This window comes from Glycine soja, chromosome 11 (genome assembly GCF_004193775.1).
Source record: "Glycine soja cultivar W05 chromosome 11, ASM419377v2, whole genome shotgun sequence".
Taxonomy (NCBI): domain Eukaryota; kingdom Viridiplantae; phylum Streptophyta; class Magnoliopsida; order Fabales; family Fabaceae; genus Glycine; species Glycine soja.
Window position 1 is genome coordinate 3,632,637 of NC_041012.1, and position 72,089 is coordinate 3,704,725.

General features: G+C 31.4%; 5 protein-coding genes and 1 pseudogene across 5 annotated transcripts; 2 read left to right on the forward strand and 4 right to left on the reverse strand.

Moving 5' to 3' along the window:
* The first annotated feature begins 475 nt into the window (after window positions 1-475).
* Window positions 476-6,174, forward strand: LOC114376264 (calcium-transporting ATPase 2, plasma membrane-type-like). Its single transcript, XM_028334288.1, has 7 exons — window positions 476-1,110; window positions 2,353-2,407; window positions 2,487-4,435; window positions 4,555-4,713; window positions 4,860-5,031; window positions 5,160-5,458; window positions 5,566-6,174. Exons 1-7 carry the CDS (start codon window positions 934-936, stop codon window positions 5,803-5,805), a joined length of 3,051 nt encoding a protein of 1,016 aa, XP_028190089.1. The 5' UTR covers window positions 476-933; the 3' UTR covers window positions 5,806-6,174.
* A 161-nt stretch (window positions 6,175-6,335) lies between these two features.
* LOC114376570 lies at window positions 6,336-12,864 on the reverse strand (annotated as a pseudogene).
* Window positions 12,865-20,809: 7,945 nt separating this feature from the next.
* LOC114375375 (cyclin-D5-1-like) lies at window positions 20,810-23,294 on the reverse strand. Its single transcript, XM_028333148.1, has 5 exons — window positions 22,606-23,294; window positions 22,426-22,512; window positions 22,036-22,327; window positions 21,811-21,944; window positions 20,810-21,679 (listed from the first exon to the last, which is right to left on the reverse strand). Exons 1-5 carry the CDS (start codon window positions 22,885-22,887, stop codon window positions 21,479-21,481), a joined length of 996 nt encoding a protein of 331 aa, XP_028188949.1. The 5' UTR covers window positions 22,888-23,294; the 3' UTR covers window positions 20,810-21,478.
* Window positions 23,295-33,088: 9,794 nt separating this feature from the next.
* Window positions 33,089-38,372, reverse strand: LOC114375879 (formin-like protein 6). Its single transcript, XM_028333746.1, has 4 exons — window positions 36,738-38,372; window positions 36,440-36,642; window positions 34,472-34,713; window positions 33,089-34,374 (listed from the first exon to the last, which is right to left on the reverse strand). The coding sequence occupies exons 1-4, from the start codon at window positions 38,186-38,188 to the stop codon at window positions 33,583-33,585; spliced, it is 2,688 nt and encodes an 895-aa protein (XP_028189547.1). The 5' UTR covers window positions 38,189-38,372; the 3' UTR covers window positions 33,089-33,582.
* Window positions 38,373-51,162: 12,790 nt separating this feature from the next.
* On the forward strand, window positions 51,163-53,154 carry LOC114374175 (glucan endo-1,3-beta-glucosidase 12-like). The gene is made up of 3 exons (XM_028331785.1): window positions 51,163-51,461; window positions 51,596-52,711; window positions 52,837-53,154. The coding sequence occupies exons 1-3, from the start codon at window positions 51,413-51,415 to the stop codon at window positions 52,866-52,868; spliced, it is 1,197 nt and encodes a 398-aa protein (XP_028187586.1). The 5' UTR covers window positions 51,163-51,412; the 3' UTR covers window positions 52,869-53,154.
* Window positions 53,155-65,594: 12,440 nt separating this feature from the next.
* LOC114375802 (probable N-acetyltransferase HLS1) lies at window positions 65,595-67,681 on the reverse strand. The gene is made up of 3 exons (XM_028333663.1): window positions 67,183-67,681; window positions 66,847-67,019; window positions 65,595-66,752 (listed from the first exon to the last, which is right to left on the reverse strand). The coding sequence occupies exons 1-3, from the start codon at window positions 67,363-67,365 to the stop codon at window positions 65,891-65,893; spliced, it is 1,218 nt and encodes a 405-aa protein (XP_028189464.1). The 5' UTR covers window positions 67,366-67,681; the 3' UTR covers window positions 65,595-65,890.
* Window positions 67,682-72,089: the final 4,408 nt, after the last annotated feature.

The window sequence follows — 72,089 nt, forward strand, 5'->3', positions numbered from 1 at the left end:
TATTTATTAATTCTTTAGTCGGGCTTACGAAGAGACCTGTTAATCTGGAGAAAAATTTAATTATCAATAAAACTAATAATAAATAATAGTAGTATTTCACATCAATGCGATACACAAAAGAGAGCCGAAAGACTCGTCTGTGCCTCTTTGGTGACGCTCATGTCCTTTAAGAGGGGCCATAAGGTCCAAGTCATTGGCAGACCGCAGACCAATAAAAAAGTTCCGAGTCATTAGCGTTCTACGCGTTTTATGTTTTTTTTTTTAGCTTGAAAATATCTTTACGCGTTTTGATGCATGATTATTGACATTATTAACAGAACATTTTCAGACATACGCGGTGAAATAAAAAAATAAAGCAATAAAGAATACCGCGTGTCCATCAGTGGGATCACATGTTAAAGATGTAAATGAAATCCCCTTATAAAGAATATCCACTAGTAATTTCTTTTAATTTCCTAGTTCCTATATATAATAACATAACCCCTACAAGAGTTACAAAAACAAAAAAAAACGGCATTTTAATATTAGACCAAGTTGTTCCATCTCTCCCACGAGCAAAAGACCGTTACTCAATTAACTGCTACAAGAAGTACAATTTTTTTCCTATCTTGAACCAGTCATCAGTTTTGTTTGGTCCAGGACGAGGTCTTAGAAATATCATCGTGCTTTTTTACGAGGTCCGCACACACCACCTTCCTCTCTTGGTCTCTTTCCACCAAATTCCAGTCAAAGTTGGTGGTGCCAAACATCCAAGAAAGGGTGCTATTTTGAAACCAGGGAAGAGACATGACAAACATGCCATCACTTTATATGACCTTTGTCTGAAACTCCATTTGATTATTTCATTACTGATAACGAAGGTATCAACAAAATACATAACAGTTCATAGCATAGCAAAGCAAAGCAAAGTGTGTTAGTTGTTATTGTTGAAAGATGATGGAGAGTTATTTAAATGAGAATTTTGAAGTGAAGTCCAAAAATTCATCTGAAGAGGCTCTTCAACGATGGAGGAGACTATGCAGGGTCGTGAAGAACCCCAAAAGACGCTTTCGTTTCACTGCAAATCTCTCCAAGAGGGGCGAAGCTGCTGCTATGCGTCGTACCAATCAGGTATCTTTTTTATTCACCATATATTTTTCCATGCTCCAGTCATACTTTAGATAAAGGATACACTTCGCTAAATAAAAACAAAAGAAGTTATTTCCTATCAATTAGTACACTTTTTATCAACACTTTTTTTGGATAAAGTTTATTGATCAAAACCACGAGAGACTAAAATTTCAAATAATTAATGGGCATCAAGTTATACTTTTTCACCGTTCTTAATTTTGTTTTTTCAAGTGTTTAAATACACGTGACATTGCACACTAAATAAATAATTAAATAGTATTAATTAAATATATATGAAATATGAATATCGTTGTACTTATATACTTTGTGTCGTTATATTTTGGAGATATTTGTTGGACTCTTGCTATATCTTTCCTTCATAGCCTCGCACTTGTAATTGGTTTTCTTCCTTCCTCTTAATAAATAGAGTCATAGACTCTACTCACTCTAGTTAGTTTTCATAACCAAGCCGATATACTCCTTGTAAGTAAAAACTGAATAGTAAAAGGAGTTACAATTTACAAACGTTGGAGCAGCAATTTCGAAATTTGATCAAAATTCCAACACAAACATGCTTATGCCTCACATTACCTCCCTTGACCCCTGTTCCTCAGAGTTCATTCTTTTATTTAAAGATAAATTCAAGACTGCTGCTTATAAGCATGCATTTGGCACTAAAGAGTTTGCATGTTTATTGATCTTGAGCTCATCTAATTAGCAGTTGTTGAGCAACTTATAAAAAAGGACATGATGAATAGAAAATGCTAATTAGCATTCAACTCTGGAATTTTTGTTATTGGTATTGTTGATGGGGCATGGACAATTTGGTTTTAATTAAGATACAAAATGCATTACACCGGGCTACAAGTAATAAATTTCTCAAGATAATTTATGGAAACATCAGGACCTAGCAGGTTATGACCAGCATTTGACTACATCCACAGTTGTTCTATATAAGTTTTAAAAAAACGTAACACTTATTTTCCTTTCGGCTTACTCTTTATTCCCATTTTTTTTGTTGTACTATAGTATACATTTTCGTATTCATTCTTTTTTATTTTCTCTAGATTTTATTCTTAGTAATTGCCATATAATTTTGTTTTCACCTTTTGTTGTATAAAAACTGTTTTTCTTTATAAGGGACTTGATAATACTTATAAGTAATGCTTTTATCTCCCCAACACGAAAAATGTGACATCTCCATGTTTTACTTCTCCAAGACTTACTCTCTTCTTACTGCAGGAGAAGATCAGGGTTGCAGTTTTGGTTTCCAAAGCAGCACTTCAATTTATCCTAGGTAAGTTTCTTCAGAATTATTTCAATACCTTATATATTTAAGAATCAGTATGCTTACTTACTTGTGATCACATCCTCAGGTGTGCAACTAAGCGATTACAAAGTGCCAGAGGAAGTTGAAGATGCAGGTTTTGAAATCTGCGGCGATGAATTGGGGTCTATTGTTGAAGGCCATGATGTAAAGAAGTTCAGACATCATGGTGGGGTTAATGGCATTGCTGAGAAGCTTTCTACATCAACCACTGAGGGGCTTAACAATGATACCGAGTTACTGAATAGGAGACAGCAGATATATGGAATCAACAAATTCACTGAAAGTGCAGCTACAAGTTTCTGGGTTTTTGTTTGGGAAGCCTTTCAAGACATGACTCTGATGATACTTGGAGTGTGTGCTATTGTGTCACTGCTAGTTGGCATTGCAACTGAAGGATGGCCAAAGGGGGCTCACGATGGTCTTGGAATTGTTGCAAGTATATTGCTTGTTGTCTTTGTGACAGCAACGAGCGATTATCGCCAATCGTTACAGTTCAGGGATTTAGACAAGGAGAAGAAGAAAATTTCCATTCAGGTCACAAGAAATGGATACAGACAGAAAATGTCAATATATGAATTACTTCCTGGTGACATTGTGCACCTTGCCATTGGTGATCAAGTCCCTGCTGATGGACTATTTGTCTCAGGATTTTCCGTATTGATTGATGAGTCAAGCTTAACAGGAGAGAGTGAGCCAGTGATGGTGAGTTCAGAAAATCCATTTCTTCTTTCTGGAACAAAGGTCCAAGATGGATCATGCAAGATGCTGGTCACCAGTGTTGGCATGAGGACTCAATGGGGTAAGTTGATGGCTACTCTCAGTGAAGGTGGAGATGATGAAACCCCACTACAGGTGAAGTTGAATGGTGTTGCAACAATTATTGGCAAGATAGGCCTATTCTTTGCAGTGGTTACTTTTGCAGTTCTGGTGCAAGGACTTGTAAGCCAAAAACTCCAACAAGGAAGCTTACGGAGCTGGACCGGTGACGATGCGTTGGAACTGTTGGAGTTCTTTGCAGTTGCAGTTACCATAGTCGTTGTTGCTGTTCCGGAGGGGCTGCCACTAGCTGTGACACTGAGCCTTGCATTTGCAATGAAGAAAATGATGAATGACAAAGCCCTTGTGAGACATTTGGCAGCATGTGAGACCATGGGATCAGCCACAACTATATGTAGTGACAAGACTGGGACACTAACAACCAACCACATGACTGTTGTCAAAACATGCTTTTGCTTGAACAGCAAGGAAGTGAGCAGCAATAAGGATTCTTCTAGTTTGTGCTCTGAACTCCCAGAACCTGCTGTGAAACTTCTACAACAGTCAATATTCAACAATACAGGAGGAGAGGTTGTGATTAACCAAAATGGCAAACGTGAGATTCTAGGAACTCCAACCGAGGCTGCAATATTGGAGTTTGGTTTGTCATTAGGTGGAGATTTTCAAGGAGAGAGACAAGCATGTAAACTTGTTAAAGTTGAGCCATTCAATTCCACCAAAAAGAAAATGAGTGTGGTGGTTGAGCTCCCTGGTGGAGGCTTAAGAGCCCACTGCAAAGGTGCTTCTGAAATAATTCTGGCTGCTTGTGACAAAGTTCTCAACTCAAACGGTGAGGTTGTACCCCTTGATGAAGAATCAACTAACCATCTTAAGGATACAATAAACCAGTTTGCAAGTGAGGCCCTTAGAACTCTATGCCTTGCCTATGTGGAATTGGAAAACGGGTTCTCTACTGAAGACCCTATTCCTGTTTCTGGATATACATGCATAGGAGTTGTTGGTATAAAAGATCCTGTTCGTCCCGGTGTTAAGGAATCTGTGGCAATGTGTCGTTCAGCTGGAATAACAGTTAGAATGGTTACTGGTGACAACATTAACACTGCAAAGGCTATAGCCAGGGAGTGTGGGATTTTAACTGATGATGGCATAGCTATTGAAGGTCCAGAGTTTAGAGAGAAGAGTCAGAAAGAGTTGCTTGAACTGATTCCCAAAATTCAGGTGCCACATATACCTTCTAATATGCAATTATATTTTGACTCCTTCAGTACTACTTAATCATACACATAATTTATTTATGGTTAGTACTTTAACTAACATTAGTGTTTGATTCCTTTTAGGTTATGGCTCGATCCTCACCTTTAGACAAACACACATTGGTGAAACACTTGCGTACTACTTTTGGGGAAGTGGTAGCTGTAACAGGTGATGGAACTAATGATGCCCCAGCCCTTCATGAAGCTGACATTGGACTTGCAATGGGAATTGCTGGAACTGAGGTGAGTGCAATGCTATGCAATGTTTCCCTTTGTGAACCATTCATTCTACCCACCAAAGGAAAAGAAAAGGAAATGTTGTGCTGCTACATTTTAGTCACTTAACTCTTAATTTTGTACTGCAAGCTAATTTCTTAATATATGTTCAGGTTGCAAAAGAAAGTGCAGATGTCATAATTCTGGATGATAACTTCTCCACGATAGTAACAGTGGCCAAATGGGGACGTTCGGTTTACATAAATATTCAGAAATTCGTACAGTTTCAGTTAACCGTTAATGTGGTTGCATTAATAGTGAATTTCACATCAGCCTGCTTAACAGGTTAGAAAGTTAATTTAATTTTGTTACCCCAAAACAATAGCCTGCATGACAGGTTATAAAAACTGTTTTTTGTGTTTTCTTCTTATTATTAGTTATCTTATGATCTTACATGCAATTTCTCTCTCCAGGAACTGCACCCCTCACAGCTGTTCAACTCTTGTGGGTGAACATGATAATGGACACACTGGGAGCACTTGCTCTTGCTACTGAACCTCCAAATGATGATTTAATGAAACGTTCACCTGTTGGAAGGAAGGGAAATTTCATCAGCAATGTCATGTGGAGGAACATCTTAGGTCAATCCTTGTATCAGTTTATGGTGATATGGTTTCTTCAGTCAAGAGGAAAATCAATCTTTTTACTTGAGGGCCCCAATTCAGATCTAGTCTTAAACACGCTTATTTTTAACACGTTTGTCTTCTGCCAGGTAACTTTTCTTAAAAGCAGACAAACTTGTTTAGGAATATTTATTACTCAAAAAATTATTAAATTCGAAGTGTCTTACCAGATGTGGGTTGATTTGGTTTTGTGCAGGTTTTCAATGAGATAAATTCACGTGAAATGGAGAAAATAAACGTTTTTAAAGGCATATTGGATAACTATGTTTTCGTGGGTGTCATCAGTGCTACTGTTTTCTTCCAAATCATAATAGTTGAGTACTTGGGAACCTTTGCAAACACAACACCTCTCACCCTGGCACAGTGGTTCTTTTGCTTGTTGGTTGGATTTTTGGGCATGCCAATTGCTGCTCGCTTAAAGAAGATCCCTGTTTGAAGCACCTGAATGGATAAAAAGCAGTAGTTGGTTACCGTTAGTTGTTGCATTGCTTCAAGGTCCATTATGCCTTTACATTCACTAACTCGCCTGGTAATGCTTGAGGCTTTCTTGGGTTGGAATCAGAAATCGAGCAGTGAAACAAATCACTGGAGTGATGTCTCGAAGCAGTTTGACTAGCATTAACCATTTAACCATTTTATTTAATACGTTGTTTATTTTCTAGGATAGCAGAATGATTGATGACTTGCTGTAAATAAGTAAATTACTAGCCTTCCTCAGTTTGTTTCAATTTTTATATTTATAAATCTCATTTGTTTCTATGTTCTATAATGGTGATCCTGAACTGTCCGTTCCGTTATTTTAAAAGCTCTGCGTAGTCATAATCTTGTTGTGCCAGCACAATTGACTGAGACATGACAAACTGCAATATATAAAACAAGAACCTTTCCTTATTGCAGATACTTCTTTCTTAGTTAACTAATGAAGCATATGTTTAAAGAAGCTTTAAGTTAGGACAAGCTAGAAGGTACGGATATTAATTTTCTGTACAATTCACAAGAAAAATAGCAGTGCCAATTGTAATAATATGTACATCAAGCATCTAAAGGCTTTCATAAATCATCTTTAAATTCCTACAGAGGGAGCAAAAAAGCAAACAAGAAATAACATTTTCTAGTCATCAGCCAAGGAAACCCTTCCAGTTTCATACAGATGATACATCCAAAGAGGTTCAATCAACTCCTTTGCATAGGTTAATTTCTCCAGCTCATCATCATTTTCTTCTGCAATTTCCCTCTCTATCCTGGGAAATATTTCTTGCAGAGAAGAGAGCATCATGTCACCCAATCCCGGTCATCAGGTTTAAACAACTTAAGACATACAAACCACAAGAGTCCTAATGCCATCCCAAAGTCCTTCTGTTCTAGCCCAATTACTGAAGAAACCATGAAAATTACACCGACTGCATCCATTATACTGGGAATTTTTTTCAGTAATATAATCAGCATTTCCATAAGCTTGGTGAATGCTGAGAATTTTTCTGGTTGAGAAGATTCATCATCTTCAGCTTTATTTACTTCAAAGAGCTCAGTCTTGGCTAAAATCAAGGGCCATTTTGGAAAATGCAACTTCATTTGTTCAGATGCAGTTGAATGTTCCTCACCACAGTCAGTGTGTTTTAGGATACTTGTAGATCCCAATGCCAGAAGCACATCAGGAAGCCAAGTCTTTGCGGCTGCAACAATACGCACTGCATACCCAGAGCGCATACATGATTCAATTGAAATGATTAAATCAAGCAAGTTATTGGCAAGAGCAAAAGCTTTTGGTAGAGTTATTGAGGATTCACAGGAGTCGGTGAGTATCACATTGAGTATTTTTGCTGCATAGGTGAAAAAGCCTTTTAGGCAAAAAACAATGTTTCTTTTATCCTCTTCCTTAAATTGAATTTGGTTATGATGTAGCTGGTCCAACAACAATATGATATGTTGCACACACTTTGATGTGTAGTTTAAGAATAATCCGTGGTTGTGAGGAGCAAAACACATAGCAGTTGCATCAGCCAGGAACTTGAGAACAGCAGAAAGCAAGTTTACCACACAAAATACTTGTTGGGCTTCATTGTATGTAGATCCTATGCATATTATGCTTTTAGATAATTAGTCACAGACAAGAGAAATATACAAAGACATAACAAACATATATTGAATGTACATACCCAAATAAAGCTTGTTAAAAGTTTTAGTCAGTTAGCAACAATGGGCAAAACACAAACACCACTACAAAAAACTTTGCTTCTACAAAGAAAATTACTTTCTTTTCCGCAGAAAGTGGAAGTTTGTATTGTTCCAAGCTAAGCAAATGATGAAGACATTGAACATAATAATCATAAAATGTACATAAAGCAAATATTTAGGATCTAATTGATTTCCTTCTACCTTTTTGGTTTTAAAAACTATTTTCTAAAATAATTTCACACTATTCAGGAATCAATTTTTCATTCAAAATCTATTCAGTTTAGGAAATTGTTTCCAAAACAATATTTTAAAGCCAAAAAACAAAAACTGAAAAATATTTTCTCATCTTCTTCAAGGGTGTGACTCATTTGGAGTAAGCTTGGTGGGACTGGATCCTGATACAGACATGGTTGTGCTGATTTTGCAGGGATTCATGATCTTAAAAGTTAAAAACAGTTTTTGAAAATAGAAATCAAACACACCCATAGTTCTTAATACACAAAAATGAGGAATCTTCTCAAACAACTTGTATAGAATTTTAAATGCAAATTGAGCCTCTAAAAATTAAAATAATCTACATCTTTTTGTAGATATTGGGATGATACTTAAATCCTCATAATTCAGAATAACAAATTGGCATAGTTTGCTCCTTCTGTAGCATATCACTGTCTAAAATCTCGATTTTTGTCACTAATAATAATTAAGGGTTTAAAGCCTGATATGCTCATATGAAAGAAATTCCTAACGGTGCTTTCGAAATATGATGACCAAAAAAGGAGAAACCTGAAAAGAGGGGTTATAACTCAAAAGTAAATGCAATCAATTGAAGTACAGTGTGCTTGGGTTACTTACATTTGGTCAAAGCAACACAACCCATTATCAGACCCAGATAACGGTATCATGTATGTATTTACTCACCACGATTACTTGGGCGACATGCATCTGTCGGGGATAGTCTACGCCTTCGGGTGAAATTTTGATTTTCATTTGTTCTATTAGTAGGCTGCAACTTACATGAATCCGCATCATGATTTTTCATGATGTCATCTGCTCCAAATAGTTTTTCTAAGCAGTTGAGCACATGCTCTATTGTCAGCTCCAAGATATTCTACTTAAAAGAAAATTTAATCAGAAAAAAGCGGGGATCATATTAGACAAGTCATGATTAAAGCCAATCTGGTTAATTTATGATATTATCAAATATCAATTCATCAATACAGTGGAAGGGTTTAAAAACTGGCTCAGAAAGGCCAGTCAAACCAGTCTGACCAAGAACCAGCAATACAAATGGTTTGAGCAGGTTGTTTGAGGCAAGAAATTTGTTTGATAAATTAGCAAAGAAAATCATTGGCATTAATGGCAACCAAAATGTGCAAAATTATTTAAAGAAAATAAATTGAAATTGGAGAACATCAGAGATACAAGAAAGTCAGGTAGATTTATAAAAATGCAAATATTCAAAACAAAACAAAAAGTGCAAAGATTCTACTTACCTCTGACAACAATGTAGAAGAATCAATCTTAGTTTTCTTCCTCTTTGTATCACCGTTCTGTATGCTACTTCTGTCTACATTATCAACAGTCATTTGGAGAGCAAGGGCAATATATGCCAAAACAGGAGATACATCCATGTATTCATGGTGCCCACAATGCACAGTGCTGACATCAGAAATCAACTTAAGAGAAACAAACCACATCTCTAAACTCTGAGATTTCAAAATAGCTTTTCTGGAATCTTCATGCAGAAGTAAATCTCTAACTTGCCATGCCACCCCAACAGCTAAAAAATAATCATCATCAAATGATTGCTTTCTGTTGATTATCTTTGATTTAATTGAAAATTTTCCAGAGGATATAGATTTCTTTCTTTTAGCAAATGAAACACTGAGATGGCATGTCTGCACCAAATTTAATGTGGCAACGATAGGCAGCCTTATGCAAGAAGGCTGTTAAGGCTTCAATCAAGTCATCAAAACCGCCCAGTGAAAGCAACAACTTGTGCGCAGACCTGATTTTAGTTTGTTGATCAACATCCTCAGGTAAACCGCTGCAGTTTGTAACAACACCTATCCATTCAAGAAGTCCAGCAACATCATCTGGACAGACAATGGAGACAATGTTGAATAAAGAAGATTGGGCTTGGCCTTTAGATGCCACAGTTAGTAAACCTTTCATTTTCTCTCCATCAAGTAACTCTTTGAGAGCATTTATATAGCATGGCTCACAAGCCAAGCTATCACAAACATAGCTAGTAGCAAAAAGGAAACCCTCAATCTGATTTGCATCTAGCTTATCGGGTGCCAAAATCCAACTCAGAAATACTTTGACCAGTTCCATAAGATGAGATTTAAATGCTCCTTCCAAGATAGCAACCTGGCAAAATCTTGCGCCAGCCATTGGAGCCCTTTTCAAAAGTGTAATGCAGCGATTACATGCCTCCTCAATGGGTATTTTTGAGGGAAAGTACGAAGGTATAAGTAATTTTGTTATCTTCTGAGCTACAGGAGGTTGATCACTAGCAAGTGCAGACAATAGCACATCTAGTTCCGCCACCTATATACCAAACAGAAGAACGGATCAGTCAGAACAGATACTACTAAGAAACACATAAGACATTAGACAAAGAACTTAAACAATTCTAATTTAAAGAATACGAGTACCTTGTTGAACTGAAAATTTTGAACATCATTTAGTGTAGTAAGAGATCCACTGCAGCAACTCGTATTGCGAGAACCTTGTCAAGCATTAGGTGCTGCAGTCTTGGCAACAGCACCTTAAGAATTTCGTGAGAGCAGGGGTTGCCAAGTAAATAAATGATGCCATTCAACGTAGAAAGCCTAACCTCATTGCATCCATCATGAGACATATCATCAAATATTTTTGTCATCACCTTTGTTATGATTGGTGAAGGAATAACTTCCCAAAACAGATGAAGGATGCGACAAGAACCCTCAACAGCAATTATTCTCACTTCCAGACAATCATCTGTAAGTAGCCTTTCTAATAAAAAGAACTGCTTATCAAGCAATGTATCTTTCTCCTCTTTTGTGGCATCAGGATCTTCAAGGGGGAACATGTCCAGAAGTAGATGCAAAGCATTTTGACGAACATTTGAGTTTGCAACCTATTGAAAAGAAGGCAAAGTAAAGCTCTGAACACAGAGACAAATGACAAATTAATGCAGGTAACATATCAGTCATATTACTAGTACTACTGGTTAAAATTTATTGCAACTCCAATAAAATGTTTTTCAAGAAACCCAATTTTAAGAGGATCCCTTTGATTTATACGAGCAGCATGAAATTATAAAATGGTATAACATCCCTAAAATCCGTTTGGTAAAAATGAGGAGAACAGATGAAAAGAACTTTAATGAAAGGAAGGAGTGAGAAAGAACCCCTTGTTTGGTTTACAAGGAGAAAGTTGGGAAAATAAAATAATTTACTACTATTATTTATACTGTTACAATAGACAAATATTCAAACAAAGGATAATTTTTTTAACACAATTCACAAACATTAAGCATTTCCTCTCCTCTCCAAATCCCTCAATATTTGAGGAGAGACATATAAAAATAGGTATTTCTATAAAGCCCATCCTTCCATTCCATTCCCCTCCAACCAGACACTGTTAAAAAGTCCTATGCTGCCTTATTTACATCATAGCATGTTTGATTGCACGCTGCGATGTGATTCTCCACATGTAAGTATTTAACCAAAAGCTAATAGTTATGGTTTCCACATTTTTGGGTTAAATTGACATGATTCATTGCTTTCTCATGCATTTCCAAAACATGCACTACACAGGCTAGAGGCTGTGGTATTTTCCTGGGTTGTGAAAACCTACCTACAACAAGAGAACTCATTTAACACCATTACAAACAATCACCTTGAGGAACCTTTAAAGTACCACATCACTTTCGCCCTAACACTTCTCCTTTGGCAACTGACCTTAACAGTTAGTTAGCACCCTAATAATAAATACACGGTGCTTACATGTAAAACCAACATTCAAATTCAACGGGGGTGGGAGTGTTTCATCTATGATGGCATTTACCTGTAGAGAGCTAAATATGACAGGCTCAGCGAGTCGATAAAGCATTTTCTCAACCCCATCGGTGGTCCTCTGGTTAATAAAAGTTCCAAAAACCCTCCTAATATACCAAGCAAAAACTCCGGAACCAGCGTGTATGGCAGCCTCAATCAATTCCTGCAAGAACCCATTCTCAATCCCAGTCCTCGAATCCACTTGAGTAGCTCTCCACACCCGAAACAGAATATCCCCATAAGCCTCCAGCATCGACTTCCTCCCGAACGAAATCTGCGACCGAATCATCGCCAGAAATTCCTTCCCAAGCTGATCGCTCAGCCCAAACACAAACGCCAGAAACCGCCTCCCATGCTCCGTCTTCAAATACAAGGGTGAAATCAAGCACCGAACCAACAACAGCTTCAAATCCTCGATGCTCTCGTCGTCGAAATCGAACAGAGCGAACGCCTCGCGAAGCACGCAGACCCTGTGCACGTCCACCTTCTTCTTCAGGGTGAGCGACCTTGACAGCAGGAATGGGTGACTCTGAGAAATTAAGGACTCTCTTCCCGCCAAATTCTCCTTCCACCATTCCTCACACAAAGCCGGGTCTAGGGTGCGAAAACAATCAAATTATCATGCAGGGCCTGAATGCCGGGAAGCAGATCGGAAGGAGAGAAGGGCTTTCTAGGGTGCGAAACGCACAGCAGCGCGATGCGTGCGAGAATTTCGAGGCGCGAGAGAACTTCATGTTTTTCGTCGACGGGTTAGGGTTCGGAGCAGAGGGAAGAGCGGCGAGGGCGCTTGGAGGGAGGGGAGCCGAGGTTCGCGGCGGAGTCGGGTTCTAGAAGGTTCAGGAAGGATTGGAGTGAGGCGGAGATAGAGTCGGAGAGAATGGGAGGGAGAGAAGAACAGAGAGGGGAAGAGGGCTTAATGGAATGGACTAGGGTTTTCAGAGAAGCTTTTGAAGATTTGAGGATTTTCTTTGTGGCTGAGGATTGCAGAGATGAACGAAGCCTCTTCTCCACCGCGCTTTATCCACTGTAACATTACTCACCTCCAATTTTCCATTTTCAAAATTCACAGGAGAGGGAAATTTCTTTTTCAAATTCTCATCTTAATTCATTGGGCCTTTCTGCAATAATCCAAATTCAAACTACAATCCTGAGAAGGGTGTTACTTTGGCCACCCAATAAAATTGCTGGGACACCCCGTATCCGGGTGAAAGGGTTAAAATATCCTTCTGTCGCAGTGTTTTTTCTTCCTTCGTGTTGTGCTTCTTCCTCCTCATGGTGATCTCCTTCATTCTCCTTCTTCTTCGTTCTCCTTCATGCACGTCGTGGTCTCCTTCATTCTCCTCGTGGTGGTTTGTGGTTCTTTCTTGTTGCGGTTCTTCTTCTTTCTCATTGCGGTTCTTCGTTTCCCTCCACTTCCCACGCAGCTATGATTCTTCTTCTTTCCTTCTTCTTCCTCCACTTTCCATGTCGTTATAGTTCTTATTCTTCCTCTTTCCTATGTCGTTTCACTCCGTTGATGCTTCTTCTTCGTTCTTCGTGGGTGCTGGATGTTATTGTTTTGGATGTTGTTCATATTGGTTTGATATTGTTGTTTGAAAACAAAAATGATATTTTTCTAGAAAAACCCCACACGGATCAGCATTCGGATTGATGATCCATATGGGTTTTTTTTATGTTTTTGTTGAATAATTTTTTTTCTATTTTTTTCTTCTAAATTTGTTTTTTTTTTAATTTTTGTTTACATTGTAAATATATATTTGTCAATCATTATTTTTGTTATTTTGTAGTGTAATGTTGTTTCGTAATATTAGTGAAATTTTGTAATTTTTTCTGATTTATATGTTAAGTATTGATTTTATTTATAAAAAATATATTAATTATTACTAGAATTAGATTAGATCAGATTGCTAAAATTAAGATTAGATTAATGAAATAATTAATTTTTAATATTTTCATATTATATTTGTTTAACTTTTAAAAAAAATCAAAACAAATATTTAAAAGATATTGAATTTGTTACTTAATAAAAATGTTGAAATCATAATTAAAAATAATTTAAATTTTTTAGTTACAAAAAAGATTTAATAAAAAATTTTAAATAATTAAAATGTCATAAAAACATTGAAACATAATTTTTAATTGTACAATAAATCTATTAGTTATAAAAAATTATGAACCCAAAATTTAAAAATTAAAATATGATAAGATTGTTAACTTAAGATAATGATTGAAATCAAATTTTAAAATATATTAAATTTGGTAGTTATAAAAAATATTGAAACCAAAATTTAAAATATGATAAGATTGTTAGTTTAAGATAATGATTGAAATCAATTTTAAAATATATTAAATTTGGTAGTTATAAAAAATATGAAAACCAAAATTTAAAATATGATAAGATTGTTAGTTTAAGATAATGATTGAAATCAAATTTAAAAATATATTAAATTTGATAGTTATAAAAAATATTGAAATCAAAATTTAAGATTTAAAATTTAATTATTAATCACTATATGGTCATGCGGATTTAAAAATTTTTAAAAAATTAGAAACATACACATTGATAATTTGTATGACTCATACGGATCAGTAATCCATATGGCCATATGGATTGATGATCTGTATGAGTCATACGGATTGACATTCTGTATCTTTCTAAATTTCTTTTACGTATTTTTTCTTTTCCGGTGACGAATAACCACCCAATTCCAAATGCTTAGAAAAGGAGACTAATAGAAGCTAAGGAAAATAACTTACATTAAAAGTGTGAGATTTTTCAAAAAAAAAAAACTAGAAAAAAAAACCAAATTTTTTATTTGTAATCAAAAATACCTATTAGGGTATTTTCGTCATTTTCAAAAACTGCGGGGTGCCCAAGCAATTACCTCCCACACTCGCCCCCATTGGGCTTCTCAAGTTACAGCCACCACAATAGTGGCCCAAAACTCATACTATTTATTAATTGAGATTTAATCTAATTAATCATTAGGAAAGTGAAAGAGACTGAAAACATCTTTGCTTTACTAAAAGAAACTATTTTGAGCTCTTGGATAATTTTCTGTGAATTTCACGATCAGAGACCGATGTAGGTTAGGAACTATGAGGATAATTGTCCTCACAATATTTTTTTTCTTATATGCATTTGATAAAAAAAAGATTTTGCTCCCATCAAAACAGGTGTTGCCCCAAAGATAATATTTTTTTAGATGGATATAGAAAGTTATAGCTAAGAGATAATAAATTGGTATTAATTTTATATTTTTATTTTTAAATTTTTTATTATTTGCTCTTATAATACTAAAGACATACATAAAGTTGGTAAGAAATAGACACCTTGACTCGATTGTAATTTATAAAAGGTTATATAAATAATTTGTAAAAATATATAGTATTTTTCTTTTGTAAATATATAATATATTGTTTTCTTTTGCCATTGATAATAAAATATTGTTTTCTTGCCCCCACTAAACAAAATTTCTGGATTCATCCCTAGCCATATTGTTACATAAAATGCAAGGATTTTTGTTATTTTTGCTTTAGTGATCAAACCTGATTGAAATTATTAGATTTTATATGCACAAAAAAAAAAACACTAACAAAGTCTCTCTTTTCTCTCAAATGATGTTTAAAATAATATTTTAAAAAAATGAGTTCTTGAAAATTCTCTTCTTAAAATTCAACCTCCAGCATAAGAATTTTGAGTAAGAATAATGATAAATTTGATGCACATAAGTTCTTGAATTCAAGAATCCCAATAACAATGTTCTAAAATCTAACAAAAGCTACACCAAACCAACTACATCAGCCAAGACAAGGGAGTGTAGTTGAGGAGGGCAATTCTGCAACCTAACAAATCCGATGCTCTTGAACAGTCACGAGTCCATAAACCATCAAAGGGTGGTTGGATTTTTTTTCGTACATAATTTATTTAAATATCTATGCTAACTTCTAACAAATAATATTTAATAAATAATCATTTTTGTAAAATAAATTTAAAATTGTTTTTTTCTCAGATGATACAAGAAGAATTACATCCGTTTATACTTTATAACTCAAACATCTTTTTTCAAGTTTAAAAAGACTTTTTGATTTTATAAGCACAATAACAATTAAACCGGTCTCACAATAATCTCAATAAAAAAAGAACAAACACATTAAATATAACAATGATTAAAACTCATCAAATTTTTTAATAATTAATATTAATAGTTAGATATATAGATAGATAAATGATACTTATAATACTAAAAAAACATAATTAGTGTAAAAAATACCAATTGATTGAAAATCATATAAAAATCTCATTCTTATTAGATCTATTAGTTAGTATATATATATATATATATATATCAATTTGGGTTACATTATAATTGTAATGAGTGATAGTATATATTATTGAAAAGATTGATATTTCTTTAGCATTAAAAATATCAGTATTTAATAAGTGATATAACATATATTAATAATAAGATTTATTAATTAGTATATATTGTTATATACTAACTAGTGTATATTATTTAATTTCATTTTTACTGGAAAAAGTATATTTATTATTAATTATTATTACATGTATTATTAATAATAATATATATTGTTTTAAAAAATATTATTATGTATATAATGGAAGGAGTTTGAGAGGGGCTGAAGTCCCTGGCTACCCCCCTTATATCCGTCCCTCTTCCTCAAGATTCATTCTTTGCTAACCAATTTGTGAACTAGTTACCTTCTCTTAGCATGTGTTGTCAATTTTTTTTTAGTCTCTGTATTTAAAAAATCGTTTATGTTGTTAGTTTTTCATAGTATTTTTTTATTCATAATTTTTTATAATATAAAACTACTACAAATTGGAGTTCTAAGGACTAAAACATAAAAGAATACTCGTATGATGACTAAAACGTATAACTTTTAAGTATGAAGGCTAAAATGAAAAGTTGACAAGGTATAAAAATCAAATGAACTATTAATTAATTAATATAAAAAAAATTCAATAGGTGGGATAGAAAAAATATCCAATAAGAGAATTTTTTTTTTCAAACAAGAATCTATCCTATATTTTTAAAAATATTTGACAAGGGTTCGATTTTTAATTATGTAAATAGAACAATAATAGTCCATGAGTATTATACTTAATTGATACTCTACTTTTTTAAAGCATTATTACTTATTGGTCTTATGACTTCGTCTTGTAATGATACTTTTGACTCCAAATTCAAATTTTAAAAAAATGCACATATAGACTATCTGATACATATTTTTATTGTTTTGTATTTTAAATTTGATTTAAATAAACTAGGTTCTTATAAAATATTGAGTTTTTATTTTATTTTATTCATTTAAATCTTGTTTATCTTAGTCTTTAAATATTTTTATTTTTTGGTTTTAGTTTTTTGTGTTAAGTAATAATGTTAAATAATAATATAATAATAATGTTGATAATATCATCGTGAAATTTGATGGACAAGTATATGTTTTATTTTTGTAAAATGTGCTTCTAAATCCACGTATATTTAAAATAATTGATGAATTGTTAACATAATTAATTTTTAAAAAACTAAAATTAAAAAATTTAAATGAGTAAAATTAAAAACACTGGGATAAAAATTATTTAAATCAATTTGATTTGATATGAAGTAACAACAGAGTAAATGACAACAACTCTTAATTTGAGCGGGAACGAACAAATGGTAATAAACAGCCCCGTCCCTGTCAATATTACAACTATTATCACGTGATTCTGTGATAGGAATGCCACTAATTAGGGGAAATAAGAAAAAATGCTAATAAATTCATGATCTATCAAGCTCTGAGCACATGATTCCAATTTCCATGAGACCTTAAATCAATCATCACCATTCAGCAAGTGTAGGTAAAGAATGCATTTAGAAGAAAAAAAATATAAAAATCGTTGGCTCACATTATTTTCTTTACACTGTAATGACTGTATATATATAAATATCAGATCATTGTTTACATCAATTCATTTAACTTTTTTCCCTTTTATTTATTTGAAGAGATTTTTTTTAAAAAAAGCATTATTGTAAAATCATCAAAAAATATCCTGAACGAAGTAATTGTTATTTACTTATTTATTTGTAAACATAACTTCAAAATGTTTTTTTCTCCTAAAAAAAGCTTCTTTTTTTTTTCATTTCGTGAAAAAGAAGAAGAAGAAAAAATGAAACGAGACTCATGTTTCAAATTTTCCTTCATTTTTAATCGGAATGGAAGAAAAGAGATAGAACTTGTTCTTATTGTTACTATCCCATTTTGTTTCTTCTTGTTTTATGGAAAACCAACCGTTGAAAGACAAAAAAAAATCTAGCATGTATAAAGATTAATGTAACAAATATATATTGAAAACCGTTAAACCTTTAAGTTTTAGTTTCTATAAGAAAAAACAATACAATTTTGATCTATACAGTTTTTGTGCCGGTCTATCATTACTAAAAAGTTTTTAAAGCAATTTTAACAGTCAAAAAGTTTTCTTCAATGTACTTACTGAAAACCAAAGCTTAACTACCGATATAGTCATATAGATAGATAGAGAGAGATAAAAATTTACAACTTTCTCATGCATGTAAGAATTGAAATCTAAAACTGAGACAATTATTGTTTAGTCTTATTTCACTTGGTGTAAAATGCACCCGAAAAGAAAATTACGATGTTTCTCCTTGTAAACATACATTTTCCTCTTGTCATGTTGATCGCTATTGTCAAGTATTCCAGAAAAAGAAAATTGAAAGAATGAAGATACCTGCGACACTCGACGAGACAAAGAACGTGTTTCCAGGTAGTGTATATTGTCATTTTGAGGTTAAAATCTTGAATTTGGTTCCTCTTTTTTCCCATACACTCTCGAGCAGATTTTTGTCCTCGTCTTATTTATCACTCAAATGTGACAAAAGAATTTTTGTCCAATGAGAAAAAGCAAGTAAGAGATGACAAGAACGTTTTTCTTATGGCATACATAAGAACAAGATCAGAAACCCTTTTAGTCGTATGATTTGGATGTTTCTGTGGTCCAACAAACATGTCTCTGCAACCTAATCCGTATAGTTATGTAAATGGAAGTATTTGAACTTCAAGCCCTGTGACATTCAATGTGATATGATAGTCTTTATCATCGACATTGTTTAACTAAGTGTGCTTATCCTCTCCACCAATTTCGTTAATTTGGTCCTTAATTAGTGAGACAGCGTTATATAGTGTGATGGTAAAATTTTAATTACTGCCATGAACTCTGAATCTAAGGCAACTCGGTGTTCATCATATTTGAATTGTCTTCATCTATGTTATGTGTTAGATGTAATTTTTTTACGTTTATTGAGAAGTTAATAGTTATAACTTGTTACTTGAAGTTTAGTCTAAAGTCTGTGAAGAGTGTAATTGTACTTGTTTGTGTTAGGTATATTTTCCAGCTCATGTCTGGCAGAGAAGAATTTATCAGATGGGGAAGCTCTTCAACCTTGAGTGTGTATGTGCTTATAAATAATTTAGCTATGATTGGCATGTGAATTCTGTATTGTCAGAGTTGTTATGTGTTAGTACTCGAGGTCAATCCGACCATATCTGCAATTTTAACTGCAAAATTTAACCAAAGAATGTGCAGGGGCTTATAAAAGAATCTCCACCACTGCTTCAGTCTCCATGTGAACCATGAAATGAAACAATAAGGTACTCAATCACGATAATTTGTTTTTGTTTACGGCAAAATACAAGGTTGATGCCATGCCAGACTGGATAAGTGTGCAAGTGCAACCCACAAGTGATTGAGATTCTAACACCAACGTCTTACCATTAATTGTATCTTTCATATCTCTCCATCAACCCTGAACCAACATCTCTTATTTATTGAATTACGATAGATTGGACCCTATTGCACCTTATTTTTAGGGTGTGGATGATGGAGAGGAAAAATAAAGATAGAAGTGAAATATGTGATATGTGTTCCTATGTGAAAAAATATTTATTGAAAATGTCACTCCTTGGATGTATTTTAGTCCGTCAATGAACTAGTCTCTACCTCTCTCCACCAGGAGATATCTCAAGTTTATCCTAACGAAAAATACTGTGGAAATATATAAATATTACTCTTATTTCAACAAAATGCGTCTCCTAAAACCTAACGACATATCTTAATTTATCCACATTTAGATATTATTTCAAAGTTGTCATGCATATATTTGAACAAACAAATAGATCCATCATAGTTGCTTGGTTTCTTCTAGACATTGTTTTTGAAACCCATTTCATACTTGAGTTTCTTGAAGCCAATCATTAATAATTTTCAACCATAATTATAATATGCAATCCACGGATCGATGCTCCTACTAGAGTCGTCTAGTGATGAGAAGTTTAAGACACACTTTGACATGGAAGAAAAAAGAAAAAGAAAATAAATATATGTTGTGGAAGTTATAATTTTTTTAAACACTATAATTAAATTATCTATCTTTCGGATGATAGTTCCACAAGCTTTGATTTGATCTGAAATTTAATCATATTTAAATCTATTTGTCCTTATTTCTAATTCAATTCCAAACACACTTAAGTTCTTTTATTTGAAACGTTGCGTGAGTATAATGTCTCAATACAACAATGGTATTTGTTCTATACTTCTAATGCATTATTTTATATCACTTATTTAAAAAATATTAAACACATATTCTAATACATTTCTTAATTTTTTGAAACAAAAAGATTAAATAATCACACAAAAAAGTTTATGAGAAATATATCTGAGTGAAATAGCACTACTATAAAAATACCTCTCCCTGTTTCCATCCATATATATGGCAACCAAAGGCTATCCAATGCATTCTCTCGAGACTCGCAGTACCCATTTGGTTTAGAATTTGATAACACTGATTTAGATCAAATTACTTTTGACTTTGAGCCATAAAATTAAGAAGGGTATATTCAATCCACTATCTCTTTTAATATAAGCATCACATTTATTTAATCTTTCATCAATTTGATTATTACATATTTAAATTAGGAAGTACTAGCAGTGCCCCCTTCCTGTCTCATGCCCCAATTCTTTACCATTTATAGGGACTGTAGTAAGTGTAATATCATTAAAATCATAGTAAAAGTAGTAACTGTTAAAGGAAAGTTTCCAGTTCTTCTGAAAAGGAGCCTCCCGCGTCCCAAGCAAACACATAATCACGTTCAACTTTTAGTCTTTTACAAGCTTTATCAATGCTACACAGATACATCAAATCAAACAAAACCAATTCCCCATTCTCCACGGCTTTCAGCCTTCTCAAGACATAGAAAGCATCCCAAGCTCCCTATCATAGGGTAGGGTTGCTATTGACATCATCGTATACATAAATAAATAAATAAAAACATAATTCCCCTCACAAAAATAAAAGGGATAAAGAAATAAAGAAAAAAAGAAAAAATGGAGCTGAAAAAAAAAGTAGTAATGTAATAGGAACAGAGCAAGAAAGCAAACACTGCCCAAACTCACTATGGACAAATAGTCCTCAACATAGCTTTCTGGCTTTCACTCATTTTTTTCATTTCACCGCCTTAATGACTTGTGGATTTTCTCATTCAGCTTCTTCAAACTTACTGTAGGGTAAAGCTTACCACTTTTTATTTTATTTATTTACTCTTCCTTTTTTTTTCTTTCTTCTCTATCTTCTTTGTTGTCACTCGCTGAAACTTTTTGTTGGGTACCGGAAAATAAAACCCCAATCATCAATACCGAATCATTCCACAAAAATGGTGGATGACACTCGTTAGCCCTATAACTAACAAGAATAATAAATTTTTCAGTGGAAAGAAAAAATATCCTATAATCCAATCAGTAAACACCAATCAGTTTTCCCTGTATTGATCATTTAAGATCACAAACTCTCTGCAAGGTGCAGCAAACAACTAAGGCCGATGTAGCTTTTGTCCCGCACAATTTTCACTGTCCTCAAAACTAAGTTTTCTCTTAGCTCCCGAAAAAGTGTCAGATTGGTTCTCAAGAACACACGTGGAGCTCGACTTGGTAGACATTAAATTCGAGCAAGGTGTCTTAACTTTGCTTTTCCTCTTTTCCTGTATTAGATTGTAACAGAAAAACACATGTCCCTGTTCCATATAAATAGTAAACATCATCAAACTTATGTTCTATTCCTTGATTTCTTTCAATTCTCTATCAAAATAACTAGAGTTAAAGAACAATTAATTAACATTGGTCAATGCAATCTAAATAAACTCACACTTTCTAGATTTCCCCACGATGAGATTACACTTATACGAAGATCCATTGCTTTTCTTGTTAATGTAGCATCAAGAGCTGCCAATATGGCTGCCGAGGCAATTATAGATGGTCTTTGATCCATCAAATTAACATCTGCACAAAAAGACTAGCCTTTAGATATATATAATCTTGATGATAATAAATAATACTATTTCATAAGGGAATTGCATTATCAAAAAACCACCTTTGATCATGGCCACAATATGTTCAATGGCTTTAGTGATTATTGATTGTGGTCTGGATCCAGGGCAGAACTTGCCGACAAAGTAATGCAAATAGGCAAAAGGAGTTGCTGATCCCATTTTCCAATCCAAGGTACTCAAAATCATCAGTTCCATGTTCTTAATTACTTTATTCTCAAAGCGATAATCTTCTATTGGATACTCAGATAGAGGAGGCACATTTTGCTCTTCCATCTTTGCTGCTAGAGATAAACATGCCACGGATAATAACCGAATAGCCCAAGGTTTGGATTCCTGTATATGAATCCAGAAATTAAGTAAAACATAAGGGGAAAGCTAAAATCAACAGAATCTGAAAGAAAGCATTGGAATAAAGTAGTTGTGTAACTTACATCGATGGAACGCTCTGATAGAAACCGATCAAAATAAGTCACTGATAAATAGGCTGTCTCAACTTTGAACCCAAATTTCGCTTGTGTCTGATTAATCAACGGTAGGAAAAGTTTCAATAACAGAACAACCAAAAGCAAATTAAACAAGCACGATGATGAATAACAACATTGAAAACTAACATCGAAAATCCAGTCAATGGCATCAACACGGGCACTTCGTAACCAGTGTCTGCTGTTAGAATGATCATCAGAGGCAAACAAGTGATGATTCTGGGATCCAAATCCCGTTTCTTGTTTGAACAAATATTCAATATATAGCTCTTCATCCTCCAAAACGAAACATGGGTTATCAAGAGAGTAAAAAATGCCAGGGTTCTCATCTGGGTCTTCAAAGAAGCCAGCTTCTCCTACTTCATCACACAAGAGGCTAGACAAGGAAAAGAAGGTGCCAGAACTCTCCATTAAAACGTCTCAAAGTTTACTTTAATTTGTCTTAGAATATGCAACTGCTAAATAGTAAGAAATATAGAGAGAGAGATTTGGTTTGGGGAGGTTTAGTGGAGAGTATGGATGGGAGAGAGTGGGAAGAAGCGGTTTTGGTGCCGCCAAAAAAAAGCAGATGAGATATATAAGGACGTTAATTAGCGGTTACGGGGTTTTGAGTTGTGTTTGTGTTTGTACTATCATGGGTATGGGTATGGTATGGGAATACACTCTATACACTAACACTAGCAAGTAGCGAGAGTGAAGAGTGCGGTGTGGAGGCTTAGGACTAGGCCATCCCAACCCAAAGTCTCTCAAAATGTTGGGAGATTCCAGACTTCCCAATATTAAGAGTCCATGGGGTACTGCTATGGTACGTGCTACCCCACTTTTGGTTTTCCCTACAGTTTAGGACAGCTGTAGGATGGTCACTTTTGTCCCATGTGATGCTAAAGGCTTTCATTTGGTTTTAGTGTTCATCATCCTCCTCCCTTTTTTATTTCCTACTAGAATGGAAATAGGTTAAGTCCAAGTAAGCTTTACTAGACCTCAGTGTTTGAGTTAAAGTTATATGACCCCAGTTATTTTATCAAAGAATTTTTTAAGGATATAAGTCTGATTTACATAAAAGTTTGATATGGCTTATAAGTCTGTTTTAAGGAACTTTGTAATAATTTAATACTAAGATGGATGTAAGCCAATTTATTTATTGTTAAGGAGTGCTCTAGAGACAAGAAAAAAAAATACATATACTAGTTCTGAGCTAAGTCATCCTTTTGTTTCTGAATTTAATATAACATGTGTATCGCCAATTATGTATTGCAATTACTATTCTATGTTAGCCTTCAATGAGGAACCGATTAAAGCTCAATCCTACCCACCATTTAAAGTAGAATTTGTTAGAAGAATATCCATACAGATGTGGAATGAATTATAATTTATGAAAAAAGCTATTATAAAGTTAGAGAATATCTTTAAAATCTGTAATAATAGTGTATTTATTTATGATTAAACTTTAGTAAATTCAAATCATAATATATTTAAATTAAATTAAGAGATGATGAAAAACCTTTATTCTTACTTTAGAATTACGTTTAGCTTGGAAGAGTCTTATCATAAACCATAAACCATGAGCTCCATGACCTTACCTGTCCCCCAATTTCCATTCGTACATTATTATCAATGGTCTCACTTGTTGGCCTTCTCTGTCCCGCTTTTTTGGTTTCAGACATCATGTGTACTAAATCAGGCCCTAATGTCTACATTTAAGCATCAACGTATCAAATATGAGCAATCGAATCAACACCTTATAAATTAGTCAAGACAGTGTACAATTATAAGTTTGCTCCCCGCATATAGGCACATCCATACCTAGATAACAAAACAAATATGAACAAACAAATAGATCTGTGCCAAAAGAACCATTGCATGTTAATACCAGTGGAATTACAATGTTAGAGCTTTAAAGTAAATCACATAATCAATGTGAAATGGATACAATCATAAAATAGCTAGTTACCTAGTTCTTCTCTATTATATAGGCATGAAGATGGCTAATATATAGTTTTTGTAGCTTCTTCCATCCATGTAGTTAACCATTTTGTCTTTTGCTATCAATGGAAATGTTTTAGATCACTGTAATCACAGTGATGGCTTTGAATTCAGCCCGTGGTGTTCTCAGTTATCCCCTTTGTTTTCTATGGGTAACTAGGATTTTTAATGATGGAAAAATGGAAAAACTACGTGGACTTTACTTGCCATGAAGTCTTCACACAGTTTTGTTCCTAAATAGTCAGGTAAAGCATTTTTTTAAATCTGATGATCAGAAAACCCTGCCAATTTGGGAATTTATTATGCCCCAATAGGGATGAGCAGAAGAACAAAGTGAATCTTTTTTTATCAAAGAGCGACTACATGTTATGGCCCTAATGTATTTCTTAATAAAAATAGCAGGTTAAATAACTAACTAGTTAATGTTAGAATCAAATTAAACTAAATGACACAAGATCCAAAATCTGGGATGCCATTAAAACCGGTGGAATGCCATCTTTTACAGTCTTTGACTGCCAGATAAGATCACACTGCTGGTCTCACCAAAATAAATAGTGAATTGTCATCATCAAAATGCAAGCATGTTCCTCCTCAATTAGCTTATACTGCAGGCACATGGATACATTTTACATTTTAATCCATTTAGTAATTAACTAACCCTTTTACTAACAATTTAAGTTTCAACCCCACCTTTGAATATCCTAATTGAAAATATTTAATTTCACCAATTTTAATTCGGATTTTACATCTTGAGAAGTAGAAGGTTAATTACATTTTTTTAAGCAGTAGAAGGATAATTACATTAGTGACAGATAATATGTTTAATTTGCAACTTCCCTATGTGGCTATGTCTATATACGTGTTGCAATATACATAAAGGTTTTGATTTATGTAGAGGACTTTGGGTAATTTGGAGGGAAAAATGATAAAGAGGGGCCACAATTAGAGGCTAAGAAAAGAATTGATGGAAGTATGATAGCACACGTGAATAAAATAGCAGGGGAGGAGCGTCTTCACGTGTGAAAGGCTGGACCACTTCCAGTCTGTGTGTGATAGCATCAAAGATTTTTATTTTTATAAAAGGAAGGCAGAAGGAGGAAGAAGACGCTCCTGGTCTATCCTAAGTTGCCACCCACTCACAATAGAATATGGCACTATTAGATGTGCCCTTGTACTAGTACGTGGCACATGATATTATTAATTACACAACATACTTATAAAATAAATAATTAAAATACATGGATAATATTTTTAGCTTCTGGAGAGCTTAGGTAATAGTGATGGGAAGACTAGGTGGAACCTTTGACTCTGAAACATCAGCAAGTCCAAGATGGTCAGCAAGTTTGACTGTTTATGATACTCTCTTGTCTTGCTTACAGGTGCAGAATGGGGGTGGGGAAAATCATGATTCCAAGACCACTGCTTTCATTCAAGCACTGAATACCCTGGCCTGCACACACACACTCACTCGCACAAACAATAAGGACAAGGCTCAATTTCATAACTATGTATCATATCATGAAAGATTCTAACTTATAAGGGACATGTACTGTGCATGAATATAAGGAAAATAAAATAAGCGTGGTTGGAATGGCTAGGCTTGAGAATTACTGTGACTATGTGTGTGTGTGATGTGTATTGCATATATTTGCATTGCTAGCATTCAGCAAATTAATTGAATGTTGTTTGGCCAACAACATTCATCAATCCCCCCTTTTTCCTCAAGGCTATTCAGTGTTGGTTTTCATCATTTCACAACCACCACCATTATTCCCTTTCCATTTTCATGTATCGTTAGTTACTACTGTTCCATTATCAAATTGAATGACGATGGATGATGTTGGTTACTATTATTGTGACCTCATTAATTTGCGAGAGCGATATCCATATCATAAAATAAAAAAAATACTGTATAGAATATGAGCATTGCAAGATTCTTTTTAAGCTTTCACCCTCTTTCTAGATTGCTGTTTTATTTTATAAATATATATTTCAATCTTATAGTACATATAGTTTATGGAAGAGTTAACGTTACTGTATAAATGAGTTGTTTGGATTGGATTTTTGTTTAAAATTTCACGTTAGGTTGTGACCAGAGATCTACTCAAAAGATTATTACACAAACTTTGAGTCAAAGATTTTGGCATGGAAATAAAAGGTCACATGCGTTTAGGGTTTACAACGCGCAAACACGCATTATATCAACTTGATTTTATGATTTAATTCATTTGAATAATCTTGTAAGTTATGATCTATAAATTCATTACATAAAGTCTTTAACAGGCAGGTTATAGGTGATCAACGGGACCCCATTTTGAGGGAACTCACAATTTTTAAAAAAATCTAAAAAAAATTATTAACTTCATTTACCAAAACTTCACATTGAATTCACCGCCTTCCCCGCTTCACTACTTCAAAAATCTATTTTTCGTACTCTCCTCTCAACTCATCAACTACTTCTCTTACTTCAATCTTTAATCTTTCTCTCACTTCATTTATCAACTTCTCCTCCCCCAATTTTAAGAGCAATGACTCTTAAATTCTTCATCTAACATTTATCATTTTTTGCTATTTATTCTTCCTAATTAAACCCACAACCATGCCAACAATTTTTATCTTGCCTTCTTCCCCTTCTCTCATCTCAAGTTCTTGCGGTGGCCGGTGTAATTTCGGTACAGTGACCCGACAAAAACTCCGACAATTTGAGTTAGTATTCCAACAATATAAGGCACGAAATTCCAATAATATCAATCGCAAATTTTGGCAAATTAGGGTATTATTGCTTATAGGATATTATTGATCATCCCCGTGACTGTAGCAAGTGTCAAAAGAAGTTTTTCAAAGTTGAAGTTGATCAAGACTTACTTGCGTAATTCTATGTCTCAAGATAGGCTTAATCAACTAGCTATGGTGGCAATCGAGAATGAGGTGTTGGATAATATCGCTTGTGAGGATTTGATCGATGAATTTGCTTCATGGAATCAGAGGACGAGATTTTTCTAGTGAATAATGTAATTCATAATTTTGGTTAATTTTTTAATATATATAAGAGTTTTGTGTATTATTTTTTTTTATGGTTGAATTTATAAATTGATGAAATTTTTTGTCAATAAATTATTTATAAAATACGTTTATGTTATTTAGGAATTTTTTTTAAATTTTTACTCTTGATTCTAAAAATGTGAAGACATGACACTGGTCTTGAACAAATATAATATGTGATAGATACATAACTAAATACAAAGCTTCATTTTTATATTATAGATTTGCATCTGAACTTTAAAAATTTAAATAATAAATAATATTTTTATTTTCCTATACAACCATATTTCTTTATCATTTCATGTAAAATTTTATATCAAAATAAATCAGTTTTTATACAATTAATAATTAAATCAAATAAAGTTTCAAATTTATTTTTTCAATATTAATATTTTCTAATCAAATATTAAATAATAAGATATTAATAAATTAGCATTGAGGTGTTTTTTTATTAATTGATTTATTTATTTTAATAAAAACTTATTATCAGTAGTAGCAAAATATTTTTTGTTAATTAAATTACACAATAACATGTGTTATCTGTCATCATAAATATGTACGAATTAATTCCAGCAAGGACTTTGTTGGAGAATAGTAATTACGTACGACAAGTGAAAATGATTGTAGTGATCAATGAGATTGCATCGAAGACATACATGTTTACATGAAGAGTTTTGTTAATGTAAAGTAAACCACCAATATATCTACCAGAATACGATGTGCATATAGCGTGTCTTATTAAGGTGTGCACAATTTATGTTGTTGACATATTTTTAGTTAAGAACAAGAGTGACATACACTTGGTGAGTTTTATTTTTAGCTTATTTGTTTCCCTTTTCATAAAAATCTATGCAGTTTTACAAATAGGCTATGATAATTAATCATCCTCGTTGTGTCTCTCCCTTTCTCCTTTGCATCAGCATGTCTTCCCATTTCTGAATTGGTTATCCAGAAGGTGATGTCAAATTGAGAAAGGAGAGTTCAACCTCAACCACTTATTATAATTCTTAGTTGAGATTTAGGTTTCGGAGAAAATATTGATTAATTGTGGTTCCATATATTTGCTTTTGTCTTTTAGTTTATTTTTTAAAAGAATTTTGAGAGGAACGCTTCAGGTTTGGACTAGGTAACCTACTTCACTTTCTCTATTCATTCTTTCCATTGTCGATCTTAATTTGTTTTGTTAATTTTATTTTTTTCTGTATTTGATATGAGATCGTGGATGTGAAATTTAGTTCCATTTGCGATTGGAAAATTGATTACATCTTATATATATTGATCAATTTGTCAATTTGTCCACTCAAGCTACATGTTCATCATTTAGCCCCCCTAAAATATGTAGAAATTTCGTTTGGTTCATAGGGAATCCCAAATGTTTAATAATAGCGGGTTTAGAAACTTGTTGAGATGAAAGAAATTGCGTATGCATTTTTTAAATTATAACTATTAACATTGATCAATTTGTCAATTTGTCCACTCAAGCTATATGTTCATCATTTAGACCCCCTAACATATGTAGAAATTTCGTTTGGTTCATAGGGAATCCCAAATGTTTAATAGTAGCGGGTTTAAAAACTTGTTGAGATGAAAGAAATTGCGTATGCATTTTTTAAATTATAACTATCAACTTCTTAAAATTATGCATGAAATGTAAAAAATCACATTTTAGATGGAGAAACTAGACACGTTATAAAACATTAATTAATCAAAACTCCAAATCATTATTGGGTTGAGCAGAAGAACATTGTTGCCATAATTCCTAATCGTAATTTGACAAGTTACGTCACGATAAATTGTGTGATCAATTGAGAATCAAAACAACCCTTGTGTGATATTTGCATGGCTTTAGCAAATGATAGACGCGTTTGAGCATGGGAGATCCAAGTGTTTGATCATTTTAGATGTTTACGTTAATTAGAGGTGTAGATTGATTGGAGCTTTTTATATTTTTGTTTCTTGGTTAATAATAGTTTCTGGGTTAGTTGCTTAGCATAAAATCTCTCTAGAACAATCAACAAAGATCGTTGGTTCTTTTAGATGTTTATGTTACAAGCATAAATTGATTGAAGTTTCGACTTCTTTTTTTTCTTATTTTGATCAATAATTTATAAGATGGTTGATTGACATAATATATATATATTTTAATTATAAAGAGCTTTGATTTTTAACCGTTTAGATACATGAAATTTAATTTTTGTATACTTTCCGACATAAATGTATTTTCAAAATAAAATTAGCCTTTTTTTTTTTGTCTACATCCTATATCGCCGTAGTTAATGTCATAGGGTTTTTGTTTTGATCCAAATGCAATAGGAGTTTATTTGCCCAAACTTATTTGTTGGTGTGTGTTTTTGGGCCTTAGGCCTTGTTAAGCATACATACGAACAAACAATAATATCACAATTGTTTTAGAAAAAGAATATATCAAGGAATTCGAAAATCATCCCATTGCATGATCCTTTATGTATCAGACATGTAGCTTAAATTTTCATAATTTTTTTTCAGTTTTGTATAAAGTTAGAATTAGATAGATCAATTTAAGTTTATAATGTCACAACAAATTAAGTTTATGATTATAATAATAATAGTAGCATTATATTATTAAACATTATATATAACAACAAAGTTTAATAGGCATACGTGATAAGTTATTATTGTAGATGTTTTTATGTTGTCATGAATAATTTTGTTATAATTTTTAAAGAAGTTATTATAAAAATTATAAATATATCATTTATTATAATATTATGATATGTGATTGAATAATTATATAAAAAATATTTATATTATTGATATTGGTATATATATCATCTCGTCATAACATGGCTTCAATAAGTATAGATTTTATTAATGATTCTTATTTTGTTAAATATGTTTTTAGTATGTCTAAATATGATAGGGTTCACTTTTAGTTGATAATTCTCATTATAAATAATCTTAAAATAAATTATTTCATTTTGATATTTTATTTATAAAAACATATAATATATATAGAGAGAATAAATAGTCCACACATAGATAATATATAAAGAATTTTTACACAATCATAAATGATAAGTATGTTAACTTATACTATAATTATTTTCCAAGTCACATTAATGATAGTTTTTATTAGTTGTAAGTGCAAATTTTTTATACTAATATGACATAAAAGTTAATCTTTTCTATAAATGAACGATGAAAAGGAGACTTTTTTCTTTTTTAAAAGATAAGGACCACATCTAACACATGAGCAAGAGACAAAAATAGATAATTTATTTTAAACAAATAAGGTGTGAAATGTTTGGTAGATAATTTTATCTATTAAACATATGATTATAGATTTGATTCTTAACCCATGTGTATGAAAAAATAGTTGTTGAAAAAGATCAATCTCTTAAATGAATCTCAGCATTAAGGGAATGATCATTAACATTCAACTAAAGAATATCATACTTTACAAAAAAGAAAGATAATTTATTTTGAATGACTAAAAAGAACCATTGTCATATTTGGACATACTAAAAATGTATTTAACCCATGTTTTTCTCATGGCATTGTATAACATTAATTATACGATTTATAATTTAACAAAAGTGTACAAATTTTATCCAAACTGATGTGGAATGACTTATCTTAATAATTTTTTTTGTTTTGCAATCCTTACCCAAATCATATAATAAAAGGAAATACCTAAATATGAAATTTAATTAAATGCTTGACATTTAATTATAATAATAATGATTATTAAATGATAATTCCAAACTTCAAAATTCACTAAATTTTCATCCAGCCCAACTAACCTCCTATCAGCCCACTAACTTAATAAATATAATCTAACCTTCACCAAATTAATTAATTTAATCTTACACTCCTCTAATTATCTAATTTAACTCCAGTTATTCATTTTCACACGCATACAACAACATTTCTAATAGCTAGCTAATTTTATTTTAATCTATACACAAACTTTTAATTAATTAATTTATTTAAATCTATCATATTTTTCCAAAACTAATTAATATGATTTATTTTAACAAGTTTAGCTCAGATAAAATTTAATTGCAACACAACTTTTAATTAAATATTAACAAGCAATTTTTCTTACAAATAAAGAAAATCAAGAAGACGAGGTCACATATCTTAATATGACTACAAGTAATAATTAAGTAATTATCCTGTCCTATTTCATAAACAATACAATAAACTAGTCTTATGAGTCTACTAATTTATTTGAGGGAAATAAACTTTAGAAAAAGAAAGAAGAATAAAACAGTATTTAAAAAATCGTTGTTTTGTGGAAATAATATTTTTAGTTCTCTAAAATAACTGCAAATAAAGATATTTTTATCAAAATAAACTATTCAAACCTGTTCTAATAAACTCATTTTGAGTAGTTCATGCGTATAAGAAACATTTCAATTTAAAGGGTGTGAGGAGTGATCATGCATTTAAAATGAAATCTCAGGACCATTCAGTCAGTGCTCGTTCGTGGATGCAGACAAGTTTGTTTTGTCGCTTTCCTCTTTATTTGGACGTTTGTCGTTGCACTGTTACCCGTGTTATTCATGCGATTAATTGGTGTCTTAGTCATATACCTAACTCTTTTATATTCGAATTCCCATATCAAAATATTTAAAGCTCATATATTGTTGTGGTTACTTGTGGGTGTCATCTAGAAAAAAAAAATTAATCATTTTTTAACTTCAAAATTATATATTCTTGGCGTACAGTGTACTTGTACATTGTTCAACGACCCTGTCCATGACGCATGCTTTTAAGGTATTATCTACGTGGGCCAACTGTGAAGCTGTTTTAAGAGTATTTACTACGGATTAAGTTAGCCCAATAATGATCCACCGAAAAAATGGCACAATATTAGCGTCTTACTGTATTTAAATTACAGGAATTTATACGATGATGGTGAATAAGATTGGTTCGAAACTCATCAAGGTAATGTTGGAGTTTCTTAGACATAGGGTTAAAATAATGAATAATTTTAAATCTTCTTACTTTATTCTTCTACAAATCACTCTACTTATAATAAATGTGTTTTTATATTTTCAAAGATATTAAATATTTTTTTTTTTTATACAATACTTGGTATAAAAGGTAACAGAAAGATTTGTAGGAAGATATAATAGAAAAATATAACATTACTATAAAATAATATACTAGAAGACAACCATTCAGGACCTCATATCTTAAACTAATTGTTAGGATTGAGTTGGTTAGCCTAAACTCAACCTAATAAATACTATTAGAAATACTCATTTAGATCCTCTCTTGTAGGAACAGTGTATAAAAGCCGACGGAACTTTTATCATGAAGTGCATGCTTGAATTCAAGTTTGTATAACCATCCCAATAATGTTGTTTACTTTCCGGTTTTGAAGTTCCATTAATCTCCCAGTCCCAGCTAACTGATTTACTATTTCTCTGTTGTTAAACTAGCGTGCAGACTGGAGTTTATCATTCACTGCAACATTAATTCCCTTTTCCCTTGGGTTCTAGCCTCTAGGGCTGCTTCAAACATTGAAAAAATTGAAGATTAATTATGGAGTCTAGTACAAGTGCTGGTGTAAATATTAAATGTTAGGCACACATAGTTGTTGCAAAACTGCTATTTATTATTAATAATTGGTTTAAAAAATACATATAAGAGCCTCTTAAGTAAAATCGAAACGTTCTACAATATGACAATTGTGTGGAACTCTGACCTAATAAAACCTATTTTGACTGTAGAATATGTATTGGAGTTGAAGAAACAAAATGATGCATTCACTCCACCTTCCATTTAAAATTTTATTTATTCTTCTTCATATCTTCTTATGAAGTAGGATGAGGATGCATGCTATGAACCTTTGCAGCCCATTTCTGTAAACCAGGAAATCTGTTCAACAGTGAGTTCACTTTCTTATCCCCACCCCCACCATGCAGTGTTTGATGTTCAGTCTCATGGAAGACTTTGTTTCAGCATTAATAGTGTAATGGCATTAAACCCAATGAATCCAATCCTGGAATGCTAATTTGCAAAACATTCTTCATTCATTTACTTTCACTGTTATTCTGAAAGACCATGGTTTCTTTCATATTCACAACACTAGGGAGATGAGCTTTCCTCATCTGAGCTTCTATCTTGCTTTCGATGATTGTACCTGTTGACAACAGGTAATGATGCATTTGGAGGTATTCGGAAAGATCTGCCAGAACCACCAACAATTCTATCATGCATCTTTTCCACTTCTTTGCACACTAGATCCAAGATATTCAGAAAGTCTCTTACAATCATGAAAATTCTGAGAGGGTGGGCTTCTTCCTTTGTTGCATTCCCATGAAAGTATTCAGTAACTTCTTTTACAAGGTACAAGGCTTTTCTCTCATCTGCTTTAATCCGTACAATTTCATCTTCAGCATATTTCAGAAATAGCTTTGTGGAGTTAAAGAAATTGCCTTGCATATCTGGCTTTTCATATTGGAAAACCAATCGCACTTTATCAAGCCCTGTTTCAAGCTTTGAAAGATAGCTGCTCAAGACATCTGAATCCATTCCGGCTGCTTTTTTTACATCACTAAGATCTCTACTGAGCCCTGCCACAACCTGCAAGCCTTGCTTCTTAAACTCATCTTCATTAAATTTGGAATCCATCTTCACATTATCATTTGCAGATTCAGCTCCAGCACCTTCAGATCTAATGATTTCTTGGACCACAAAGTGGAGCAATGTGGTCTTTCCATCTGTTCCCTTTATATCTACAAGTTTTAGAAGTGTGTCCAATTTGAAAGCTTTAGCATCCCCTCGGTTAGTTCCAACATTCATTCTGTTTCCTGTCCTTAGAACAGCTTCAAGGAGTTTGAGGAATAACCGGCTGTTCTTTAATTCCTCACTTGCAGCCTGAAAGACATTCATAACTGATTGGTTAGTTTCCTGGGAGATAAATAAATCAAAGATAACAAGGGATTGAATCATTGAAATAAGTTATCTAGAAGACCTCCATGGTTTGAAAAGACTTTCTAAGGTAGTTAACTTCTGCATCAAAGTTGGCTCTATATAGCATAGCTTCAACTCGTTTAAAGGCGAAAGGGATATCAAGCACTGCTTTAAGAAATCTTTCTGCAGATCCAAGTTTTGAGAGATCACCATCATAGTTTTTGAGTTTTATCTCTTCCTCTTTAGTAGGAGCCATCTTTACTAGGGTTTCCAACAGCTCAGTGCCCAAGCCTTCAGGATTCCCTATTTCATCCAAAAATAATAACCCCGATTAGCAAAGTGAAAATACAGAATGTAGATAAGCAATTGGTTCAAGAGTTCAAGGTAAAAACAAACAATAGACATGTCAAGGAAACAACCTGAGACATTACTTTAAGTAAATATATATTCAGATATTTTGCATGTGTTATATAACCTTCTATATGTCACTGTAAAGATTCAAGATTGAGCCCTAATGTTAAATCTATCCTTATAGGAACGTCCCTAGTCTCGCCTCCATCAATTTTCATACTAGCAATTACCCTATAATACATGTCTTGTATAGCCTAGATATAAGCCTCATAAACACCTTTCTTTAACAAAACCTTCTACAACACTTCTGGTGATACTCATTTGTATTTTTTTTTAACGCCAATAAAAAACCTTATGCGTGTCTCTTTCTTTACTTTTGTACCTTTTCATCAACATCCATAGAAGATAAACACAATTAAGAAATAAAAATAGCTTTACGTTAAACTTGAGAGTAAAATATAATGGAAAACTTTTATTATGGATGAAACTCTATAAGATATTAATGCCTTACAAATTACTTGTGTCATTTGAGGTGGGATGTACAAAAGTAATGCCGCTCCTCTGTTAAGAACATGAATGAATAGACAGTAAAGATGCATGACATTTAAGTCTTTGACCGCAATATACTTTTAAACGGTTTCTAGGAAAGATGGCTGACAATCGGTGGATTGTAGGGAAATTAAAACAGAGTTACCACTTACTGGTTTATCGAGCATCAAGGAATTAGAGATTAGTACTTTACTTCTATTAGAAAAAAAGATAAACACAGGCAAAGATTAAAAAGAAATGTGGTACACTTGCTGAGAATAATAATCCATCTTTTGGATTTGAGCATTGGAAGCAAGCATGGTATTATGATCTGGTTGTACCATTTTTGAAATTCATGTTTTTCAAATACAATGGTGCTATTGCTTTTAGAACAGGTGCAACAGTTAGAGCCCAAAACTGCAAAGCAAGATTAGTTAAGGAATTGTAACAGTGATAGGCTGATTGACTACAGTGACCATGACAATATAGAGTTTATAACAATAATTCCTCAAGAAATAGAAGAAAAACAGTTTTTGAATAAGTCAGGTGGGAGTGGAGGAAGAAGTGGTGTGATCCCACCTTCGTGGATGCTCAGTTATTGTTTTATACCTCAGAAGGAAGTCTTATGACCAGAGTATTATAATTTATGGTGGTTTTGTTTTGTTTTATACCTAATTTCACTGTTTAACATAATAATTCACAAGGTATGATGCTGCTTAGACATTTTCATACTTGATTTTAGATTCAATGATGGTGACTTAAAGTTTAAGTTCTAGTGCTATTCAGCCTGTTTCTTGTATGATTCATTCTCTTTACATTATTGGCATAAACAGTTACGGGTAAACTTTATGCTCCTCACTCCATCTTCCCCTGAATGATATACAGACATCGAATCTATTAACATATCTTAGTAGCATTTTTCTTCTTGAGCGATATTAAAAATCTAAACAAGGAAATACTGGATGCTTTTGCTAGGTGCGTGAACATGAACTCATGAATCAACACTGTAGATCATACCAAAAATGCATTAAAGAATCTTGAATTACCCGTTTTGTATATTTTAGCCAAATCAGAAATCTGTGGCGCAAGTATCAAGTCCAAATGTCCCATTACTATCCAGAAAGTGGAAAAGAATGAAAAAGCAACTTACCATCTAAAAGAGCTTCAGACACCTCATCTTTTGTCACATTCAAAGCCCTGAGAAGAATAGCTATGTTCTGTGACTTCTTCGGGTCTAACACCCTGTTCTCCTGATCAACGAAAGGAAGAACTGATTTTTTTCTTGGAGGTTCTTTCGGTGCAGAATTTGTGGCTTTGCATCCAAACAACGATTCCATCATGTCTTCATTTAACCTATTAAAAAAAACGAAACATTAGTTTACAGTTATACCATGATACCACTAGTCCCAAAATGATAGGAGATAGTTAAGTTAACTAATTTAACTCACTGAAAGGAGCTTGATTTGATCTGGTCCCACACAGTAGCACGGTCTGAGGTCGCACGCACTTTATCCCAATGCAGAGCTTTCAGTTTTGGTTTGGCTCCATCCGTGTCATTGGCTTCATGCCTCTCGGAAGAGCTCACACTTTGACTTTGCTCCACCTCCTCAGAAACATTCGTCACACTACATTGAATTGGTGACCAAGATTGTCGCTTTACAGATGCACAAGTAGTAGAGGAAGCACTAACCGCCGGAGACACTGATTTTCGCTGCAGCGGTGGAGGTGGTGGCGGAGGAGGAGGTGGTGGAGGAGGAGGATTAAGTGAAGTCCTTGACACGTGCAAAGCAGTGTCGGTTGTTTTTGTTGACTGAAGACGCTTCAAATTCGGAGGTGGGGGAGGCGCCGAGAATTTCGGCTTTCTCGAATGCTTAGGTGGCGGCGGCGACTGTGGTGGAGGCTGCTTTATGGAAGGTATGATGACGTGTCTAATCTCCGGCGAGGGTGCCGAAACGCGTGACTTGGGCGAAGTTCTCTTGGAGAACGGAACAGCAACGGGTGTGGGAGTGGAATTCGTTTCTTTCTTCGCAGGACTACCATTAACCAGAGAGCTATGCCGTGAAGCCGGCGTGTAATATCCATCGACGGACGAGTTCTGCGGCGAATGAAACGCCGTATCGCGGCTCTCCTCGTCGGAGTCCGACGAGGAAGACACCGCCGGCGGGTAATTCCCGTCGGGAGGCTTAGTGAGCGGCGGCATTGGCTGTAATTCGGGACTCGGCCGGTAGCGATCGGATCGCTTGAGTTTGTGATACGGCGATCTGTTGGGCTTAATAGCATTTCTATTATCTCGTGAGTCCGTGGGCTCCACGGTCCCAATGTAGAGGAAACTCGACGGTGCCGAGGTTGTGTTTGCAACCTCGTTGCTGTTCCTGTTTGAGTTATTGTTGTTCCCACTTCCAGCAGCCACGAGTTTTTGAGTCTCCACGGGGTGTTTTGCTCTGTGTTTGTATAAAAAGAAAGCGAGTGCCGAGAGCATCCCAAGCGTCACAATTCCCACTGAGATCGCGATTGCTACTTTTTTTGTTCCCTTTGTCGGCTGTGTTGCCGTTGGGTTTGCGATTGTGGAGTTCACCGTGGACGACGGTGCTGCGTGTTGGTTCTGATCCGCCGGGGGGCCCGCCGGGTACTCGTGGAAGAAGGGGATGTTGTTGCCGCCGTCCGGAGAGGGAGGAGTTTCCACCACCGGTGTAGACGGTGGTGGAGACGCCGTGCCTGCTGGCGGGGGAGCGGAACTCGCCGGGAACAATGGCTGGTGCAGGATTCTTCTATTATTGCCAGATTCATTCGTGATGGTGTTGTTGATCCCTTTTGCAGTGTTGACTTGTATGGGTAGGGATAGGGAGAGTGTGAAGACGATGATGTGGAGGTAGAAGAAGCTCAAGTGACGAGCTTTCATGGCGAATTATCGTGGGGTTGGCTTGTTACCTTTTGTTTCACCCAATTCATGTCTGGGTTTCGTTTCTTTCCCGCAAATTCCTCTCCTCGAAATAAGGAGAGAGAGAGAGCGAGAGAGGAAACTTCTTTCGGCTGTAAAGATCTGGATGCTACAAAGCTTCCGTCAGCAGTAGCCACACTTTCTATTTTTTTCTCTTTCTCTTTTTTATACTCCTATATTTTATTTTGTTTTACTCCTTTATTTTATTTTTTTAAAGTTACATCTTCGTCAAATGCAATTTTTCTTGTTTCTAAATTTCGTAATTTACGGTGTAATAAATGAAGCCAATTTATACGGAGAGAATATAGCAATATACTATCAGTGGGAATGAAACGTGGCAGTCTTCTGCGCGCTTCCGGGCCTTCATTTTCAGTTATTCATTCACGTTGTAATTATATTGGAAATATAAATAAATAAATATTTAATTATAAGGAAGATGATGGTTATGTAGTGGTAATACTATTAAAAAAATAAGTTACTAAAAAAATATAAGTACGTTCGTGTCCTTTATATTTCTTGTTTGCAAGTAACGAGGGCAAGGCACAAATTCGACCTTGCTGTCGTTATATTCTGCTTGTATTGCTGCCCCTTCGGCTTTCCTTTGTTCAATTGAGTAATTGCTTGGCAATCCCCAAATTCAAAAACGTTCATATTAATACTATAGAATAAATAAAAATAATACAAATTAAAGAAGTTAACGTAAAAAATATTAAATAATTATATTAATTTATTATTATTACAATTTTCAGTATTCTTATAATTACTTTTGAATGAATTTATTTTATTTAATATTTTTTTAACTAATGTATTGAAAACACTAATTAGAAAAACTTATAACTTAACTAGAAAAACTAAATGTAGCAACAACGATCATGTCAAGAAAATCTGGCCACACACACCACCTCTCCCTTTGGATGGAAGGAAAAAAATTAATTTTTTTTGTTTATTTTTAATTCTTTATGCAAATTGATTTGGAAGAATTTTTTATTTATGTTAATTGATTATTTTCTCATATGGTTAGTACTGATTGGTCATTCAATTTATTATTTATTATATTATTTAAAATTAATAAAAAAATATTTTTTTATTTTTAAAGAATATTACATGTCAGTATTATTTTTATAAAATATTATTATATGTATATATTATTATGTATTATATATTATAGATTATAGATGCAGTAAAAAAAATATAGATTATAGATTTCTCCGAGTAAATGCCTATTAGCGTACATGGCTTTTTTTTTTTTTTTTGAGGATTACATTACTACCTTTTTATATCTCCAATTTTAATTCCGAATATTACCCTAGAAAGGTGACAGATCTAGATCACCTGCTAATACGTAATCAAAATAAAAGTAAAAACTAAATTCGACTGGTGTTGAAGAGCGGAACTCTTAGGTATTTTTAAATAGTTTTGATATTATAGAATATGATGCAACAAAACTTAATACACAAATTGTAATTAAAATTTTAAGAGAAATATTTATTTGATTTTCATTTTTTGTAGTGATTAAGAGAAATATATATTTTATATATTGTTACGTGTAAATCTCACCAAATCAAAAGTGCATTATTACAAAAAAAAAAAAAAAAATCAAACTCCTCTTCATTGAGCCATTGAAGCACTTGGTTAGCCAAAACTTGTACGACTATTAAAAGTGATGTATATCATTCACCTACATTTCGGCCTGGGACGGATTGAGGGGATAGGCTTCGTTCCAGTACCGTTTTCAAATTTTCAATAGAAAAAAAAAATTAATATGTAAACTACTACTTTAATTTGTATAAACACTAATGCAATTACGTGTAAGGCTGTGCCAAGTTGTTGTAACCAGGGAGGGTATTTTTCATACTGTATTCTCGGTAGTTTTTTTATATGTTCTATTGGGGTAGAAGGCTATCTTTATGCTATAGATTCTTCGCACAGTTTTTAATTAATACTTCCACAATAATTTTCGTATAAAAAGATTATTTTAAAATAATTATTATTTTAGTTTTTTAATGTAATATTTATTATCTTTTTTTTCATATATATCTCTTATAATATTAATGATATAAGCAATAAAAACTAATAATAAATTTAAGTTTGTAAAATTATTATTATTTTTAATCCATTTATTATTTTTATATGTTTGTGTAAGATAACCTAGGACAAAATTATGATAATATGGACAGAGTAATCAATCGGACCAAGTATTCAAGATAATATGTATCAATCACATATTTTCTAATTAATAATCAATGCTTAAAAAGCAATATTTTAAACTAATAATAAATGTATTTTACCGTAACTATGAAATAAAAACTATAATCAATGTGATTTTGAATAAGATCTTGAGTTTGAATTTTATGATGAAAAAATGTAATTTGACGAAGAAATTCTAATAATTAATAATGATAGGTCAGATTTTTTAACGAATATTATAGGAAAGGTAGTAAATATTTTACCGTAACTATGAAAAAAAAACTATAATCAATGTGCCGTAAAAAGCTTATAATGAAACTTACTCTTCATTTAAACCATTGAACAATGTTACTTTCTTATAGAATATTTTGTTTCAAAAGTTAATATCCCACTAATCTAGCAACAAGTTCCAAATAAGTAAATAAAAAAAGTTCCAAATAAGTATAGTTCCTTTCTATCACTCCGTTTAAAAAAAAAAAAGTTATTTTGTATTGCCATAGTTATATTTAACCCTTGAAATCAAACGTTTCAAATAAACTATTGTAGTATTTTTTATCATTATATTTTTATTAGCTCAAAAGCTAAAAAGGTGTCTAATTAAACAATTCGTAAATAAAAACTTTTGTTAAAACCACATTAATAATATATAGAAAATTGCAAAACAAAAATGTTAATAACATTTTTATAAAAAAAATATAATTTTAATTCTTTCATTAATAATACTTTAAAATCACTTATCAACATTATCTCTTTTAATATCAACCAGATAACTACAAAACTAAATAGAAAGATCAATTTGACATGACTTATTTTTGAGCCTAATAAATAAGACCATCATTCTATCAAAAATGAAAATATCCTTAATTATGCTTATGGTATCATAAAATTATAATTCGTATCACATACTATTCGAACAAAAGCATAAAAAGGAAAGAAAGAATGAAAGGCACCTTGACTGCCATGCTTGTCCGATCCTGCCGACACAGTCGACTAGCTAAATGCTAAATATATCATTGCTAGCTAAATCCCATGTGATATATTATATCATATGTGACACCATCCTTAATTCCTTATAATACCACGTTAGCGAGTAACTAGAGATTTGGGAATCCGAGGTCAAACACGTAATTGAGCGAAAAGTGATGCATGGGGTCACAACGTCTTCTTCTTTCTGCTTTGTTTCATTGGCCTTAGGAGATTTTGTGCTGTGTAGGGGACATGCACATTGCACACGCCCCAGGTTAATGCTTTATCGCTTTTCTTTATCCCCCTTTTCACTTTTCTTTGTATTTCGACTCCTCCACTACGCAAAGACAATCTTATCCTTCCTTGGCCCACCCTCTTAATAATACCCTTTTCACCAAAACGGGATGATTAAAGTTATGCCTTTCTTCAAAACTATGCAATTTGGCACTTGTAAGTTGTAAGTACGGGAGAAGAGATTACCTTTCATTTTTTTTTATAAAAAAAAAACAGAGAAGACAATCAAGATTTTCCAGTCTTCAATCAAATATCAGTAGCTTTCCATTTCTTTGTTTCCTTCAATTAGACACAATTTTTCTGTTTTTGCATCGAAGTTGAATAATTAAAATTCCATTTCTGATTGCCATAGATTAATATATATATATAGGCAAGCACTTACTAGTGAAAAGGTTTGCAATAGATATGAATTATTGAAAATGCAAAGGACCTTTTGTCCTATCACAAGTTAGTGAGTTACCGACAATTCTAATATTCCATCACACCATGCTACTATTATAGTTAAATAAGTTGCTTTTTTTTAGCATCAAACTACATCAATAATGTTTGTTTGTCCGAATGACAATAAATTTGAGTTTTTTTTTTTCGTTTAGAATTCAAAGATTGAAACATTTGCAAAGATAAAAATAAATAACTTCAAGAAATTTCTCATGCCAAAAAATTATGAATAGCATTGATTGAAGACCATCTATAGCTAGTCAAAGTACATAACAAATTTTGTAAAAATAAATAAATAAATAAATATGGAAACGGTAATAAATAATACTTATTTGTCGCACTTCAGACGAGAGGTGAAGGAAAGAATAAGATCCCGATTATATTTGGATTGAAATACAGAACTCTAGTTCCTTCGTTTTGAAATTTGGTGGAAACAAACGGTATTTAGAAAGAGCCAAAACAAGTTTTATATAGAGTTTGATACTTTGATGTTTTGTTTCCTTGCCTCATCGTTGTAGTGATATATATATGTTTGGATTGATGTTTGTTGACTTCAACATGGATCAAGTTGAAGCAAAAAATATTAACTTCTGTGTCATCTGAGAATTTTGGACAGAAAAATATAAAATAACGAGGATCACAATATCTGATCCAAACACTGTATTCTCATGTATGTTTTCGCTAAAAAAATCGTGCATTACGAGGAGTATGCCAAAATATCAGCAAAAGAGTAAGACGTGAGGATACTTTCGTATGCATTTGTTAACTCTAACCTATGGAATCTATACTGTATACTGCACATCTTCTACAATTGTCTCAAAGGCACTAATGCCTTGTGATATTCGATATGATCTTTGGAAGTTTAGAAAATCTGGGGACTGCGATGAACAGTTTTTTAGCAACAGTACTGTAGGACCTATTTCCAATTTTCCATATTATGAAAAAGGCCTCTCCTCGATCAACTCAGGTGAGGTGGGTATTATAGTACTGACAGTGGTATTTACATTCATATATCTATATATCAATTGTTACATATAAACCTTTGTCTTTGGACTCATTTTCATTGAGAATGTATTTACCTTACTCATTAATGTGATATTTTATGCGGATACTATTAAGGTTTGAGTAGAATTTTCATCCTTATTATAATTATAATGTTATGGCTTAAAAAAGAGTTTAATATGTAAAAAAATAGTTTAATGATTATATATTTTCAAATATAAACTTTTTACACCGTAAATTAATTAAAAATTATTATTAAAATAACTGTAATTGTTATAAAAGTTAATTTGATAATGTAAAATTGTTCTTCATACATGCTATTTTCTCTAAAAATAATCATCATTATATATATCCATTTGGAGATGAAAATGTGGGTGCACGTAAATTTGCTCCCTAAAGAACAAGCCTTTCACGCCGCTCTTTCATATACGTTTCTTAAGTAGGAAGTGAAATTATGAAGCCTCTTGAGCACCACAAAACCTAAACGGAAGATACCGTGATTAATAAGATTTCCTTTTGTCTCTGTTACTCACGACTCAACACAATGGATAGAGTATGAAAGTGAGAGATAACTCTCATCTAATGAGTTAATCTTTAAACTTAAATTAAGCTCAAATCCATATTCTAACATGATACCAAAAATTTGTCCTAAATTCATTAACAAGTCACCTATCATCTAATAATTTACACATGCTTATACATTATTTACTTAATACGTGATATTCGTTGTTATTAGTTAGATTTGAAATATTTTATGTAAATTTGCATTGGACCCAGATTATTTGAACCACAACAGCAAACACATTAATATTATACAAAAAAAAAATATGAATTTATATAGAAAACTCTCTAACATGATTTTTTTTATTCAGTGGAAAAATTACAAAACAAACTTAGACAAATCTGACATGCAAAATTTGATCAACCATTATAATTTTTTGAACTAAATTGATTAATAATTTATAAATTTAAGAACTTTATTTTATTGATACAAATTTAAGAACTATTTTGTTAATTTTAGTCACCAATTTAATCAATTATTATAATTTTAGGGACTAAAACAGTCATACATTCTTTTTAAGAGGAATTTTAATCAATGAGGAGTGAAACATAATAGAATTGATAATTTTTAATAAAATTTATTCAGAAAAGAGTGTTACAGAAAAATCATTTTTAATATTTATTTAATCATATTTTTTATTTATAAGAGGCTAGAACCTGATAGAACTTATTTAACGGATTGAACTCAATTTTATTCGGAGTATTTATATGTTGGTGTATTTACATGCTATTTGATTCACATAGTATTATTTATCTGGTTTACTCTATTTACTTTGTGTACTGTAAATTCCTAATTTCTGATTTTCAACGGTTAATTACAAACTTACAATGAGGGCCAAAACTCAAAAAAGCATTACTAAACCAAGATCTAATAGCACGCATAGGTAGACCTCCAGCTAGCTAGGTCGTTAAGCATCAACAAACTACACCCTCATTGTGGCGCGACTCTAGAGCAGTTAAACCTAACACTTGAGAGTGGTCAAAGTTTGCTAACTAATCTCTCCCTCTTCTTGGTCCAATCTTAAATTTTACGAAAGGAAAATAATTAACAAAGGAAAAATAAATTGATTCGTCTTTTATCAAAATTTGTTTCTTTCTAACTTGAAAAAAAGGGGTGTGTGGATTTGAGGTTTAAAAAAATATATATCCACGAGTTGTAAAATATTGCTGATTTTGTTTTGTTCTGTTTTACTTTAGGTGGTAAAATATATGTTTAATTTATTATAACTCTTTAAATTTATCTTGTAACTTGACAAGGATTTCTTTTTATTATTGAGACCATATTTTATGCTTTATTTTTTTTATTACATTTGATTTTTTAAGGGTATTCATGTTATTTCACAAATATCTATTTCTTTTATCTCATTTTCTACTTAATCAAACAAAAGAATAAGAAGCTTGTGTTTTTCCTTCTTTTCACTTCTTTTTTTATCAGATGACATGCTATTTGATTCACATAGTATCTATTCATTCATTCTTTTTATTTATTTTTTAAACTTTCTTTTGTATACCAAATTAACATGGTATTAAGCATTAGGTGAGTGCTAGTTTTGGATTTTGATTAGAGTCATTGGGGAAAGTCATTCTTTCAATAATTGTACATTTTGATTCCGAAAACAAATTTTCACCCTCAACACTTTTATGGATCAAACATAGTTTTGTTTTTTGGAAACAAGTTATCTTTATAGTTAAAAATCATAAGAATAATCTTTTGTCTTTAAAAAAATAAGACTAATCTCTTGACAAAGTAATGCATAAGCTAAGTGATAATCTCTCTTCCCTCAAATGTTGCTATGTTTTATTCACATATTCTTTGAGATTTAGGTGAACAAAATCATGAGAATGCTAATTTCGCTTATGACTTTAAAGATATACAAATGCCATGTGTGATTTTATTAAAGAATAATGAATTAGTATTCAGAAGTAAATAAATAATTTAAAATTTTAAATAAGAAATCAATTCCATATTGAATAAATAATCAAGGTATCACTTTCTCTCCTAAATTACTCTTAAACAAATATAATTATATAAGCAATTCCTTAAATATTAAATATCTATCAATTTTAATTCTTAGCTTGATATATTTTACCAGCATCGAGGAACTAATTTGAAAAAAATAATATTTGAGAGACTGTGTAACATGATTTCTAATACTTTAGAAATTATTTTATAACTTTATTAATTTAAAGACTACTTAAGAGATAAAGTAATACTCCAGAGACTAAATTGATGCTTTATTCATTTCATACTACTTCTTATAACTCTTAAATTAAAGAAAAAATAAAAAGAAATAAAATAAATTTCACTTCATTTTAATTTATTTACTTTTTTGGCTCTATATTATTTTGTTTTTGTTTTTATAAATCTGCGAATAAACTTAAAGATTCCAAAGGTGGAGAAAAAAAGACAGTGTTAAAGTTAGGGATGGTAAGTGGACCAATAATCAATAATCATGGATTGAAGGGAGGGTTCCAGCTGGAAACTGGTGTTCTGAACTGACACCGAAACATCCATCTTGACCAGAGCTCGTAGAACACAACAGAACCCAACAACAGAAAGTTAAGACCATATCTTCCATTTCGTTTTCTCCATTATCAGCATCTTTAAACCGCACCGAACACAGACAATATTAACGTGTCCCACCACTGTACATGCATGTTGACATGACTCAAAAGTGTTTTGAGACGATATCCTTCACGTTTTTGGACCAGGGGAGAAAACGAGAGGAAAAAAAAAAAAAAGAGAAGAGTTTTTCACTTTTCATATTTTAGATAATTTAAATTATTAATTTTTTATTCGATTAAATGAAAAATTGAAAAAATATTTTTTTTATCTTCTTAATCTATTAATAAGCAGACAACTAATGTTCAGACTAAAAATAAACACAAACAAGGTAAAAAATATACATGAAAAACGAGTTCCATAATCAATCAAATATCTACAAATCTAATGTCATATATTATTTTATTATTCATGAAATTCATTTTTCATACGATTTATGATTTTTTTATTTCAAATATTAGTTGATTGTTATAATTTTTATTTACATGAATTTAATGGAATTAATAAATTTTAAATTTTAAATCATGAAAAAATGTTTAAAATTGTGTTAAAAAATAAAAAATAATTGATTTTTTAAAATAATTATTTTTTCATAAATTAAATAAGTAAAAAATATTTTAGAGTAAAAGTTAAGGCATCCATTTACAACTAATAAACAAGTTAAGCGACTATTCCTATAGCATATATTAAATTATTACATTATCCTTTGCTTTCATGCGTATCGAAGAACTATATAGGTTTTCTTTAATTTTATGCATCGATAATAGAACAATTAACAAGAGCACACAAAAAAATAGAACAATTAACAATATAAAAAGTTATTAAAAATGTCAATATCAATCCTTAAATTAATTTTAAACGTTTAAAATTGACATTTTTTATTAAAAATATATTATATTGAAAATATAAAATATAATAAATACTTTCTTTCTCAATAAAATTATATCACTTTTATATATTTAAAACCAGTCCTATGTTAAAAAGATTTGTTGAAATGTGAAGCTTGAGTTCTATAAGAAAATGTATTGAGATGGATTTACGTTAAGCATGAGAAGAGTATAGTTAAAAGGATTTGAATCGGACTCAATTCCTCTGTGTTCGTGTAAACTTTGGTTTCTCTTTTATTTGTATGAGGTGAGATTTTATAGTACTCTCATACTTTTTGTTAAATTAATAATTGAATGATTCAATATTTTTTTTATACTTATTTTTTATTCCTACAAATAAAATAAAAAAATTGATTTGTACTTTCACTATTTAGTACCATTTTTTAGTACTTGCACGGACTTATACTTGTTTCTAAGTCGAACTCGGTCTATTTTTAATTATAAAATTATTTTTAAAAATTTATTTGTCTTTTTTATAAGATTTTTTGTAATTTTTAAATGTATTGATTTTTTTTACATACCTTTACTTAAAATTTTTTTCCAAACATTAATGAGAAATAAGTGGATGGAAAGAGAAAAAAAAATGAATAAATTTAAATTTATAGTATAAATAATTGATAGATTTAATATAATAATTACTTTTGTTATGAATTAATTAAAAGAGTATTAAAGATGAATGAAATAATTAAGCTTCAACGGGCTTAAGTTTGTACATTTTTTTAACTATCCGTGTTTGTATTTCTCAAGTCTCATTTGCTCATTTTTTTTTTCACCTTTTATTTGTTTTTGGATTGGTAGGAATTGTTATAATATTAGAAGTCTAATATCATATTATAATTGTCGCAATATCCCAATACAAAATAAATGTGGATTAGGCTGAATTTTGTTAGGTACTTAAATAATAGTAATGTTGAAAAATCTGCCTTTTTAAGAAATTGTACAGTTCTCCACTTCTCCAACGCTAACCGAAAATTATTATATGAATGTTATGCGCCATTTTGCAGTCTCGATGATTTCTTTCTTTTTTTAATAACAGTCTTTCAATATGAACTACTAAAACATACTCCTATATTCAAACACATGCAAATATGAGACTTAAATCGTTGGAAATATGTTTGTAAAGGATGGGATATGCTCATCTCTAATCTAATTTGAGGTATTAATTAGATTAAGAGGCGTATTGTAAAGGAACGCCACGTCTCTTGGGCCACTGCTGATCGATTGTCAAATGCAGCATGCACACCTTTTAATTGGTCCACTTTCCTCAACAAGCTCATTATTTCTCACTTTACTCATATGGTAGCTTGGAGTCTAAAAAATAACGGATGGTTCTTTATCAATTTTGCCTATGATGCTATAATCCACGAGGGCTTTCATCATTATTCTAGGATGTTTAGCCAATTTTGGAAGTGGAAATGGTCCCCAAACGGATCAAAACATTTATGTGGATGGTGGCTCAAGGTGTCTTATTAATAAATAACCATTGAACTAGAAGAAATAGGACTGATCATCCCAGGTGTTTACTCTGTGATGCTTACTATGAAACAACTCTGCATGTTCTTAGATTGTGAGTTTGCCTCTGTTATTTGGAGTAATGTAGTTTTTATTAAAGCTATTCAACCTTTCTCTTTGGGTTACCATATTAAACAGCCAAAGAGCGATTTTATGGTATTATGAAAATATAAGGATGGGATTTTACTCAACTATTGGCCCAGAAAATAATTGTACCACTACCAATACCCTTAAAAAAATTTAGGTGTCATAGCAACTTAATTGTCTGCATTGGAGCTTAATTATTGGTACAATATTTTCTTTGGCAAAGGACAAATAAGGTAATCTTAAAAGATTGGTTAGCTTAAAAGAGTTTTTTATGCTCAAGGAGAAAACTCTTCCAACAGATCATCGTTTACGTGAATCATGGTTAGGTGGTTGAATCTTTTAAGGAGCTTAAATTCGATTTTTTTTTTCTATTTATCAAAATACCTTTCGAACACGAACAAAAACAAGTTACGTAAAATGTAAAGAAAGAAGCTTAATTATTTATGAACAATTTGAACTCAATTTATTAAATATATATTTAAATAAATAAATAGAGTTAGAGAAAAAAATTATACACGAAAAATATAAAAAGTTTTACACTATCATTCAATTATAATCCATCGTATTGATAAAATTGATGACTTTTATGATAATTAATTTAAAAATCATATCAACGATAATGTCATCTATTTTTTGATGTTTTTATTATAAAATTAATTTAATATAATATTTTGAATTCAACTTAGAATTTACTCAAATTTATTTCAATTCATAATCAATTATAAATTTTCTGCTAATATAAAATCAAATATGTAAAAATATATTTAAAATCAACTATATAATTAATTCTTAAATATATGTACAAGTCCTAAATTTGCCTTCATATGCATGTCAAGACGACACCCATAAAATGGCACCGATGTCGTTTACATTCTTTGCTGGCAAGTAGGTGCAGTAATAGTACGGTACGGGTAGGAAACGTCAACTCTCCTATTGTCGTTAACACTATCGACCAAGAATACCAATATACCATATCGGGAATTGGGCCATCGGCTCTGTTGTGGGCTCATTTGCAACGTCTTGATTCTTTTTCGGTGCTGGTGCCCGGAGTGTGGGCCTTTTTCTTTCATTGACGAGTTACAACATCTTCTGCTGTTCCACGTGTCACAAAGTAGCATGACGGTGATTTTTCATATGCTCCTTTTCCTTGGGAAAAAATTTCATGTAGAGACTTGACACACAATTAGACTGAAAAATAGGCTTTCAAGGGCAGCACTGAAAGGAGAGATTTCAGAACGATAAATACTTTAAGAATTTTTATATTGTAAGTTTAAATTCACGTGGCTCACAAAAAAAAAAAAAAAGTTTAAATTCACGGGCCTTGCATTTGCTTGAGTTTGGATAAAATCAATGTTTTTAACAATCTTTTTTATTTGCGCAATAATTTATAGTATGGAAAATTCAAATCTCATCACAATAATTGACATGGTAATGCAAAAATTTCAGTATTAAAAATCCCTATTCATGTCTTGTCGCGGTTATTTATAATTGATAATCTTATACAAAAAATAAGTAATATTTTTTAGAATAAAAAAAGTTGTAGTGGTTGTATTATCCTAGAAAAATAAGTAAGTTTTTATTTACAAAGAGATAATCAAATAAAGAAGGAAGCATATTTATCAAAAGTAAAAAGATTATAATAACTCAGAGATTCTTATTTAACTAGACCCTTTAACAAAGGAAACAGAAAATAATAATAATAATGCCTTTTAAAAAATAATTCCAATTACTTGAATTGGTCTCACAAAATCACCAATAATCTCTCTTTGAAGTGGTTGTACTTGTACAGTTGCAGTGGAATTTCTTATTTGTATACCATCCTAATGCTGACTTTATTATTGACATACAGATAAAAATTATTTAAAATACTTTTATAAAAGTTTAATTAATTAAAATTTAAAGATAAATACTCGTTGATTCTTTTAAGAACTGTCTTTTTCTTGTACATGTATGATTCTAACTTTTAAAAAGAAACTAAATTATAAGAAGTATAATTACATCACAATGATAAAGTAACTAAAATGCGGTTGATATTTCAATTTCAACTTCAACTAATGTAAGATTATTACTTCTTACGAGTAAAAATACATATAAAGATTTGTTACATTTTCATTTAATTAAAAATTATTATATATAATAAAATTATCATCTTTTATAATAATTATATTAAAATCAGATTAATGATAATTGAGTTAATGACAATAATATTTTTTACATTAATTATACATCTCAAATATACACTTTCAGTTTATTAGTACTTTTTTACGTATTTTTTTATTATAATTCATTTTGTCACTTTATCTTTATCTTTAATTTTCTTTTCATTAATTTTTTTCTTATATTAAGTAAAATGATGTGTTCGTATTTTATTTTCTATTTATTTTGGTAAAAAAAAAATAGCTTCTCTGTCCTTTTTGCTTATTTATTTTCTTTGTACGGGGCAAGTCAGCAAGTGTGTATGCTATGTTTTTCCAAAAAGGTTCAAACTTTGGGTGCAGAACTGCAGATGTATAGGCACCGTAGGGAAACTCATGAACATCGCAACGCGTTAGGTAGCTTCCTCTCCACTATTCAAAATCGGTTCCATTCCAATATAAGAAGTGTAAGAGCCCAGAACTACCAGGCAAGAACATAGTGTATGTGTTTCAAAACTGTGATTTTGTTATCTGTTCTTCAAAACCATTGAAGATGAGGTGGCTCTTTCCTCTCCTCTTTCTTTTTTCGCTTGGTCTTACTGGTAAGAGAAACAACTTGACTCTTCTCTTCAAGCTCTCAACTTTAATAAATGCTTTGCAATGTGGGTTTCTTCTCAGTTTCATTATTTCACTGATCTCTAATGATACCCTTTGTATTTTTGGTTTGCATTTTCAGTAACTGGTCAAGAATCCATTGAGTTCCTCAACCTTTGTGAGACAACTGAAGACATTTTACAAGCCTCATCACACGCTGAGCTTCCCTTGGCTATTTCAGTGAATGGTGGAAACCTCAATGAGGTTTCCTTCAGCATTCTATTGGCTGAAAAATGGCTCAGACACAACGTTCTTGCACACTACCCTGCCTCAAATATCACCACCATTGTTGTGGGAACCACTGCTTTTTGCCAACAAGACCACCAACACAACAACAACCTCGCTGTGGTTCTGTCTTCTTTGAAGAATGTCTACCACTCTCTCAAGAGATGGGGTTTGGAGAAAGACATTAAAGTCTCTGTTGCTTTTAATCTGGACTGTTTGTCTCTAAACTCAGTTTCTCTTAACAATGATTTGAAACTGGTCAAACCCCTCATAGAGTTTCTCCAAGAGGTAAACTCCACATATTCTGTGATCCCACATTATGGCTTCTCACGTTTTTCTGATAAAAGTTTGAGCTTGGTCTCTTCCCACTTGGAGTCCTTGAAAAAGCCTGGATTTTTCTACTTGAATAACATAAATGTTCTAGCCATTGTTCCAAAATGGAGAAAAAACATAGCAAGAAAGCTTTCAGTTGTTGATTTTAGCCCAATAGGCCCATTCCCAGTAAGGCCAGCTCCAGTGCCAGAAATAGCCAAGTCCCCAATGACTCCTTCCAATGTAGCTTTCCCTCCTTTAGCTCAAGTAGTTTCTTCACCCCCTCCAATACTTTCTCCCACTTTTGCCCCTGAAGAGCCACCATTTCCATTTGGTGTTCCAGCTAATTCTCCTCATGGTTTCTCACTCCCTCCTTGTAATCCATTACACGATGGCTCACCCCAAATATTCCCGATCCAGAAACTGTGGTGTGTGGCTAAGCCTAGTGTTCCTGAAGAAACACTGCAACAGGCTATGGACTATGCTTGTGGAGAGGGTGGTGCTGATTGCATGGAGATCTCACCGCAGGGAAACTGTTATAATCCAGACACCTTGGTTGCTCATGCCTCCTATGCTTTCAACAGTTACTGGCAGAAGCACAAGAGAAGTGGTGGAACATGCAGCTTTGGAGGAACTGCCATGTTGATAAATTCTGACCCAAGTAAGCATGCACTATCTATCTTGTCTTGTTTTTTCTCAAATCTGTTCTAGCTTTGTGTTATTGTTTTCTTTTTTCTTTCATCTTGTTTCCCTTCATTAATAAAGAGTGTTACTATTGGTTTGCAGGTTTCCTTCACTGTCGGTTTATTCTTAGCTAAGTGAATAGAAGTGGCGTGGCGACTTTCTGTTTTTGTTGCAGATAGTGTGGAGGATTTTATGTTAAGGTGACTTTTCTTTTGATTAACTAGCAATCGGTTTATGTATAATGTATGGACCAACTTAAAACTTCTATATTGGGATCTTGTTGGACTAACTTAATACTTTCTAGCTTAATTGTTATGTTGTTTCTCCATATGATATATAGGTATTAGTAGTAGTAAGTTGGAGTTCTGTTCTAAATTACTTACTGATTGAATCCTATTTGCCTACGCAGAGTTTGTTTTATTCAGTGAATTTGACCATCAATTTTCTACTAGAATTGTCTTATGTTTTAGCTGTAAGAATAAGAAAAACAGCCTTTATTTCTGCTTTGTTACGCTAAATTATTTAATGTCGTCAACAATTGTGATATTTTAAAAGGTGTTTAATCAAAATTTTAACCCGAGGAGCATAACGAAGAACATAGAAAGTTCTGTTTAGGTTTTATGATGGGGTTGCTCATTCAAGGGTAGGAGGAACCCTTTTGGGGAAGGGGGTACCTCAAACTTTTTTTGTTGAGACTGAAGGTCTGGTGGTGAAAATTACTCAACTCTAGCTCTCATATCATATGGTGTCCTCAACTGCATGTAGGCAGTTCCCAAACTCTTTTATTTTTAATTAACGTGTTTGGATTCCAATTTGGAATTGAGTATAGAATTAGAACATTGAGGAGTTTGGTGAATGCTGAGTTTTTGTAACAAGATACAAGGAAACATTTGGATTTTTTTTTGTGTGGCGTTTTTAATGTCGTTTCAAATTCCTTCATTGTCCATCCCCTTGATTTCAAATATTCTTCCTCTGTATTTCTGAGATTTCTTTCCTTTTCTTATCTAAAATGTTTTTTCCTCGAAAACCAAGCTGGGCTTGAATCTTCTGGCACATAAGAAAAATTATTTGAGGGCGCTTGCATTGGAATGTCATTGAGTATTTTCGATTGAATTGAATATTGGTTAGTTCTCTACTGAGTTGTCCATTTGTCGTATGCAGTGGTAATAAGTTGGAAACGATTCTGTTTATAAAAAACGTTGGAACTTGGAAATTATTCTATCAGAGACATGTAAGTTTTATAATGAATTTGTTATTTAGACTTTAAAAAAATGTCGTGAATTTTTTAAAGTTAGGAGAGATAAAATTTACATACTTTTTTTTTAAAATTGAGGACTGAATTCGTTAATATAAGAGTTATATGACTTTGAATACATTTGAAAAAAAAAATATAGAAACTAAAATCGCATTCTTTCCTTTAAAATTTTTCTCAAAGGTTAAAATGTACTGATACTATGATTAATACAATTTTGAAAACCAGTTTAATAGTTATAATAATAAATAAATATGGTGTACCATTGTGAAGTTTTGTCCTCTCAACTTTTTCGACTTCATCATTCATGGTCCACCTGCTGCAGCTTTTTACCGTTTGTTTTATATTTTGTTCTTTTCTGCAAGAAGGTGAAACAAGATTCAAGAAAATGCCTGCCTAAAAAGACCTTGGTGGGTGATTATTGGATGATTGATTGAGACTAGAGGCTAAAAGAGCATGAAAAAGGAGCAACGGTTAGCCACAGTATACTCAACGTACTTATTCATAAACAAATATATCATATTTTATGTGCAATCATAAGGACCTTAATCAGATTTATTCTTGTGCCTATTCACTGAAATCAAAGGATCAAAACCAGTTCACAAAAGAAAATAGGATCGAAACCAGTAAAGTAACAAAAAAACACCTGTGAATATATTCAAACGACACGGAGCAATAGTCTAGGATGGACCATTTTATTATTTCTGGGCCAGACCTTCCAATTTAAGAGTGGGTGTTGCTACGTGCACCCACCATAATTGCTGGTACACTCATCACAACGGTATGATTTCTATTTTGTCTTTCCATAAAATTGATACAGATTATCAATCCCTAAGTGTTTTATATGATTTTTTATTTTTTTTTCAAAAATGTTTTATGAATTAATTTAAAATTAATGACTCGTGCATGAATTAAACATGTGACTTTCGCGTTATTAACATAACGTTCCAACAGAGCTAATAGGTTTATTATATTATAAAATAATTAATGTCGTTATTTGTAACACTAAAATTTCTAAAGTATATTTAATGTACACGTAAATTTAGATAATAAATTTTGTGACAATTAATTTTGATCTAATAATTAACTTGTTTACATATATAAATTGTAAATAAAAATCATAGGTTTATTAACATAAATTTACTAATGTATTTTTACATATATAAATTTTAAATAAAAATCTTAGGTTTCTTAAAAATTCATATATGTAAACATATTAATTATTATATCAAAATCATTTGTCACAAAACTTATTATCTAAATTTACATGCGCATTAAATATACATTAAAAAAATTTAGTATTATATATAACAACATTAATTATTTTATAATATAGTTGCCCTATTAGCTCAGTTGGTTAAAGTGTCGTGCTAATAACACGAAAGTCACAAATTTGATTCCTGCTTGGACTATTAATTTTAAATTAATTTGTAAAAGATATTTAAAAAAATCGTATGGGCTACTTACATATTGACCAATCCATATCAATTTTATGGATGGACAAAATGGAAATTGCATAAGTTATGCTAAGTGTACCAACAATTTGCATGGTGCGCATAGCAACACCCTTTAAGAGTTGGTAAAGAAGCTAAAGAAAGCCCATTACCCAAAGAAGAAAATTAAACCCATGAGAATTGGGTTGTTGTTTCCTGCAGGACCAGCACCTTTCCATATTTTTTTTTTACTTTTGAATTGATTATTTTGAAAACCAAAAAGTGTAAACCAATCTGGAATATAATTTTATATTTCAGATTGGTTAATCTGAAAGCCAATAAATAAAGGGTTCAAGAAGCAACAGTCTCAGAATTACTTGACTAAACTACGAGCTTCGTATATAAGGTTGTTCTATTTCCACTCCCCTTCATCACTAATACACTTCCCTTTTGATTATCTTTTTCAAAAAAGGCAAAAATATCCTACAAAATACACTGCCATTTAGGTTGAGTTTTCCACTTCCAGATTTCAAAACCTTACGTCCTCTCCCTTTCTCTCATTCAAACTTCAAGCTTCCCCTTCATTTTTGTTCTACCTCTCATCACCTGAACACTGTCCACTTATTGTTGTAGCCTAAATGGACGGTCACCACTCACCACCAATTTCACATTGGGTCATTGGTGGAGAGGCTTGGTTCTTGAAACATTGATTGGTGATAACAATTTTGCAAAGCATACTCTTTGTTTAAGCTTTGAGTGCAGGAAAAACCAATTTTTGCACTGTTCATGATTTGGGGCAAACTTACTTGTTTTGAAGAATAAGGATTTTATTATAATCTCTAGAGCAATTTCTGGAATACAACTCTGAGACGCTGGGAACAATTTCTGAAATGTAAGACTTATGGATGATGCAAAGGGGAGTGTAGTTTCTGGGCATTTTGGAAATAGCAAGGAGAGTGTACTAGTAACAAGGGGAATTGGAAATAGCAAGAGCCTTGTTTTTTAATCAATGGTTTATTGTTTCAGTCTTTTCAGAAGCAAATTTTCCCTGGCTCAAGGCTCTATCCATTTAGACCAAAAACGAAAAGGTTCAAACTTCAAACCATTGCGCTAACCTAATTCCCATTTGCACTTTTAGTACTAAGCACTGTGGTTGACCTTGAATAACAGAAATATTTACTCTACTAGCAATTTTTCAACTTCCATTTTTTATTATTAAACGAAATTTTACATTGATTTCACAAATAAAGAGTATTGGAAGAGATAATTACAGAAGAAATAGAATATTTCCCTTGCTTAGATGGGTTGAAAAAAGTTATAAGAATGAATTTTGTAGTAGTTGGGTTTTACTAAAATTATTTTACACCTGTGCAACTAAAAAAAAAACTATTTTGCACCCAAAGACGTGAAATGAGGAGGGGAGGAATGGTTGGTGGTGTTTTATTTTATTTTATTGTTGTTTTAACTTTTTAGAAATCAAATAATTTTTGTAACATAAAAAATAAAGAATATTTTTTTAATTAATGAGGTAGTTTTTTTATAGGTTTTCGGAATTAAATTTATCAGTTTTAAAATATATTTATTCCTTTTTATATTTTTTAACTAATCCAAACAATCTGAGAAAAAAATCTGCAATTTTTTCTTTAATATTTTTATTCATTCAAACAATACGTCATTTTCACCCCATTTTTTATTTTATTTTTTATCTCAGGTTTCTCTTCACTCTTTCTCATCTATTGTCTAAGGAGAGCATAAATACAAGCCTCTTTTCGAATAAAAAATTGATCATTGTTTTTCTAATTACTAATAATAGGTAGCTATGCAACTGAATTAGATTAACCAATAATCCCCATGCAGTTTAGTAATTAAATTAAAAATTATTTCTTTGACGTGAGTTGAAATTAAGTCACCTTTGTATGATTTATGTATTATTTAATCATGTAATGTTATGTAGCTTACATAGTAGTATCAGATAATTCAGTTTATTTTTTTGTTATTTGTAATTAATGTCTTATGATCTTTTTGTAAATATGATATTTTATTTTTAAATTAATATTTTATTAAAGAATACTTTTATCCCTAATTAATTTCTATTCTTTCTCATTCTAAACTTAGTTTTTTCTACCGTGTGTATAATTTTTCTCATCATCGTCAATAGTAAAACACTTCTATTCATTCCTTGTATTTTACAAAATACCAATAAAATTTCTCCAAATTCCCGGCGCCGCTTCCTTAGAAAGTGTATTTTGCAAGAGATAAGACTTGATTTAGAATCAGGAATAATAATAATTAATTAGAGATAGAAATATCTTCTAATAAAACATTAAATTAAAAATTAAAAATATAATTGAGCTTTCAATAAAATACTAAATTACCTAATGTGACAATATAAGTCACATGATGTTATATAGTTAAATGATACATAAGTCAAATGACTTATTTTTAAATAACACCAAGTTATCAGCCTAAACTAAATAGAGACTTTCTTCTTCTTTCTCCCTCTTCTTTTTCTTGTGTCAAACAAATCAGTTTTTAGGTAATCTATTTTAAAACAGGAGTGCTTTTTAAAACATAATATTAATATCAATTAGGACGTAATTGTGACATTATCTTCCCGGCAGCACTGGCCTCCTTTGTCTAATCCAACCTTAATTTTTAGACAGAAGAAAGAAATAGACTTATCATACAAAGACAGTGCTAACAGAAAATTTCCACTTGTCCTTGACTTGAAAATAGCTAAGCTGCATGCACAAAATTAACGGAGTAATTTATGTATAAACTCGGTTTATATTCCCTTTGTATATTCAACCCGTTCATACATGTTTTGTGTAATCAGACTCAAAATTCCTTGTACTAAGTTGACTTCATATAATAACTTTAGAAAATTGAAGAATGCATTGACTTTTTTAACTTCATGATTATTCATTGTAATTTCTTCTAAATAAAATAAGATAAAATATTAATCAAAATATCTTTGTATTTCACATAAAATAATTCAGTTGTTATATATTTTCCATAATTGAGGCTTAAAAACTTATAATTTTTTTGAAGTAATGTGAATGGTATGTTTTAAAATTAAGGGAGTAAGTGAATATATGAATTGTTAAGTATTGAGTCTATACATGCATTATTAAATAATGCCGTCCAATCTTGACTTCAAGTTTATAACTAACCAATTGTCTTTTTGTCCTTATATCCAAACCAATGAATTAGTCAATTAAACTAAGACAAGGGGGAAAAGAAAAAGAAAACACCCACTGGTGAGCACCTTTCTTTAATTCCTTGGTGAAAAGGAAAAGAAAAGAAAAACATTTCAATCTTCTACGTCTCTCTCTTTTCATGGCAAACTGGCAATCACTTTCTTTCATGTCTCCTTCTGTCTCTGACCATCTCCGTAGAAGTATCTATGGTCTATCTTATTAAACTCTAAAATAGTAAAATGTGACTAGAGGAGTGAGCTTCTACACCTAAATTATGTTTAATTAGTGGCAATTAGGCAAGACTTAGCATGCTCGAACCTTGCCTACCACTTCCATTCACATAATTGACTAATACCAATAATAGTATATGTAGTTTAATTACAGGATATAATTAATCAAACTTGGGGTCGTTTTATTGACCTAATGATTTAAGACTATCTTGGTGTAGAGATTAGTCAGTCAAATCATTACTTTTTATTCTGTTGGGTTTAGCGAGACGCGTAAAGACACTGATCCGTGATCACTTCACTCGTGCATCCTTCTCCTTCCTTTTACTTTTTAATTTATTTTTTCTTTTAATGTTCACATCAGATAATTACAATTGCAGGTAGAGAGACCTTTTAACCTATAGCGTAATAGACAATTTTAAAATTGGAAAGTTTGGATGCATGCAGTGGCGGGAGTACTTGATGTTTATACTTTTTTAATTGCGAATGTAACAAATAATTGAGTAATAAATTAAAGAGAGATTTTTACTCGTCGTGTTTCTTCTATATATCTTTCAATTACAAAGCACAACCAGTCAACCATACAATGATAAAACCACATTCGTTATTCTATAACACACCAGGGTGACTTTTATCAAAAGTATGTAATTTTTTTATTTTTTTATTTGAGGGTCACTTTCAAATTATTATTAAAAATAAAATAAATTGTACCAGATAATTTCTGAGTTAAAAATTGTAATATCTTTTATAATTTATTATTTTATTTTTTTAATTGGAGTCATAAATTTTTTACAATTTCATTTTTTTATTTATGACTTCAAAAGTTATATATGTTTTTTTTTTAATCTTACCCACTTTGAAGTTGTAAGTTTCTTTTTTACCTTTAAAGTTTTTTCTTTTAGAATTTTTCATTTATCTTTTTTTCTTTTGTTTTGCTTTCAATTTTTTAAAAAATTGTAAATAATTTTATTTATTTAATTATTTGAATATTATTTTATTTAATATATTTTGTATATTTAAAATTTAGATAATTTTATAATAATGTTATTGAATTTCATTTCTTTTGTAAATGAAATAAAAAAAACTAACATAATGTTATTTAATATATTTTTTTGAATATTTTTTATTTTAAATACTTAAATTTTGAAAAACTAAAATTTTAAAATAAATATTAAAATATTTTTTTATTAATATTAACTTATACTTTATGAAATAATATTATTTATTTTGTATAAAGAATTTACTATTAACAACATCTAATAATTTAGTAATAAAAGTAGTTGTTAAATTAAAAATAACATAATACATTAATATAAAATGAAGAATATAAATTAAAGAGAAACATAAAAAATATAAATTATATTATATTTATTTAATAATTAAATAAATAAAATTATGTACAATATTCATAAAAATTTGAAAGCAAAACAAAAGAAAATAAAAAATTCTAAAAAACAAAACTTTAAGGGTAAAAAAGAAAACTTACAACTTCAAAAAGTCGAAAGATTAAAAAATATATAAAAGATTTTACGATTTTAATTAAAAAAAAATTATAACAGATGTTACGTTTTCTAACTCGAAAGTTATAATACATATTACGACTTATTCCATTTTTATAATAATTTGAACCAAATAAAAAATAAAATAAAATTACACGTTAAAAGTCCATGTGTCAGCATTGGAAAAACATATATACTATAGTTTACAGAGTAAATTGTAATATAAGAGTTAAGACCATCTAATGTTTGTGTAAGTTATACTCACTCTTTAAAAATAAGTAATACCCTTTGAAATATTGCATGGAAAAAGACATGTGACCGGAAACTATTCAATTATGAGCACTTGTTTGGTGTAAATTCATAACTAGGAGAAAATGTGTAATATTTAAAACAAAATATGAAGTGTGAAAGTTAAGTAAACTCCACTTAAAACCATTTATTTTCAATGATATAAGAATCAAGAGGCACACGAACACAACTAACTTCTCAATAATCTAAATAATTTTAGTTGAATTTTAATATGTTTTCCTCTTATATTTTTCATTGTTTACAATATTTTAATCCTATAAATATTCGCATTAAATCCTTGCCTCTAGTTTCTAGCTAGGGTGTTTCCGCGTGCTAAATTCGTTGAAGGTATCTATTAGATCCCTACGGATTTCTCAAACCCCTATTTTCAAAGGCTCCACACAGAAGAACAAATGTGATTGCGTTTGAAAAGCACGAGTTTGATCACGTTTGACAAGGGAGACAAGGATAAGAGCAAACTCATTTCAGATAAAAGCTTAGCATTAAACTTTTGAAGCAAAGCAAGTAGGCATGCTAGGTATATGGTCAACTCCATCTACCCTTTTGATCGAGTTCTTCCTTTGACTTATAAAATTACTATATACATTATCCTTTCCATAAATACAGACACAATTTGTAGCTATCTCTTTTCAACTAGCTAGTAGTCATGTCTTAACAAAAATGAATGTCATACCCATTAGCAAAAAAAGATGTGGGGGAAGGATATGAATCGGGTGGCAAGCCCCAAAAAGATATGATGAAAAGGAAAATGAAATCAGAAACAAAGGATAATGCCACTTAGGCGTTCACATTAATACGTTGCTACTGTTGTGACCTACTAACCCCGTCGGCCAGTCCCACATGGCACTATTAATTCATCAGTTTAGGAGTGATTGATTCATTTGGGTTATTTTTATAAATTTTTATTATCAAAATGAGTTTTTTTAATAAATTATTAGCATGGATCTCTTTTAATTAAAGTATAGAGTCAAACTAACAATTTGAGCACCTGACAGTTCAATAAGCAAAAAGGATAAATCAACAATTTCGAATTGTTATTTTATCATATCAAAATAAAGTAACAACTCAAAATTACTGATTTTTTACTCCAACATTCAACAATTTGAAATTGTTGGTTTGTTGATATAGCTATCCGCAATCGCTAGTTGGTATGCGTGCAACTTGAGTTCACCATAAAAAAAAATTACATGATATATGAATCAACACTTGTTCAAGTACAAATGAAAACAATAATATGCTTAACATCGAAAGAGTAGTATGCTTAGCTCCATTTTGAGCAATAACAGCTACATAACATAGATCCTAACATTTGAATTATATAAATTGTTGTTTTGATGTTAAGCATAATGTTATTTTCACATATACTTGAACTAATGTTGATTCATATATTCTATAATTTTTTATTATAGACTCGAGTTGCATGTCTACAAATCAAGATTGTTACTTTATTTTGACATAATAAAAATAATAATCTAAGATTGTTTTTGTCACATCAATATTCAATAATTTGAATGGTTCATCCTTTTTACCTATTGAAATGTCATGTTCTCAAATTATCAATTTAACTTTAAACTTTTATCAAAATAGACTCATATCAAAAATTTATTTTAGAAAAAAACACATCTTAATAAAATTTTTATAAAAGTGACCAAAAAGGTTCAACCACTCCACTTGAGTTTAGTCTTTAGTGAATTGCCCGTGAGATTCCCCTTTACATGGGCCACGTGGCTATCGGTCACTGATTGATCCCCTCACCATTACTTTCATGCGTTACCCCATTGCTTCAACCCCACAAAAACAATTATCAATTAAGATATATGAAAAAATTCATGTTAGATTTTTACTGTGTATAGTTTTTTTTAATCAACAATAATCATGCATCATGAATACAATTAATCTTTTAATCTTTGATTCAATAAATTAAAAAATATTTATGAGGTCTGACCTAAAATTAAAAAAATCAATTAACAATTAATAATATTAAAAACAAAATCAAACAAAACTCTTTTTTATGTGCTTATTTGTCTCTCCCCACAGCCCAACACTTTACATAAACTTAGTTATTGTAGTTGGTTTACGAATTTTAAGAAATAATAAGTTAACATATATTTTTTAAAATAAATAAATTTATATTTATACTTTAATTTTAATAAATTAAAATTATTAAATATTTAATTCAATTCAATTACTTCATTACTTCTTTTAAAAATAATCTTAACGCTAATTAATTTTTCTTTTACCATTACTAAAGTAATAAATGTATTAAAGAATGTGATGAAAAAAGAACAAGAAAAATAATACTAATAGAGTGAAGGAAAATGCAGTTGAGTACGAACAACTTTTATTTAAAAAAGTGAAGGAATATTATTGTTGGAGAATGTAAAAGAAGGATAAGTTGTAACGGAAAAACAATACTAGTATTTTACAAGGATCCATCCATGAATGGTTAGTAATTCCCACTGTTCATATTTACTTCATAACAATTGGTTCGCACCAAATAGCGTTACTCATGAAGGAAAATATTAAGAGAAGTTAACGTATGCTTATTCCTTACAAAAATGATACATTTATGAGTCTTTGTTATACAGTACTAGTAAAATTCATATTCTTAGTTTTACTCATTATTACTGTTACTTTTCGTCTTTTTATAATATACAAGTTATAATATAAAATATATTATCGCTTATTTTATTTATAAAAATATCATATATACCAGGGATGAAACTAAAAAAAACGGTCAGGGGACGAAAATCTAACGCAAGATTTGAAAAAGATAAATAAATCTTAATATAAATTTTTTTAATATGATGCAATATTTACCATGTTAAAAAAGAAATCATGTTACGTATTTACTCTTGACCTTAGTGTCTTTGAAGATAGAAAAAGGAAATACATTTTTGAGAGAAGAAGACAAACTCAAAAATAAAGTAAAAGAATAAAAGGAAATACATTATTTGATTACTTCAGATACCTTATTACAATGCACACCTAAACATTTATAAAACATAAAAACTATTAATTTATGCATTTTGAGTTTTAACTTTTTTTTATCCTGTGGAAAGATTTTTGAGTTTTAACTAAACATAATATAAAGTGTATCATTACTGATATTATTTTTTGTAAACCTACAAATAACGTGTAAAATAGGTATAAGGAGTAAAAGAATAAGGGTGGTATATTAGTAAAATAAAAAGGAAAGCAAGATGAGAATTTAAAAGGGGAAAATATTAGTGTATGCATAAAAAAAATCTGCATCAGGGGGCGATTGCCCCTTTTTCCTTCAACCTAGTTCTGCCCTGTATATTGCAAAATACTAATAAAATTTGAACCAAAACAATGTCATAATGTGGTGGTTGTTTTTCAACAAGATATATATTGTTTAATTTTAATGATTTTGAGTGTTTTTGTTTTTTGTTTTTTTCTTGATATTTTATTTAACATCTTTTAGCTATTTTTTTCTAATTCATTTATATGATGTCTATGCTGCAAAATCTATGTATTTTTCTATTTCTAAATATGGTGACAGAAAAACTAATAATGATAGGTGACTACTTTTATTTTACACAACAGTAGCTAATAATTACAGAAAAAAAATATCATCCATACAAAGTTAATTTTTAGCATACAAAAACTTATTTGTGTATACATGTATATAATATAATCATTTTTTTATACTGCATAATCTATTAATTATTGAACAGCTCTCTTTAAAACTTTGTACAGATGATATATTTCTTACGATAAATAAATTATCCACCAATTTAACCGTTACAAATTGCCTCCTATTATTGGCCTGAGCTAGTAGTAATCTTCATGGAATAGACCACACGCCTACATCCACATAATGAAAAGCAGAGATCCAAATAAAGGTTAAAAAGAGTACTTATAAACATATACGTCAAGATCCTATAATTCATTTTCGGTCTATTTTTTTTACTTGTTTCTCTGTATTTTTTTAATTATATCTATCATTTTTCCTGGTGCTTTTTCTTTTTTTCTATCCATTTCTCCTCTCTAATCCATCATGAAATGATGTGGACTTCTACAGTTTCAGTTAAAAATATAAGACATTACAGTCCCGTTATTTCTATTTAGCCATAAATAATTAATAAAGATATAATTATATTTTAATCCCATACGTTTATATGTATATTAAAAATTCTCTCAAAATAAAGAAAATGATACATATTGTCTCACTTTTATCATATAAAATAACTAAAAAATAATGAGATCTGACTGGTCATACCTTCATATTCATTTGCTTGTATAACATTTAAAACAAAAACTAATCAGAGAAAGTTACCATTCAATTCGATTTCAACGGAAAGCCTAAAACTAACCAACAGAATCATACAACTCGCAAGTTCTTATTGCACCCAAAAAAGGCCGAGTACCCATATCAGTAGAGGCTTACATTAAGATTTACGCTGAACACTTAACAAGGGCCATTTGACTCATGCTACCACCATTAAAAAATAAATTTATACAACACTATTTTATCTTACCACATTTATCGTCTTATCTCACACTTTGTTCTCTTCTAATCTCTATTGTATAATAAAATTATTCAAATATATCGGGCAAATACATCCAATAACTAATCCATCTACGTTATATATCTAAGAAATATACTAACCAAGAGAACTCAATAACAAAAGAAAGTCAGGCAAGATAAGATCATGGACTGCGGGCATATTATCAAAGGACAGAAGACATTGGCGTCAAAAAGGTCTTTAAGAAAAGATTAGCAACATGACATGCCCAAACACAAAAGCATATTGGGATTCACCCACGAGTTCATATCCTCACCCAAAAGCCATACCCCATTATTGTTATAAAAGTGTCCCATAGTCATAGATTCCAATACAGTAGAAGGAGTATTTTATATTTAATAAAATAAAAATATTATAAGTAGGCAAAGTTCAAATCCCGAAAGACGATAGGTAAATAACACTGGAAACGTCGGTTGCGTTTGGGTGGAAAGGGATATGAAAAGCCAAGTCCATTTACGAAAAAGCTAATTCGTAACAACAAAAGGTGAGGGGATATGGATATATGGATATTCCTTCAACTTAGCAAAATAAAAATAAATGCACATATTCCTCATTCTCTCCATTCCCACCTCCAAGTCGCTACCCTAACTAGATAATATATTTTGAGAAAATACTTACAGAATGAGAAAGAAAGAAAGAGAAAAAGACAAAAGAACCAAAAAGGCAAGGTGGACGTTGACTTGTTAGACCTCTCTCGGGTCAACAAAAATGGACATGCCGGGCTGAGATTTGGTCCAGTCACCAACGGAACCGTCACTGTAATCCTCGCCCAACCGCTTCATACACCATAAATCTTCACACGACAGCATCTTCCAGTGGGGTATTCCGAACCTTAAGGGCTCGTTTGAGGACACTTCCGTGGCCACCACACTACACCCTTTTTCCATAGCGAGGTTGTGCACGAACCCACACAGGGCCTTCACCATCTTCACACCCTCTGGGCCTTCGCCTCCCAGCCCGTACATGAACTGAAACCCAAACGGCCTAAACAAGTCCGGCATCGACGGTAACCGCAGCCACGGCAAGGCCCGGTCCACCAACCGGGACGTCTTTGCAAGTGTGCGTTTCAAGCGCGACGCACCACGCACCTCGAGCGTGAACACTTCCTTAGTGTTCCACACACTGACCATGGCCCAGGAGTGCGGTGGGTCCGACAGAAAAAGATCCGGGCCGGGCCACGTCTCGGCACTGTAGGACCCATTTGGGAGCGCCAAAAATGTTCCCAAATTTAGTTTGTTGTTCAGAATTGAGTCAATGTCGCGCGGGAAATATTCTGTTGTGGCAAAATGGCGACGGTAGACAAACTCGGCGTCTGAGGGAGAAAGACTTATGATTGTGACCCTTGGAGACACCCTTGCTCGGTGAGCAAAAACTGGGTTGACAAGAATGGACGGATTACGAAATTTTGAATACCCGCATTTGTCGGTGAAGAGTTTAATGGATGCTAAATTGTCTCTTTCCGTTGCCATGTAAGAATACTCCGCATCGTTATCTCTGAACCAAGACTCCATTCTATGCACTAGTTTCAACCCTATTCCCATTCTACTGCATCATCAAAAACACAAATAATTAATTAACATCTCATTCACAAAAACAGCATTTACTCTCCGTTAATGTTATTTATTAATCTTATTCTTACCGTTGGTTGGGAGCAACGCGAAGGCCTAGTATATATGCGACTCTGGTGTACACTGGGACATGTTTCACATTAGTGTTGTTGTATTTTCCATTTCTGGACAATCTTTTCCCGCATGTGACAGTTTTTATGCAACCTCTTATCATTCCTACTATCTCTTCGCCAATCTCCGCTACCTGTTGAATCCACATGAAAAATAATTTTTCATTAAGAGATTGTTTAATCGTTTTTCATTAAGTTGGTGACAGAAATATAAATGTGTCGGTACGTATAAATCATATATATATATATATATATATATATAGGCATTGATTAAAACGTTTGTAAGTTAATATATACCAGCATGAGAAAAGCAGGTGAATGGCGGACCCTGCAAATTGGGTCGCCGAGCATGTCGGTGAAGAGAGAAAGCTTGCCGCTGGGTCCAACTTCGCATGACCTTTCAACGGTTTCTACTCTCTCTCGGTCTTTATTCAGGTCGAACTCTCTCACAACCAACGTAGGTGATAGCTCCTCACCCATTTGAGAGAGAGTATAATAACAGGTATATATGCGTGGTAGAGAAGATGATAAGATGGATAGCAAACAAAGTGCGAGGAACTATTGTGAGCGACGGGTAGAGTTTTATAGATAGAGGAGGGATTTTGAGAGTGAGCAAATCGCAGCTTTTTCAAGGCTGGTTTAACTTGTGCACTGTGCTATAAGCAAGAAACCTAAGCCTACCAAAGCTTCGAAATTTGAGACCCAGAGCAGAGCCACGAATTTTGGAAAATCAGAACTGTTTATTTAGGAGCAAATAAAGAAAAAAGAAGGGAGCTGTTTATTTAGATATTTCTGCTTCTATTCTTCCGCAGAGGTACAATACAAGTCCCTTGTGGGCTTTAAATACTGAACTTTTTAGCTATTCTTTCTTGCTGTTTTTTTTAATAAAAAATAAAAATAGGACTATTATTTTTTAGTTTCTCTCTCCAGAATCTACCACTTCCTTTTGCTTTCGCTTCGAATTATATATAACGTTAAAATAATTCTGAATGTCTTTATCTATTCCCCCAACCTTCCATCTGTTTGTTTTCTTTATCTGCGCGACTTTTTTTTTCTTTGATATTGGACTTTTAATTTATTTTTCTCGCTCTATGACTGGTACTTGTGATAATAATGACGGAAAAGAAATAAAAAAAAATGAAAATGAATCAATAATATTCATTGCGAAGCGAAAGGAAGGGGAAGGGGCAAGGGATGAGGAAGTGGCGGCTATGGCTGCGCAGTATTGTGGAGATGTTTCTCTTAATTGATTTTTTAATAATCATTTATTTTATACTGAAGGACGCGTTGCCATCATGACCCCATTTGTAATCATTACCTTTAATACTACTCTCTTTCCCCCTACTACCTCCGCCCCATAATGTGTAATGTTTATATATGCATCATATGGAATGAGATGCACATGCATATTTCATGTGGGAGTGGGATGGAATCTAGTATATATCTACTATACTAGTACAATATTATATATCTATCTTTCATTGGACACTTAATTTCAATTTTGTCATCACGTGTGTTATTTACTGTGTTTATTTTGGATGATAGTATGTTCAGGTAGTATTTAGTTAAAATATATTTTAGTGTATTTGAGATGAAAGTTTTAAAATTTAGTGTGAATTCTATATTTTTATATTTTACTTTAATTTAAATATTTTATCTTTTTATTTCAATTTACTTTTATATTTCTTTCATTTCTTTAAATCAAACACACTCTCAATGCTGTGAAGTGTGAATTACATGCAAAGGATGTGATTTAGTAGCTAGATAGCGTTACCATGAGAACAATGCGTTTTTCTCATTCTACCAAATATTATATTAATATTAATTAATTGGATAGTGCCGTAAAATTATAATGGATGAATCTTCAAATAATCTAATTACCATTTGCTTTATAATAATAAAAAAATACTCCTAAGCACTTTCTGCGGAAACGGGTGCTGTTAAAAAGCAAAGTGGGGGCATTTTATTTATTTGAATTATGTTGTTGTTTCAGTGCTGAGACCGCTGACTAGTGACTAATGAGCTGCAAAAGCGGGTTTCTCTTTAGCTGCTGCTGGTAATGATCGTCACCATTCGTATAATAATTAACCTCAGTTTCAAATTGACGGCTAGGATACTTTCTTCACGAGCTGCCAAGATTTTATGTACTTTTATCATACGTACTGATTAAAGCCTATGGCTATGGGGAAAGTTAAAAAAAGGGTCATTATTCTTGTAAGTTATTATATCTAATAAATTTTAAATTAATATCTAACAAAAATAAGTTATGAGATATCTTATGATTTTTGAAGATAAAGTCATAAGTTAATTCATAATTCTTTTTCTGTTTTATTGAAGTTGTAAAAAAAAAAATCTAATTTTTTAAATTATAACCTTAAAATCATAAATTGATTTATGACCTCAAAGTATTTTTTTAAATATTTATTAGAATTTGTAATTTTTTTAAATTACTTTTTAACGAATTTAAATTAGTTTTAATTTATAATTTTATTTAATATTTTTATACTGTTTTATTTAATATATTTTTTATTAGAATTATTATTTATTTTTAAAATTAAAAAATAATGTAAATAAAAGACTTAAATTTAAATAAAAATATTAATAGTGAAAAAATATTTACTTAAAAATTATGTAGGAAATTATTCATTTACTTAATGATAACCGTAAAATTAATTTAAAAAATCAAAAGATTTAATAATATTTGATAAATTTTAATTTAATATTATTTGTTAATATTAGTAACAAAAATATTAAAAAAAATTAAAAATAATTTAAACTCGTTAAAAAATAATTTTTAAAAAATTATAACTTAACTTTAAAGTCCTAAATCAAAATTAGGACTTTTGATAACTATTTTAAAAAAAATATTTATAATGTCAAAGTCATAATTAAAAGAATAAAAAATATTTACATTTTTACGACTTGAATAGAAAAGGAAAGAATATATTAATTAATTTACGACTTTATCTTTGAAAGTTGTAGAATACGATTTATCCCTTTAAAGATATTAATTTGAAATGTATCCCGTTTAATAAATTACAAAAATAATTACCCTTGGTAACTTTCCCATGGCTATGAGGGAGAAGTTTCACTACCCTGGGATGCAGACGCAGCCCTACTGATTTTTATTTTTTAATTAGGAAGTTACTAGTATTGATGAAGAAATTAAATTAAAAATATGTGAAATTTTAATGTAATTATAAAAAATTACAGTGAAAATGTGTTATTGAATAGTAGAATGATATAGTCTTATTATTATTATCCCCACTAAAGCAATTTGGGTTAATTATTAATTACATGACCCAAGAGATGAATGAAGGCATCAAGCACCAACCCTGTCTTCGTAAATCACAAGATAGTTTGGGATTTAAAAACCAATAATCCAAGGATCGATTAACGCCAATTCGAGAGTGAAGGAGCACACCACAGGACCTGCGTCACCAGTGATACCAGTTTGGCAGTTTCATGCTATATGAGCCAACCAGAGAGTATTTTAGCTCGCAGAAAACCGTTTCGATAATGATTGGTCATTGAAGGGAGTGGGTACGTCACCAAAATTTTGGGTTATGGTAGTAATTAATAGTTAAAGATTCAATCATTTTTCCTTAAATAAACATTGATATTGGGTAACCGCTACATTAAGTACAGGTCGTGGGAGATAAGAAATCGAAGGGTTCATTTTTTTTTCCTTTCTAATCTTCTTTCTCATTTCTATATTATTAGTATTATAGTAATAAAAATTAATTAATTTATTGTTTGAGTAAAATATTTCTATATCAATATTTAATCAAATTTAATTACCTTACCACATTATTTTATTCATTAATACGATGTTATAGCAAAATAATATTTTATTAAATACTACGTATTGATGTAAAATATACTTAAAAATATATAAGTGAACTCTTATTCCTAATATGTTTCGAAGTGGACACAATTTTTTTACCATAATTAACAGAAGAAATTTAATTTAAGTAGTAAAAGTATTAGGACGAAAGAGTTCATAAAGTAAATTTAATTTCTTGAATAGTAAAGTGGACAAGAAATTGAGAAAAAAGGGGACGAATTCAATTAAATTATACACTATTTTATTTTAATTTTTACATTAGCATGATCTTGATTATACTGTTTAGGATTTACAAATATATGTGACATTCAGCTCTTAACAGTTAAATTATTCAACCGACCATAAGTTATCTCATCTTTTATTATTTGAATATATTCTTATCTCTTTATCTTTTGACATATTTAATTATATACAAAGTTACACATCATGTACAAGGTATAATTATCATTAATTTACATGTTATCTATAACATTGTCGATAAATTATCAATTATTATCTAAAAGCCGATAATTATTTGTAAAGGCCGCAACTGCTCCTATCAATAGGAACCTACAACTCACTCTACACATTATAAGTATAAAGTTTTCTCGTACTCTCTAGACACGCATTCACACTCTCATATACTCTCGGAACTTGTATACTTGAGCTCGAAATTTTTTACTTTGTATGTTTCTTTTTTTACAAAGGTCATTCTCTAATCAATATACGAAATTCAAAAATTTATCTTAGTCATGTTCACTCTAATGTATGTAAAACATAATATATATATATATATATATATATATATATATATATATTGTAAAATATCGAATATTTAAAAATGAGTACACCACAAGTTTAGTGTCAAATTAATGGAAAATTAACCAACCATGTTTTTTTGTAAATGAAATTAATATTTGTAGTTTTCTGTTATAACTCAAAGATTTTTTTTTTCAAAATGAAAAGATTACCTATGTGAATTTATTTATTTTTAATCCCTTTACTTTGAAATATTTACCTTGTTCTAAAATCGAATAAATTCGTAAAAGAAAAAAGAAATAAATTCAATCTCGTCATTGATTTTCTTTTTCTGTAACAGTCTTAAATTATTAACCTATCAATGTTTATTATATAAGTAGAGGGCAAGTACTTACTTCTTAATATTTTTATTATATAATTTTTGTTGTTGTTTACCTTGCTGGTTAAGAAAGAGAGTACGTACAGTGCTATAAAAAAATCGTAAGGATTTCAAATTAATATAGCGGATAGGTTATTTTATCAGTTACATCTAGTACGTCAGCCTTAAATTTTCTTATTTTTTTTTTAGGCAAGAATTTTGTTAATTATAACTTAAGTAAAAAGAATGATAGTAACACAT

Excerpts from the sequence above, each read along its gene's own strand:
- LOC114375375 (XM_028333148.1), bottom strand. The coding sequence starts at position 22,887 with ATGGAGAGTTCTGGCACCTTCTTTTCCTTGTCTAGCCTCTTGTGTGAT. Across the intron at positions 22,328-22,425 it reads TATCAGAGCGTTCCATCGAT|GAATCCAAACCTTGGGCTAT; the intron begins GTAAGTTACACA and ends ATTCATATACAG. Across the intron at positions 21,945-22,035 it reads TATTGTGGCCATGATCAAAG|ATGTTAATTTGATGGATCAA; the intron begins GTGGTTTTTTGA and ends CTTTTTGTGCAG.
- LOC114374175 (XM_028331785.1), top strand. The coding sequence starts at position 51,413 with ATGAGGTGGCTCTTTCCTCTCCTCTTTCTTTTTTCGCTTGGTCTTACT. Across the intron at positions 51,462-51,595 it reads TTTTTCGCTTGGTCTTACTG|TAACTGGTCAAGAATCCATT; the intron begins GTAAGAGAAACA and ends TTGCATTTTCAG. Across the intron at positions 52,712-52,836 it reads GTTGATAAATTCTGACCCAA|GTTTCCTTCACTGTCGGTTT; the intron begins GTAAGCATGCAC and ends ATTGGTTTGCAG.
- LOC114375802 (XM_028333663.1), bottom strand. The coding sequence starts at position 67,365 with ATGGGTGAGGAGCTATCACCTACGTTGGTTGTGAGAGAGTTCGACCTG. Across the intron at positions 67,020-67,182 it reads CACCTGCTTTTCTCATGCTG|GTAGCGGAGATTGGCGAAGA; the intron begins GTATATATTAAC and ends TGGATTCAACAG. Across the intron at positions 66,753-66,846 it reads CGCGTTGCTCCCAACCAACG|TAGAATGGGAATAGGGTTGA; the intron begins GTAAGAATAAGA and ends TTGATGATGCAG.
- LOC114376264 (XM_028334288.1), top strand. The coding sequence starts at position 934 with ATGATGGAGAGTTATTTAAATGAGAATTTTGAAGTGAAGTCCAAAAAT. Across the intron at positions 4,714-4,859 it reads TGGGAATTGCTGGAACTGAG|GTTGCAAAAGAAAGTGCAGA; the intron begins GTGAGTGCAATG and ends ATATATGTTCAG. Across the intron at positions 5,032-5,159 it reads CACATCAGCCTGCTTAACAG|GAACTGCACCCCTCACAGCT; the intron begins GTTAGAAAGTTA and ends TTCTCTCTCCAG.
- LOC114375879 (XM_028333746.1), bottom strand. The coding sequence starts at position 38,188 with ATGAAAGCTCGTCACTTGAGCTTCTTCTACCTCCACATCATCGTCTTC. Across the intron at positions 36,643-36,737 it reads ATCAAATCAAGCTCCTTTCA|GTTAAATGAAGACATGATGG; the intron begins GTGAGTTAAATT and ends TTTTTTTAATAG. Across the intron at positions 34,714-36,439 it reads GTCTGAAGCTCTTTTAGATG|GGAATCCTGAAGGCTTGGGC; the intron begins GTAAGTTGCTTT and ends TGGATGAAATAG.